The sequence below is a fragment of the Furipterus horrens genome, unplaced genomic scaffold (assembly GCF_987537825.1).
Source record: "Furipterus horrens unplaced genomic scaffold, mFurHor1.1.pri manual_scaffold_17, whole genome shotgun sequence".
Taxonomy (NCBI): domain Eukaryota; kingdom Metazoa; phylum Chordata; class Mammalia; order Chiroptera; family Furipteridae; genus Furipterus; species Furipterus horrens.
Genome location: NW_028327187.1, coordinates 9,539,713 through 9,610,166, shown reverse-complemented (window position 1 = coordinate 9,610,166; position 70,454 = coordinate 9,539,713). Strand labels below are relative to the sequence as shown.

Here is a 70,454-nt window from a genome sequence, read left to right as displayed (position 1 = left end):
TATTTATGAAGTGAAAGGGTTCTCACAGCCCAGATCACCCTTTGCCAGCCATCTGGATTGCAAACACCACAGTGCGCACAAGCTGTCCACCAGCCCCCAGAGTGTGGACTGGGCAGTGAGGTTACAGAGAACTGCCTGGTCCCTTAGAAGGGCTAAAGCTGGTGTCTTTCCTTCAGGTCCTCACGCCATGAGGTGCACCTCACCACACCAATGTGCCTACAGCATGGACAAGCTTCCCCCCATTTCTCAGCTCACTTGGTTCTTCCTAGCAGAGACCTCAGGTTCCAGCTGACACTCTGCTCCACTACCTCAAGCTCTTTCCAATCCTGCCCAGTTTCCTTGACATTCCCATCTCCTGCCTCTTTCCTGGATAGCAATTCAATCTGAGAAACATTGCCTTATCGTGCACAAGGTACCAGGCTGTTCATTCAACACATAATTTTTCAGCACCTACAAGATGCCAAACGAAGACCAAAAATTCCCTGTTCTCAAGGAGCTTCCACTGAGTGAAGGAGTCTGGAATGTAACTAGATAAATACAACTCAGCATGATCCATTCTGTGACAAAGAGAAGCCCGGGGACTGTGGGAGCCCATAAGAGGAACCCAAACCCAGACTGGCTTTCAGAAGGAGAGGCTGTGTAAGACGAGGCTCAAAGGATGAAAAGTTTTCCAAGTGATGAAGTAGAAAGAAGAAAGATGTTTCGGGCAGAGAAAGCAATGTGTGCCCAAGTCTGGAGATGAGCATGAGTCGTTTGTAAAATAGGACGGTTGCCATCTACACAGGGAGTGGAATAGGTGAGGCTGCGGAGGAACACAGGCACCAGAACACACAGGGCCTGTGACCCATGGCGAGGAATTTGAAATTTATCTGAAGAACAATGGGGAGCCACTTGAAGGGTATGTCAGGGTGTGGAGCATGCGCTGGAGGGCCAAGACTGAACTGAGGGAAATGGGGCACTCTGGTATTCCAGGTGGGACATGGTGATGGCCCGGGGGTGGCAGTGTGAATATGGAGGAGGGGACAAACTCAGACTCGAGAGGTAGGGAGGAGAGAGAGCAAAACCACTGGAATGGAGTTAGGGACTGGTTGGCTGAGGGACCTGGTTCAGGAAGGGAAAAACGCTGGCATGGGGTGGGGACGTGTCAGCTTTTAGGGGCCGGTCGGACATCCGAGGGGAGACTCGGCAGTGCCAACATTGCCTTCAAGTAGCTCAGTCCCGTCCACCTTTGGATTTGCCCTTTTTTCATCATTTTCACCCTCTTGCCCTGTCATTTCTACCAGATCTGTTTGTTCATACCTCTCTCCCCTCTTCTTTCTGAGGCCATCAGCTTGTCTGCCCACATCTTTCCCGCCTGCCTGCATCTTTCCTTCCCATTACGTTATTTTCTGTTCCATCCCAACTACCTGGCAGAGAGAGGGGCACTGGTTAACAGGGCACTGTGAAGAGGAAGGAGACGGGAATGGGGTGGTGTGCAAGCTAAAATGAGGTGCTCGTCCCGACAGCTCCTCAGGTCAGGCCTTCTAAACAGACCACCTCTACAGGGCACAGGACCGGGGGTTGCATTCTTGCCTCACTGGGGCCAAGCCTGGCAAGGTTGTGCAGGGAGAGGCCCTCTTCTTGCCAGAGCTCGAAAGTCTTCACATGAGACCATCCCACAGGCTCTCTCATGCTACCCGCAGGTCACATTGACTGTGCAACTGGATAGGCAAATGCATGAAGACAAGAACACTCCCAGGACTCTGCAAGGGACATGCAGAGCAGTACCCCACATACTCCCTGTCACCCCTGGTGCAGAGGTGGCCACGTGTGTGACTCAGCCTGGGAGACAGGGCTACAGAGGGTGGTCAGTGGCTGGGCCCAGGCCTGGGTCTTCAGCACTCCTGCTGCCAGACAAGCAGTTCATCCAGTGCGCACATTTTGAAGGGCTGTAAGTGCCCACGAGTCACTGCATTGCACCTGTGACTGGTGTGACCACCACACACCCTGGTGCCAGCAGAGGCTGGGTCACCTGGACACCCCACACCCCAGGGTCGCACAACAAGTAAGTGAAGAAGGAAAGGATGAGTGTTAGACTCCTGCGTGTTTGCGCGGGCATGTTCGAGTCTTTGTGCCCAGGCTTGTTTTCCTGTGTCACTGTGAGGACACTTGTCCTGCGTCTCCACGCATGACCATAACCAGCACATCTTAACTCAGAACACTTTGAGGACCCTTGTGCTGGAGCCATCGAACACACTATGCCCAGATGGCTGTGTTACCACAGAAAATCACATTTCTGTTATCAGACAATGGCCTCGTCTGACATCCCAGAGCCTCCCTCCCTCTCAAATTCCACCACCAGCCCCCATGAGAGCCGGAGCACCAAGAGAGCGAGGTGAAGTGGTGAGAGAAGGGTGTCCTTTTCCAACAGCACTCAATCATCTTTAAAAAATAAAACAAACTCAACGCTTAACAGTTTAATGTTAGGCCTTGTAAAAATATCTGTGTCTAATCCATCCCATTAAAGCAATCAGAACAAAATGTCCCTGGTGTCCAAATGGATGCATTATAGGAACCAAATCAAAATGTCACACAGCCGTGTGTGTATGTGCGCGTGCGCGCGCGAGTGTGTGCCTGTGAGCGAGTACATGAGGATTCACGAGCTCTGTGCTCCCTTTTAAGTACATCTGGGCCAGCCCAGGTACCTTGTTTGGTGTCAAACACAGTGTGTGTTCATGTGGGTAAGGTGCCCATCAGTATTGCCCACAGAAATAGCCTGTCAGGGTGTTTCCACCTGTGACCTTGACTCCACACTTGCCCAGGATGAGGAAATGAGGCTGGTTGGTCCATGGGGAGAACAGCTATTTGCACCTCCCTCCTCATTTCGTTTTATCGCTGCCGTCAGTCCAGCCCACCTAAGCTGCAAATCCCACCCAGGAGAAATGGAATTGAGGACTGTGGCCTTGTGGGACCCCAGCCTTTCAAGGTTTTAGGGTGGAGAGGGATCGGGAACCCAGCTTTATGGAGTGCCAGCACCCTGGCATCCTGGGTAGTCTGGAGGAGCTGCGCTGTGAGGGTGGAAAGGGCTGGGTGGAGAGTGTGGACAGACCTAGGGTTAGACTGGGCAGGCTTCAAGGTGCATGGACTGGGCCCAATTCACGGACGAGATGGCCTCCCACGCCACCCACCCTCCCAGCTGCACCCTTGCTGTGGGTGGGACTCAATTCTCTTGCCTGGACGATTGCAGCGGGCTCTTTCCTGCTCTCCCTGTGGCTCTTCTCTCCACTGCAGTCCACGACCTGCAGAGCATCAATAGTGAGCTTTCCAAAACACGGGCCCCGCCTCATCAGTCCCAGCCTAAAGCCCTCTGCTGGTTCCCTCGTGTCTACGGCAGCATTTCCCAAACTATGTGGCGGTGACAGAAGAGGTTGCAAGGAGGGCACATAAATGAGGCGACTGCTTCCTCACTCAACAAAGTAAACAAGTGTCCTTATTGCAGAACAAATTGGCATCTGCGCTATGCTGTTGTCTACCTCTCCACCCCATCCTTCTCATGGGACATAGAGTTCAGCAGAACCCAGTTTGAGAAACGCTGGCTCAACATGCCATATACAAGTCTGTGGGACCTGGTCCCTGCATGCAGCTCCAGCCCTCTTCTCTTTACTCATGCTGTTCCCTTAACTAGAATGCCTTTCTTGGTCCTCTCCATTGTCTGCCTAAATCCTACATACCTTTCAAGACGTTTAGATTGCACCTCCTCCAGGAAGCCTACCTTGGTTCTTCTACCCACTGCCCATCCCTCACACTCCAGGCTGTACCTGTCTCTGACTTATTAGTTATCGTGTATTGAAAGTACTTCCATATTTGCTACCTGCATGGGATTCTGAGCTCATTGTAGGCCAGTTCTCGGCCTTTCTTCAACTCTAGACCCGAACCACAGGATAGGACCTGCCAGTTCACGGTGAATGGTAGATGGACAGATGGGACAGAAAGAACAGCATGGAAAAAAAGAGAGACTTTAAGAAAGAGGGATAAATAGAGACAGACTCATAGACAGAGAGCAGGCTGACAGTTCTGGGGTGGGGAGTTAGTGAGGGTGGAGGGATCGAGCAAAAAAGGGAAAAGAAGCGAAAGAACTCATGGACACGGAAAACAGTGTGGTGATTATGGGGAGCAGGGTAAGGGTGGAGGTGGAAGAGGGTATAGGGAGAAAAATGATGATGGACAAAATAAGGAAAACAGGAACCAAGAGAGGGACAAAAAGAAAGAGGTAAAGAAAGAGCAAAAGCCAGTGTAAATATATGGAGGCTTTGGTCAAGAAATCCCCAGAATGCCCAGGTTCTGTTTGTCACACTAATGGGCTCCATTTTCAGGTCCCTTCACTTTGCCCACCACCCTGCTCAATGCCAGGCTTCTTTTGGTCTTTAGAGTCTGGCGGACCAAGCTCCCAATTCAGGCACCCTCGGGGAGGTCCCTTCACCTCCCTGGGTTTCAGTTGTTCTCATGCGTAAAACAAGGCCATTCGTCCTAGGATTATTGCGGAAAGTGACCACTCTAATGCCTATAAAGTACTTAACACAGTGCCTGGCATGATGGGTGCACACAGAGCGTTAGAGGAGGAAAGGCGTGTGAAGAGTGTCAAGCAGTGCTTGGCATATAGTCGGCACCAAATACGTGTGAGCTGCTATTATGCTGATACGCACCTCAGGGGCTTTGGAGCACAAACCAAGTGTATTTTATTGGAGATGGCCCAGAGACATGGAAAACCCGGAGAAACCCTCTCACTTCTCAGGCGCCGCCACACTGACTGATCTTCCATCCTCCCAACATGGAGCCACTCACACAGGTCTGACCGGTTCAAATCTAGCCCCACCACTATCCAGCTGAGTGGAGTGTTGGCCATGTACCACCCTCCACCTCTCTGAGCCTCAGTTTCTGCACCTCTGAAATGAGAATAAAAATTATATGTGCCTCTGGGGTTTTGTGAGTATCCAGGGAGAAAGCAGGGGGGCGAGCTGTGTCAGCCCCACCGGAGAGGGACTGGTTTTCATTGCTGTGGTTCCTCGTCCTTTCCCTGGGCCCTCCATCTCGCCCACCCCCCATCTCACTCTCCCCCGCGTCCTCTGCTTCCGCTCCACATGAAGCTGCCACAGGCCAGGACATGGCCATTTCCTCTGCCTACACAGGCAGTACTTGTTTATGCTGGCGCTTTTCTTTAACCTGGACACCATGTCCCACTCCATGGACAAACTGGGGTCATTAATTCAACTGCCCCTCCCGGTGGGGGGGGTGCTGGTTGGAAGTACACCAGCTTGGGCCCTGCTTTTTCTTCTACCCTCAGAAGAGCGGAGGCTGGGATCGTGGGCTCTCTACCTCCCAGTCAGGCGGCCTGGGTCGTATATTGCTCTCATTTGATATCAAAGAGCTTGTCCGAGGCCGTAGGAGCCAGTTAGAGGCCCTGCCGGGAACCTGCTGGCCTCTCTGGACTAAGAAGCATATCTGGGGTGGAGTTGGGAAATGAGGTGTGCCTACACTGCAACAAGGGAAGCAGGAAGCGCTGCTGTGGTCACATGGGCTAGATACGCCCAAAGTGTAGGGGCAGGTTTCCAGGCGCCACAGTCAGTACCTCCACCCCTCCCCAGCAGAGATGCTTCCACTTTCTTGTAGGCTCTGTGCTGCCCTCCGCCAGGCCAACTTCTTGTCACGCACAGTAGGCCCAGAACCTGGAGTTCATAGGATGTTTTAAATTATTTTAACATCAGAAGAAAATAATAAATATAATAACAATGAATATATAGTGATTAGTCCAGCCTGGATATTTTGTCTTCGTACCAAAACAGATACAACATGTGTATTTTAATATTGCTTATGAAGAAAGGGCCCACAAAGTCCAGATGTGGTCCTAGTCTCTGCTCAATCCCAGGCCCTTTCCATTGCCTTGAGACGTCACCTGCCTGTCTTGGAGGCCGTAGCAGCCCAGGGCCAACCTAAGGCCCTTGCTGACCATCACCAGCACCCTGGAGGGAGGGCAGGCTGACTCCCAGCAGGCCGCATCAGGGGGTGGCTGGAAGCAGAGGAGGGCAGCCTCTAGACCAGCGGTTCTCAACCTGTGGGTCATGACCCCTTTGGGGGTCAAATGACCCTTTCACAGGGGTCGCCTAAGACCATCAGAAAACACATATATAATTACATATTGTTTTTGTGATTCATCACTATGCTTTAATTACGTTCCATTTGTAACAATGAAAATACATCCTGCCTATCAGATATTTACATTACGATTCATAACAGGAGCAAAATGACAGTTATGAAGTAGCAACGAAAATAATTTTATGGTTGGCGGTCACCACAACATGAGGAGCTGTATTAAAGGGTCGTGGCATTAGGAAGGTTGGGAACCACCGCTCTAGACCATTGTGCACGCCTGCAGCACTGTCCCTCTCCCCTCCCTCCTGGTCTCACTTCCCTGCAGCTAGCTGTCCTCAAGCGCATTGTCTCTTTTGTTCAACACTTACACACCTACCACTTCCAGTTCCCTTCCCACTGTCCCCCACCACCACACACACATACGTTGAAGCCACCAGCCAGAGGTAGCAATATCCTCCTCCTTTGCACAGGAATAGAGTGGAAAGAAGATGGACTTGAGAGTCTGGTGGCAAGTCCCAGTTCAGCTGCTTACTCGCTGCATACCTCAGGGCAAGTCTCACTGCCTCTTGGACTCTGAGACCTCCCTCCAGACCAAGGGGAAGCTAGCACCTCACGGGCCACTGTGGAGGCTGAAATGATTGTCTGTGTGGGAAAATGCACGGCATGATGCCTGACATACAGTAGGCGCTCAGTATCCACGATCCCCTCCTAGGCAGCAGAAGAGTTTGCTGCTGGCCTCACCCATTTTTCCCAATGTCCTTTTGAACTTCAGTGTCCCCTCCCATCCCACAACCTGCACCTCACCTACCCTCCTGTCTCCCTGTCACACAAATACTTAAGCACACTCAGGACACATTCCCTGACCAGACCCCATGCTGGATATGGAGCCACAGAGGTGAGTCATCTGGTCCCTGTCCTTGAGGTCACAGCTTAAGCAAGGAAAAACTCGACTGTATATTTGAGGGTAGTCCTAGGTGACAAAAGTCCATGCAAAAAGTGCTTCAAGAGCTCAGGGCTCAGTGATTGAACGCTTCCTCTGTGCTATTACTGTATTGGGGACTGTGCTGGGCACATGGGCTCCTCTCAACACCTCAGCAAGGTAGACATTCCTGTACCCATTTTACAGATGAGAGAACTGAAGTTCAGAGACCAAATGGTTTGCTCAGGGTCCCACTGCCAAGAAGTGGCAAAGCAGAGACGTGAACACACCTCTGTGTGTCCCCAGATGCCTTTCCCTGGACCTCCCTACCTCCCTGAGCTGGACACTATGAAGGACTCAGAGACACTCCACTAGGTAACTGCGTCCAGGTGCTCCCAGGCTAATGAACAGACTGGTAATGTAACTGGTATCCAAGTAACTGCAAGAGGAGAAATACCAAGATGCAGACCAGGTGCAAATGGCAATGAGATCTCAGAGGAGGGAGAGAACAAACCTCCCTGGAAGCTTCAGGGATGCCTTCGTGGTGGACACTTATCGGAATTGAATGTGGCCGAACTGGTGAGGTTTGAGAGTGATAATATTTTGTGAGAATCAATCTGCATTGCTAAGCCATCCACATACCTCTCTGAGCCTCATTTTATGTACGGGGAATCTGGGATCCAAAAAGGTTAAATAGCTTGCCCACAGCTCAGAACTGGCAGAGCTGAGACTTGAACCTGGGTCCTCTGAGTCCAAGACAGCCCTACATCCACTTCTGGAAGAGGTAACTAAAGGAGCATGCCTGGGACATGGCTGGAGGAGAAAGTGGGCAGGACAAGGCTGCATTGTGGGGTCCTGAATGCCACAGTTTGGTAGTCAGCTTGGGGAGCGGTGAGGACGCATTGCAGTTTTTGAACCAGAAAGATATAGAATGACACTTGACTTTAGAAAAATTCACCTGGCCCCAGGTATGGGTGGAAATGGGCAGGAGGAGAGAAAAGAGGCGAGGGACTCTAATACCCAGGTAGAAGGGAATGCAATAATGAACGGGGGTGCTGGATCCAGCATGGGCTAGGTACAGGAGATGCTGTGGAGGGAGAGCAGACGGGACATGGCTAATTACCCTTTAGGTCCATGTGACCTGGCCCCTGGAGCCCCATCTCTTCCCATTACCCCCTTGCTCCCTGCACCCCAGCCACGCTGACCAGCTGCTCGTCCTGCAAAACACCAACTTTGTTCCTATGCTGGGGCCATGGTCCTTGCTCATTATTTCTTCTGCCTAGGGCTCGTCACCTGTGATCTTTGTATGGCTATTCTACTCCCTTAGGTCTTGGCTTAAATGGTCCCTCATTTTCCCAGGAAGGCCCTCTGTGACCACAGTATTGAAGTAACTGTCCAGTCACTACCATCTCACTCTGCTTTTTGCCTTCATCACCCTTGTCATAGGCGAAGTTAGCGTGTGTATTTGTCTCCCTTCTAGCACCCTCCACTCACCCATCGAGTAGAAGGTGTGCAAAGGCAGGCAACAACCTTGTCAGCCTCGTTCACTGGTGTATTCTGTGCACCTCGACAGAGTTCGGCATGTAGCAGATATTCCACAACTGCTTGTTGAATGGCAAAATGGATGAGTGTTTGGATGGATGGATGGATGGATGGACGGATGGACAGATGCATTGCTTGCAAAAGGAGGTGAGAAGGAGGGAGGGGTGATGCCTATTTAGGGATTTGAGCTGGGCATCCAGGAAGATAATAGTGCCACCAACAGAGCCAGAGCAGGCAGCAGCAACCAGACTGTGTGTGGGAAGGTGATGGGTTTGACCTGAGCCTCCAGGCGAAACAATGGATGTCAGCAAGGTCCCTAAAGAGCAAAGTGAGCTAAGAAGGAGAAGCAGAAGGAAAGAGCTGGAGGAATGCTTGAGGATGAGGTGGGGCAGAGAGAGAAGACAAGCAGGAGGCACAAGGAAGAAGGCCAGGAGTTATGGTCAAAGAAGAGGGAAAAGATATGCGTGCCTAGAGGAAGGAGGGCTCAAGGAAGATGTGGCCATGGGGGCCACGTTATCAAGGAGGAAGTGGAGTGACAGCCAATCAACAGTTAGGATGCCAAGAGGTCACTGGGATGTTTTGAGTCTGGTGCGTACGTAGGTGTGTCCAGAATGGTGGGAGCTGAAGCTGGGGGGGGGTCTGGGAACCAAGACATTAAGTGGGGCTTTGATGTCAACAGAAAATAAAATGCGTGCCCCCACCCACCCACCCAAGCCCAAGTCCTCCCCACTGAGCCTGACTGGCAGAGAGGAGGCTGGGCAGAGGAAACTAGCACTTATTTGTGGCCGCTATCTGCTAGGCACTGTGAAGCCACGTTCTCATTGGCTCATTTGACACGGGTGACAGTTTTGCAACATATGATTATTATCTTCTGTGGAGAAGCATGAATCAGAAAGGTTACATGTGTCACTAAAGGTCACACAGCCAGGCAGTGATATAGGCAACATCGGTGATGTAAACTTGGGTCTATCTACCATTGACCTGCAGCCACTCCAGCAACAGGGCACTGGAGACTAGAAAATAATAACCCAAAGCTTGATTGCCCAATTCCCATGTGGCCTTCACTCACACCCTGGAGTTCTGAGGTATTGGGTCAGTGGAAGCACAAAAAGAGAAAGTATAGGCAACAGGGTTAGGAATTTGAAGGTGAGCCTTCTCTGGCACCAAGGAAAGGAAAAGGACAACTCAGGGTGAATGGAGGTGCAAGAGCAAGGGCTAGAAATGATCATGGCTAGCGAGGGACTGTGTGTGGGAGTAAGGGACCTGGGCACCCTCATCATCATGACACCCATTCTCATATCTATTGGTCAGGGTAGCGCATTCATGGGCCGCTGGTGGTCTAGACAGAGCTAGGCATGCATGGGGACCTCTGTTTTATGTAGGGGCAATGACACTAAGGTCCAGAGAAGCTCCCCTGCTTGGTGCTACCTCTCCCAGAATGCCAGAAGTAAGGGAGCCCTATGGTCACCTGGTCCAGGGCAGCAGAGTACAGAGCTGAAATGTTGGGGGGAAGTATCCTTACAAAAGCCTCCTTCATAACTCTTTAACTGTCTCCTAGCAACCACCACATTGGTGGTCATTTTCATGGTGCCCATTAAGAGCATGCTCAACCCCATCTTCTGTACCATCAGCCAGCCTCTTCCATGCCCAAGTGGAGAAGCGCCCGTGCCAGGTCCCCTGGCTCCCTGCCTCGAAAACTGCTGGCCAGAGCTTCACACTGGCCCCCTAACATGAGTGCCGCTTGAGCCATGTCCCATCCCAAACGGACACGACAGGGCAAGGAGTTGTGAGGTGCTTCCACTGTTTTCCCAAAGGCAGGGGGCTGACAGGCCCTCCGCTCACCCTGCCGACTAGACCTAGAAGAGAATGGTAGGAGGGGATAGTGAAGTGGGACTGGGCGGTGACTCAAACAGAAGCAGGTCAACGTGAACATTTACTGAGGCCAACTTGTGACAAGGTGTCCCTGGCCTATTTGCCCCACAGAGAAGCACTTAGTTCCATGCTATCCGACGGCACTCAAAGGATGCAAACAGATTTGACTACAAAGTCTGTACTCTCTCTAGTTGTCCCTCGGAGGCTGGGAATTTTCTGGCTACAACAACAGGGAAGAGGCAAGTTCCTTCCTCCAGAGAAGTCAACAGAAGGGGGCCCCCCTAGTCCCCTGGGCTTTGCTGGCCACTAGAACCAGTCCAGGAGCTGCCACAAGACACTCTAGACTTCTCCTAACCTGGCTTATGAGTATAACAGCTTTCACAAGCCTCCCAGGGTTGGGTTTCCACTCTTCATCCTTGAGCTCGAGCTGTGTATAGCAGGGGAAGGACAGTAGAGCCAGACATCTCTCCCTACTGCTACTGTCAGGACTCCTGAGATTATACTCATGGGCGGCTCAGACGGGGGACCCTGGCCAAGACAGGGGATGGGGTCTGCAGCTTCTGCCCAAGCTGTGGCTTCTTGGAATCCTTCCTCCTCACCTTCAAATCTCCTCCCAAAGAGAAGAGTTGAAGCCTTGCCCCTATTTCTCCTGTGACTTCCCTGTGTCCTAGGCCAGTAATGTTCATGACCTGACCCTAACAATGACCTCAGTCCCTAGCCCAGCATCTCAGCAAAAGACAGTCACACAGCCAGAGTGCATCTCTAGTAATGTTTTATTGTTCTGCTGAGGAAGTCATGTGGCTTCTGTTCTCCACCTCCCCCATCTCATCTTAAGTGCCCTGCCCCCCACCCTGCTCCCACCCATAGATTATAGTACTCATGATAGAACATATGTGTGTATATAGATGTGTGTATGTATATATGTATCTATATGTACACAAATACATATATATCTTCTGACTGTACAATATTTATAGGTACAAGTAAAACAGAATTAATAAGTACAATGTTGGCTAGGAATGATCCCACTTCAGTTTATTCAGCCAAAAGAAAATCAATCATGAGTTGGTGCTTGAAGGGCACTTGAATTTCCACATGAACCAAGACAGCCAATAGGTGGGATAGATTGGGTTTGGATCGCTCCCTAATGGGCTGAGATGACACTAGCTGAGATGATATCTGGCTGGCTGGCCACCTGAAGCAGGGGCCAGGTCTCTGCTTGAAGAAGGGGTTGTTATAATAGCCTGGTACCACAGGCATAAAGAGCAGGAAAAGGGATGGGGACACAGATACGTGTCTCCTTGCCACCATCTGCTTTTGCTCAGCCTGTGTGGTGGGAGTGAGTTTGTCTACTCTCCAGATGTGGCAGTGCATGGCCAAAGGCTGCATGGGACCCCATGAAGTGGCAGATCAAATATGGGGCTCAAACCAGGGGAAGCTGGTTCATTGGTCTCTTGAGACCTGAGAAAAGAAGGTCCCTCCCTCACTCTCATGTCCCAAGCTATCCCAAATCGTCATGTCGCCTACTAGGGGCCCATCTGTGCCCACTGTTTAAATCAGCCTCATAAAAATCAGCATCGTATTTACACAGATATAATACTCTGTGGTGGTTGGGGCTGCCCTGCACTCTGCCCATGTGCCCATCCAGTCCCGTTCAATTTCTCTGGAAAAGCTAGTTTAGGGTCACTGTTGGGCACAAAGGCAGGGCCAGAACCTCCTGTCCAATCTCAAAGAGACCCTAGTACCAAACAGGATGGCTTGGCCTCTCAGAAGGGCAGAGAGCTGGGAGCACACAGTGCCCTCTCCCTCTGTTCCCCGCAGGCAGAGAGCCAGTAAGGTTTCAGGCTGACTGGTGGCTCTGTGGGCCTGGGGGCAATGGCAGTCTTCTTGCTCCTACAAATGGCTCTTGTCAGGAAGGCAGAACACAAGTTTGGGGGTGGGTGGGGGGAGTGGAGATGGGGCACTGAAATTCTTTTTCCCTTGTATGTGCAGAGGAACTTAAGGGGATGGGGCCAGGCTCTGCCCCTGGAAGCAGCATCTGGGGTCTGCTGTGCTCTGTACCAAGGGGGCTGAGCTGTGTCTCCCTGGAGCCAGGCCAAGGCTCACAGCTTTGTCTCCGGGCCAGCTCCCTGCAGGGTGGGGAAGGAGTCCCGGATCTTTGCCACTTCCATGGCACACAGGTGCCCAAAAACTTTGTTGTACCAGTCAGGAGAACGGCCCCTGGGGAGGAAGAAGCAGGCAGGCATGAGCCATGGGGTCTAACCAGGAGCCTTTTCCAGGGGCAAGGAAGAAGAGATTTGCCCCAGCCCCCAGGGATGAACGGCACGGGGCAGAGGCAGGGAGGGCACTGGGTGGGGGGGGGGGCTGGTACCTTAGGTCAGCGCGGCAGATGTGGGTGAGCCGGGAGCGGCCCAGGCCACAAGGCTCTATGAGGTACTGGGAAGTGAGCATCAGAGCCCGCACCCCAGATTCTGGGACAGGCTGCTCAGGATCCAGGGACTGGGAGACAAGCAGGCAACCCCCGCGAGGCAGGTCAGAACGCCACATCCTGTGGGGAAGGGACACACACACACATATTCAGGTTCCTGATGCCGGTCCCCACCCCACCTCCCCCTTGTCCCCCTAAGCACAGCAGAATGGCAGCTGGAGTCCCTCACCGAAGCACCACGAAGTCGCGGCATGGGTGGGGCGCCATGCTGTCGGTGACGTAGTGGTACAGCTCTACACCCGGCATCAGGGCCTCAAGCACCTGTGCCCGCAGCAGGTCCTCGTCCCAGAGGGCCCGCTCCCGCAGAACACGGTGCAGCACCACAGCTGGGGGCGCCGCCACCTCGGTCGATGCCTTCCACACACGCAGGGGGTGCCCGTCCGGCGCCTGCAGGCCGTGGGGGCGGACACAGGAGGCAGCTGTCAGGGCCGGAGGGCACCCCCTCCCCCACCTCCAGTCCTGGCCTGCCCACCCGCACGCCAGCCCCGACAAGGGAAGGCTGCAGGGCTCCTGTGCTAACCGGTGTCACCCCCCGGGCAGGCCATCCCTGTGTTCCCTGTCCTCTCGCTCCTTTCTGGATGTCTGCTTCTCTCTACCTGCTCAGGAGCACAGAGAGATGACAGACACATGCTCCCGGAGGCCTACCGGGCTCTACCATGAAATGTGCACAGTGCTGGGAATTTTTGGACGTGAACGGGAAGAGAAGATCGGGATGGTCCTTGAGGAACTCACCGCACGGCAGACGGAACAGAAAATGTGCAGGGCAACAAAAGCTGCCACTCACTGAGCCCTTTGTACGTACCAGGTGCCGGGCTGACTGTTCACCCCAACCCCCTAAGGGAGGCTTCCCTATGACCGCTCAGTCGTGGCAAACCTCAGGTGTGCAGTCTTACTCACAATCAGAATCCGAGAAAGAACGTAGCAGGTGCCAAGAGAGGGACAGAGAGAAGTCACCTCCAGCCTGGGGCGTGACAGGAGGAAGGGCATGTCAAGTTGGGGCTTCAGTAGCTTGGGAAAAGTAAGGCATGGGGCTGGCCCGTCCACGTAGCACGACATCAGGGACAGAAGCACAGTGTGACTGTGTTGCAGGAAGAGATGGGAGGTGAGGCTCTAACAGTAGTGACATGTCTGGAGTGGGGGACTCAGGGAGGTAGTTCTGGCAAATGATCCCTGAGAGAGATCCCTTGGTTTCATCTGCTTGTGGCTTTGCTGGCTGACAATGTCCAAGTATCAGGCAGAGGCACAGTGAGACTGGCAGGGAAGCTCCTTCCTTTGAGATCCCTGGCCCTTTGCCTGCCCAGAGTCCGCTCCCAGCCGCACAGCAACCACAGAAAGCACGGTACTCACCTTCCTGCAAGCCAGCTCTGTGTGCTGGGGCCCTGGCACGCTCATCCAGCCCTTGAAGCGATCGGCAGCATCGCGCAGCAGCTCCTGGACGCTCTCTTCCATGTAGAGGCTCAGGCTCACTCCAGCGGCCTGGGCCTGCCGCAGTTCAGCCAGGGCTGGCCCAGGGGCGCTGAGTTCAGCTGCGCTATAGGAGCCGCACAGTTGCAGCACCATGTCCTGGGGAACCTGGCAGGGCACACACACATGGGGCTGGGGCCGCAGCGAGCAAGCAGTGGAGAGGGTCAGGGACCCCCAATCCCAGAGCCCACAGAGTCTGTCAAGTTCATGTTCACGGGATGGGGAGGCCTAGCTACGGCAGTGAGGCAGGTGAGAAACCTTGCAGGGGAGAGCTGGAAGTAGGAGGTTGAGGGACATGTGTCAAGTTGGGCCCTATCCCTGACTTGGGGTGCAAAGGTCAGACCTGATGGTTCCTCCGAGTCTGGGAGGTAGGCATCATGGCCTGGAGTTACTCACCTGGAAAAGTTTCTTACAGTCACTGATCATATGTGACAGGCCCTGGGTGGCTGCCATGTTCTCACTCAAGTCCCTAGGGCCTGGCCGGCCAACACGGCTGCGTTTGCTCTTGATCCTGGAGGGAGGGGCCGAGAGGAGGTAATATGGCTGACAGGCTGGTTTCCGGTTCCCGGGAAGCCAGCTTGCCAGTCCTGAACACAAAACAACCTGCTTCACAGCATCCATCCAACCAGTCCCTGGTCCCTGAGGAGTGAGGCTGACCCCTTGTGGTCTTGCCTCAGAACTGCAGTGCCAGGCATCAGTGGCCTGAAGTCCAAGGCGGGCCAGAGTGGGCAAACCCTCCCTGCCTGGCCGGACCCCACATGCTACACTGTTTCACCTGGGTGAGGGGTTATCCTTCTTGGACACGTTGAGGTGGAAGATGGAGGGTGCCAGGCACACTGCCAGGTTGCCAGCTGTCATCTGGTTTTCCTCAGCAGAGGCAATGTCACTTAAGAAATAGAGCAGGGTCTGCAGCACCTCTCGGTTCTCATCAGGGAGCAGCAAAGTCGCAGCTTGCGCTGCTGCCAACCACTGATCCTTGGGGAGGACTGTGGGGAAGAAATGGCAGAAGGGCTTTCTTATTCCCTGAGAGCCTACTGCTTCTAGGAACACAGAAGAAACAGTGGTCCCAAGGGACTTCAGTGAGAGAGACCGGCAAAGGTGGGCTTTGGGACATCTCCGGGTACAAGATCAAGCTCTGCTCAAATGAACAGTGTAACCCTAGGTAAGTCCCTGCCTTTCCTCAGGGCCTTTCCTCTATCCTCCCATATACTGCGTTTGGGGAATAGAACATGGCTTCTCTCCAGGATGGTTTAAAGGGGGGCAGGTGGCCAGGGATGAGTACGGACGACTCACGCTGGTAGATCTGCAGGAAAGTGGTGGTGAGCTTGCTGGTGAAGATAGGCTCGGGCAGGTCTCGGAAATATTGCTTCAGCAGGTCCGCCACATCGTAGGCCGACTGGCCCTCGTAGCAGACGTTGTCAGGGGAGGACTCGTTCATTTGGCGCAGGTTCTGGATCCTAGACTTCACTCCAGACTTGCGGAAGATGCCCACCTGGCCCATGCAGGTCAGGGAGGGAGGGAAGAAGGGGGACATGGAAGGGAGATTGTGAGGCCAGGCATGGACTGGGAGTCACAAGTGCAGGCCACCCTAGAGACTGCCAAGCCCAGCAGGCCTCCTGCTGCACAGGGTTGCAGAAAAATGGCAAAACCAAAGAAAAGGGTTTTTATAGCAATGGGCCAGGCACAAACATGGCTTTACTGGAAATGAATAGGAAAAGGGGGACCTAGGCTAAGGGAGGCTCTTGGAAGTTGGGGAGTAGAGCACCTGGGCCAGAAAGAGGCTGGCACAGAGGGGCTGGGAAGAGGGGAGCTTTGGCTCTATCCTTGCTGGGCCTTCTGAGGCTAGGAAAGGTCTGTGCTGGGCCAAGCCAGGGGCAAGGAGCAGAGCAGAGTGGCTTCCCTCCCCAGTTCCTTAGCCTTAGACTTCCTTCCCAGCACCACCTCTCCACAGGCTCCCCCGTGGGTCTCACCTGGTCCAGGCACTGGCTGCGCAGGTAGCGCATGGCTTGCTGAATGCTCTGCGGCAGTGGCTGGCCTGTGCGCTGTACGTGGATGAGAGGTGGCACCCCAAACACGTGCTGGCCCCGGTAGTCTGGGGTTTTATTCCTTTTCATGAACTTGGGCACTGACCTGTTCGGAGGAGTGACGAGAGATCAGGAAGGGGCACGGGGTAGGCCTGGACACCGCTTGGGGACTGTCTGCAGTCTTGAGGGACTTAGGCAGGTGAGAGCGGGTTAAGAAACACACCATATGCCCAGAGTTGACATTTGCTAATAGCACCTGCTCCGGGGCCAGCTTTACGGAGTTGTAGAGGAATACAGGGAGCTCTCAGTCAGGCTAAGGAGATAACTGTGTTAACAAGCAATGACAATACATGCTGTCAGTAGTGGGCCGAGGGCTTAGCGGAAGACCCATGAGGAAGACCCATGAGGGAGGGGAGCTGTACCTAGTGGGTCAGGGAAGGCCTCAGATGTGGGTAGAAATTCAGCAGGTTCTTGAGAAATTAGTAGGCACTGTCCCAGAGGAGAAATGGGGAAAAGGCATCCTAGGCCAAGAGAACAGCATGGGCAAAGGCAAAGAGGCAGGAAAAAGAGTATGGCACATTTGGGAAAAGACAACTGGCCATACAGTGGCGTTGCTTAGAAGTGGCAGGCTGAAGAGCCCGGCAGACGGGGCAGGGCTGGAACATGAAAGGATTATGGTGTGAAGGAAGCTTGGGTAACGCAGAGCCACAGAAGGGTGCTTATCAGGAGAATGACCACCAAAGTTGCATTTCTGGACAATGTCGCTGGTGGTAGCATGGACGTAGGGGTAGAGGAAGGACAGCTCAAGGACCTCATGCTCCCCACTCCCATCCCTCCTCACACATGGCACTCATACTCCCATGCATCCTACGTGTACCCCTCACCCACACAAGCTACCCAAAGCCACGCTGACCTCTCAGGCCACTGCCCCTCCAGCCCTGTGACCATTCCCACCATTCCACTGGCCTGGGGGCTCTGCCTGTCTGCACCTGCCTTCTGAGGCTGACCTACCCGGGGCCTTGGAGTAGGGGCAGGAAGGGAGCCAGGGACGAGGTGAGCAGCGCCCCTATGCCCGCTGTGGCCCAGGAGCACTCACCAGCCCCAGCTCTGTTTGTGGGGCACAGTGTACTTCTCCATGAAGGCAGTGAGCCGCAGCAGGGAGCCCTTGTGCAACAGGTGGATCTGGCTGGCAAACTGCCGGTTGATCTCCAGCGATTCCGAGTTGAGGCTGGGCCGGTGGGAGTTCTGAAAGCTGTGCCAACGGAGTTTCCTGGTGAGGGATGAGGGGTGGACAAAGCCAGAGGAGCAGGGTTGGCCCAACCATAGAAAGGGCTGTGTTCTTCTGGCGCCTTTTCTCCCCACCCCACCCCCCACCAAAAAAGGCAGGGAGACGTGACCATTATCATCATTGCTGCTAGGCCCCAGGGTACAAAAACCTTACTCTTAAGCTTTTAGGGCTGCCCAGTGGCTCAGATGCTATCAGGGAGGTGGCACAGAGCTCAGGCCCATCTAGTGCCATCAAGTACTACCCAGCCCCTACCCTTCCAGGGCTGCAGTGGAGGGGCTGCTGTGACAAGTCCAGAGTGGCAAAGCTGGGGGTCAGAGATCAGCTTTTCGAATGCCATAGATTTACACATGGGAAAGCCGAGGCCCAAGAAGAAGCTAGGATTTGCTCGAGGCCACAGCAGAGGCATGTCCAGAACCAAACATTCTGGATTGCCAAGTCCTATCCTCTTGCTGTTTCCTTGCTGCACCTCGGTGCCTAAAGGCAATCAGCCAGCTCCCAAGAACCTGCCCCTGGGCCACATAACTAAGAAACTGGCTTGGGGAGGTGGTGAAGATGGAGGGAGAGGAGACAGGGGAAGGAGGGAATTGGGGAGGGAAGAGACAGAGACAACAGAGTCCCCTGCCCCTGTCCCTACCCAGAAGTCCCACCTGCAGGGTCTGGTAAGTGAGGCCCCAACGCCCGAATCTCGTCGTTCACGGGGTGCTGATGCCTGGAGTGCAGCTGGGCACCCGGCAGCCTCAGCCTCATGCATGGAGTTCCCACTACTGTCCAGTTCACTGGAGGAGGCCACAGTGTCAGAAATGGAGTGTACTTCTTCCACAGACAGACTGGAAGCCGAGGTGGGTTCCCCACCTGAATTCGCCTCCTGCTCCTTCTCCCGGTCTGGGCCTGGTGGCTTGGCCTCGGCCTGGGCCTGCAGCTCAGCCTGCGCCTGGAGCTCAGCTGAGGCATGAACCAGGACCACTGTCTGAACTTCATCCCGGCCTGAGGCTGAGGACTCTCTGTGGGCTGGAGCCTCTTCCTGGGCCAGAGCGTCAGGCTGATCTTCGCCATCAACTGTGACTATTTCCACTGATGAAGCGGCCTCTTCCTCTTCCTCATCGTCGTCTTCTTCCTTATCTCTGGGCTCCAGCTCTGGGTACATGGCCTGAGACCAAAGTTCTACCCGTTGCTGCAGCCCCCACACATGTTGGAGGATGTCATCTAGGTGGGCAGAGCTGCCCCGACCCCCCTCCTCGTCTTCAGCCTCAGCCCCAGCCAGTGTAGGCTCAGCTGCGTACAGCTCGGGCATGTTGTCGTAGGTGCTGGCATGGCTGCCTGTAGAGCCACAAGAGCCCCGGCGCCCTTCGCAGCCCCAGCGCCTGCCTGGCTGCCAATTGGCCAAACGGTGTCCATCCTCAGGACATAGGCTCTCGATGGACAGGGAGCGAGGGAATGTGCCTGGTTTGTGGTCCCCAGGCACATGCACCAGGTAATCACCCCTGTGTACCCGCTGAGGATGCCGGAGCGTGGCCACAGGCCAGACCTCCCAGGCCCTCTGGGTCTCAGTGCCACCGCCCCTGGCTGAGGTGTGTGCCCGGTTCTTGGCCCTGTAGAATCCAGTTGAGAGGAAGCCACGGTGGTTGCGGAAAGAGAAGGCTTTGGTGGCCTTCTCCAAGGTGGCCGGGCTACGCTCAGGCTCAGCTTGCCGGCTGGCACTCTTTTCCTTCCGCCTCAGGGAGTCAAGGTGCTTAAGGAAGCTACGGGGACGGCGATTCTTGGCTTTGTCCCGGGGACCTTCTGGGCCCTGGGTGGGGCTGAGGCGGGACTGGTCACTTGGGCTAGAGGCACGGCCCAGCAAGGGCAGGTCTGCCGGTTCGGGTGGCAGGCTCACGGTGATGGCCGGCAAGGAAGTGGCGCTAAGCTCCGTGAGGACACTCTCACAGCTGGATGTCACTGGTAGTCCAGGGCTCGGTGGGGCCAGCAGGTCAGAAGAGCCCACACGAGACCAGTGCTGCGTCTCTTGCTGTGAGACCGAGGGGTTGCTGATAGTACACTGCTCTTCCTCTTCTGAGTCTTCATTCTGCGAAGGGCACCACAGGGTCGGTCAGAGAAGTCCACCCACCAGCGCTTGCTTGTGCTCCACTATCCACCTCCAAATGCTTGGGGCGGGGGGTTGTGGAAGAGAGCCCTGCTTTCTGGTTGGGGATATGTACTACAGAGGGAGCTGGATCCGGGAATGCCAGAAGGAGGAGGCCAGGAGGCATAGACAGAGCCCAGGTGGATGATAAAGGTCATGGGATTGATCTAATCCCTCTCCATTTACAGAGAGTGAAACCCAGACCCCCAGCCTGAGAAGCCACTTGCCCAGGGTCATGCAATATCATGCAGGAAGTCGGTGACAGAGTCAGCCTAGAATCCAGGTGTCCTGACCTCCTGTCCTCAGCATCCTGTCAAGTCTGGGCTAGTGTCTTAGATCAGAATCACAGAATGCCAGAGCTGGGAGGAGATCTGATATTTTTTTCTTCTAATTTGCAAGGAGGGGAAACTAAGGCCCACAGTAAGGAAGAGGCTTGCCTAAGGTCACTGAGCGGTCAGTGGGGACCCGGTCCTGGGGGTTCCCTGCTTCTCAGGCCAGGGCTCTGGCAACTTGGCTAATGCATCTCGCTGCAGGCCTCTAGGAGAGAAAGCCTCAGAAGAAATCCACAAAGCCTGACCCTAGGGCAGGATGGGGTCATCAGGTCCACATTCCAGGGCTACGTACAGAATGACAGTCATCACGGTTTCAGCAATTCCAGATGGGCAGAGGCAGAAAATCCTTTGGAACCTATTCACGCTCCTCCCCACCACTCATTGCAGAGCTGGGGAAAATGAGGCTCAGAGAGAAAGGACTCAGGCTGGGTGGGATTATGGACCTTGACTTCTAAGACCATAGAGGCCATGATTTTTCCATCACATTATTCTGTCTCTACCTACTAGTCAAGGAATTTTTGCTATCACAGAGCAGGGAGCGGACGCAGATGGCTTTCCTTAAGGAAACACCATCTCTAGGTCAGGTTACGAGTAAACCCAGGAGGCAGAGGTGGGCTGAGGGGCGGTGGGTCAGGCCAAGGGCCAGGGTGCTTGTTCTCATACTCCAGCCTCTAGACCAGACTTGCCAAAACCCAAAGGCCTCCCAGAGGCCCCTACACCCTGCCCCCAGCCTGGAGCAAGGTACTGCTCTAAATATCCCAGACTGCTGGGACACTGGAACTAGTTTTGAAAGTGGTTTGTGTATGTTCCTGGGTTCCCCACGGTGTCGCAAGGTCACAGACCCCATTCTTGCCATGACTCACCTGCTTGCATTGAAAATGAACCTCCAGTTTCATCGAGGCACAATTGTTCAAGGTCATCAGCCTCCTGCAAGGAAACGAAGCAGTGCTCACCCAAGGGTCCCAACCCCCAAAGCCTGTACAACATAACCTACCGAGACATTCCCAAGATGCCATCCACTAATGCATGTGCCCAACCAACGAAACTCCTCCCAAGCCCAGTGTTCGTGAGGATTTTGGTGCCAGAAATGATGCTAGGGAGATTGTGGCCTCTGTCCTCTGAGAGCTAACAGATGTGTGGACAAACCACTACAGAGATGGGAAAGGTTCAAGAACAGAGTAGCCAGAAGGCACAGTAGGCACACAGAGGGTGGGACAAGAAAGTTCCATGAACAGATGAGTTGTAGTCAGATAAGGTTTCCTGGAAGACTGAAATGGGACTCAGAGGGACAGAGACAGAGGGACTCCTATCTCAGGCTTCAACAGGAGCCTGGGACAAGGTCAAGAGAAAAACAGTAAAAAGACCAGTGTAGTTATGAGAAGAGATTCAGACTGATAAGGTTGGTCAAAACCAGATTGCGAAGGACCTCAGGTGTCATGCTAAAAAGCTCTGTATTTTTCCCCTTCAGGCAGTGATACATTTTTAGCAGAGGAGCGCCCGTCTGGAAACGGACTCTAGTGGCTGGTGGGTGGCTAGACTGTGCTGAGGAGGGAAATGCAGAGATGGAAGGCAGGAAGGCCAGTGAGCAGGCTGTAATGGATCCAAGAAGTCGTGGTTTGACCTCAGACAGGGCTGAGCTGGTGTAAGTGGAGAGAGGACAAATGAGAGGACTGTCCGTGGGATCTAACTGAAGGGAGAAGAGAATCGAGGCCAGGCCTTGGTTTTCCAGCTAGAGCGCCTGTGTGGGTGAGGATGTCACAGACCCAGAAGACAGACCGAGCAGGGTAACTGCAGTACATGAGCTCTGTTAATACGTGGGGCTCCTCCTGTTAGGGGCACAGGGATTTTTTTTTTCCCACGAAGAAGTCCCAAGCTGGGCCCCAGCCTCCCAGGTCTGGCCCTCAGCCCCCCCTACCTGCACAGGGCCCCCAAAGAGTCCTCGTCCAGAAAACCGTGGTCCTTCTTCACAGAGCCAATATCCAGGGGAAATGAACCTTCTGCATGGCAGAGAGAAGCCGAGATGAGTTGAGGGCGGCTGCACAGAAACTCCACCAGCAGCGCTTAAGAGCTGGAAAGGGGAGGCTGGGGAGGCGGGGAGGCGACAAGAGCAGAGCAGGAGGAGGACGCCTGCGGGAAGGGAGGGGCCCAGGAAGGGAGGGTTGGCTGTCAGCAGAAAGGTTGAGGAGAGGCCAGGAGGGTAGAGCTAGACAAGAGGGACACATCATCAGTCAGTGAGGCAGGTCCACCAAGGACAGCACGCCTGAGGCCCTGGGTGGCTGCCAAAAGCCAACAGCACTCCCTCAGTCCCCTCTGAATCCTGGGCTGCTCAAACAGGGGGCCTCCTCCCTGGCCCCGTGGGGAGTGGAGGAGCAGGCAGAGAGCAAGGACAGAAGAAACGTTTCCTACTGCTATGCAGAGCAGGGGGCCCACTCCCTGGGGCTTAAAGAGGGGGGGGGAGAGAGGAAGGAGCAAGGGAGGAGGTGAGAGCAGCCTTATTGGTAAAACCAGCCCATTTACTCATTTCCTAATATTCACTGAGCATCTACTTTGTGCCTGACACTGGGGCTACAACAGCAAATGAGGCAGAAATGGTCCCTGCCTTCATGGGCTTTCCACTCTCCTGGGGGCAGAAGACAATAAACAATACATGAAACACACAAGAGAATGCAGTAATCAGTGCTGCAAAAGACATCGGCCAAAGTGATGGGGTAAGGAGAGGCCAGGTGGGGGTTCTTCCTAGAGAGGTGAGCTGGAGGTCATGCCAAGAGCCCTGCAAAGAGCCTGGGTAGACAGTTCCTGGCAGGACTAACATTAAGGCTCTGAAGAGGAAGAGGGCCCGGAGGGAGCAGGCGCTAAAAAGGAGCCTGAGTGTGGTGAGCGAAGCGGCGAGGAGTAAAGAAAGGGCAGTTGGCAGACACAGGATGGTCCATGCTCAAGAGGCCTCTAGGTGCTGTGCATTCACAGCAGAGCAGGGAGCACAGGAAGGAGGCCGCCACACTAGGCCAGGCGAGCGGTGACAGCCGGTCACACTGATGTGGCAGTGAAGGTGGTAGGAAGTGCATCGATTCAAGAAATATTCTGGAGGAAGAAGGGGCTTGCTGAAGAGTTAGTCATGGGGGATGAAGGAAAAGAGGGACTGAGGATGATTCCTGGCTACAGCGCTTGAGTGGGCAGTGATGCAGTGGGAGCTCAGAGTCAGACTTGTTAAATAGGAGGCACCTGGCAGATCTTTGAGTAGACAGTGATTGGCAGTATATTAGATAAACCTGGAGCTCGGGCATGAAGTCTGGACAGCAAGCGAGACATTTGGAAGTCACCAGAATATAGATGGTACTTGGGACAAGAATCTCCTGGGGAAGACACGTTGAGAGAACAGGGGCCAGGACTTAACCCTGAGACACTCCAACATTTAGCTGTCATCTAGAGGAAGCAGAGTCAGCTAAGGACACTGAGAGCAGCAGCCAGAGACACAGTCGGGAGAGGAGCGTTTCGAGAGGCTGAAGTGAGTGGCCAACCGCACTGAACGCTTTGGAGAGATTAAGTAAGGACTGGGAAGTGACCACTGAAGTTGACCGCACAGAGGAGCTTGACAAGGGCTGTTGCTGGCAAGAGTGGGGGGAAGTCAGGGTGTAGTGGGGATGCTGGAAGAAGAGGGGAAGTGGAAACAGCTACTATGAATGCTGAAGAAAAATGGAAAAGTGAAGGGAAACAGAGAGATGAGATAGTGGGGAAGACAAGGTGAGGGCCGGGCTGCCAGGGCGCATGCTCCACACTGCATCTATGCAGCTGGCATCCCCGGAATGGTACAGAGCAGCGGCCCTGGTCAAGACAAGGTACCTGTACTTTACACATGGCAACAGCGGAGCTTGAGAGCTGATGAGAGCCGCCTAGTAGAGATGATGATGTAGGACAGAGAGGCTGTCACTATGGGAGCAGGGCCAGGGTACACGACCTCTTGTGCAGTCAGAGAAAGGATCTGATTTGCCCAACTTTATGGATGAACAATGGAGGAATAGGAAAGTTCGGGGTCGGGGAGGGGACGCCTTACCTTCAAAGAGCTGAGCATACTGAGGGAATCCTGTTGCTCGGAGCCACTCGCATGCTTTCTTGGCCTCAGCTTCTGAAACAGAACAAGCAGAGAACAAGGCAGAGAAGTGGGGTTAGCGGGGTGATGGGCACCTGCTGCCTCACCTCTGGCAGGCAGGCACCTCGAGTTCTGGTGACCTGGAAAGGGCAAAACAAGTCTGGTTTGCTTCATGTCACAGCCAGCGAGGATTTACCCTCTACTCCCCAGGCCCCACTCCCTGTATGTCCTAGGACCTCTTTCTTGAGCCTCATTCCTTACTGGTCCTAATCCCCTCCCACTCTCCTGCCCGTTCCCAAGAACAGAACCTGCCAACCAGTAGCGCCTCCCAGGACCGTCAGGGGTCAAGGAGTACTGCTGGGACAGGGGGCACAGCTGTGTCTTCAACCGTCTTCCTCGGGGAGCCATCCCCTTCCATGGCCTGGTTAGGCCATCCTAGCCCAGCTAGAGAGATGAAATGCTCACCAATTATTATTCTCTTTCCCCTCGTCACACCTAACGCTCTCTAGCACTTTGAGAACCGTATCTCACTGAACACACACACAACAAGCTGTGAAGGTTTTACTCTCCCTGTTTCGTGGATCTCCACACCAGCTCAGAAAGGAAGGGCTCAGCCACAGTCTCCCAGTTGACAGGGTAGGAGTGCTAGGGCCAGAGTCCAAGTTCAGTCTGACTCCAGCTCACGGTTTCCTCTTCTAACATGGTGGCTGGCCCGGTGTTCTTCCTCCCCTACCACTCATCAAGTTCCAGCCCTCTCTCCCCTGGGAGCCTCCCAGGATGGCCCCAGCTCTCCCCTGAGGCTGGCCTATTTGCAGCATAACCCAGTGCTGACTGTCAGGCTGACACAGTCCTGGCCTGTGGGTGTCTCGTGGGGCAATGGCTGGGTCGGCCTCCCGCCTCTGCTCCGGGAACTCCGTGCCCTGAGCGGGACACCCCTGCCAGCCTCAGTGCAGACGTGCAGCTGGACTGAAGCCACAGAGGAGGCCCTCCTGGCCCAGTGTAGGCTGAGTACCAGCAGCGAAGTCCTAGGACTGCCCAGGCAGCTATTTGTTCCCTACCCAAGTGGTGCCAGGGAGAAGTAGGGCCGGGGCATGGAAAGCATTTGTCCCTCTGGGGCCCAGCTAACACTCCCTCAGCCCCTCTGGCAGGGGGCAATGCAGGCCTGGGAAAGGATCCAGGTCCCTAGGCAGGTGGTGGTCTGGGGGATGGGGGGGTTGGTGAGAGCAGCCTGAAGGAACTTCACATCCACCCGGGGAGCATTTGGGGAACACAGTTTTGCTGCTAGGACAGCTGAGCCAGCTGCTACAACCACTCCCTAGTCTCTTACTCCTGCCACATGCTCTGAAGAAGGGCCTTCCCTGTCCTCAGAGCCCCTCCCAGCAGCCAGTTCTGCTTTCCTGTCATTACGACAAAGAGGAGGGGGCCAAAGGAGAGACCACATTTTAGTTTCCAGAAAGGCCGGCATAGAAGGAAATGGTGACACCTAAAGGGCCATGAGTGTGGTTTGGCCACCCCAGTCAGGGGAACCCAAGGCCCAGGGATAGATAGGCCTGCATTTCAGGATCACACCCTTTAGGTGCACTACAGCCCCCTAGTCACTCATGGTTTGAGGCAGAAGAACGAAGAAGAGAAGGGAGGAGAGAGGCACCTGCCTGCCCATCACTCTTGAGCTCTCCACTAAGTGATGCCCTATACCATGCACCATGTGCCCAAGCCATGGGGCCCACAGAAGAGTGGCTGGGCTGCCTGCTCCCCTAATGCTAGGCAGTGGCCCTAGACAGGCTTGGCAGGAAGGAGACCAGCTCACGTGGGTGAGCGTCACGTTGTTTCATTTATACTGAAGGCCCTCTAGCCCCTCCTACTCAAAGTGTGATCCCTGGACCAGAAGCATGAGCATCAGCATCACCCGGGAGCAGGTTAGACACACAGAGTCCAGGACCAACTGAACTGAATCCCCACTGAACTAGATCCCCAGGTGATGTGCAGCCCATTCAAGTTTGAGAAGCAGTGACCTAAATCACTTAGCTCAGGGATGCTCATCTTTGGATGCATATTAGAATCAGCTAGGACATTTTTTAACTACCAAGTCCTCAAGGTCCCATCCCAAGAGGCAGATTTATTGGACTGTGGAGGAACTCTCCAAATCATTTTTTTTTAAAAAGCTACAGTATGGGGCATACTGAAGCCCAAGGGACTTCCCCAAGTCATACAGAGGTAAGTGTCATAACTGATACAACGACCCTGACCTTAAAATTCCACACCCAGCACTCCTTGCCCTGGCATTATGCACACTTGCCCTGAGATGCTAGGTAAACAAGGGTTTAGACTCAAAGGAACCAGCTCCAGGTCCTCACACTTGCGTTCTGCCCCTTCTGGTCTAGTGGAGTGAGTGACAAGCCCGACGTAAATCCTGGGGCTGTCAATCACTAGCCCTCTGACATTGGACACGTTGTTTAACCTCTCGAGGACTCAGTTTCCTCCTCTCTAAAATAAGAGCGTTCAATCAAATACTGGACTGTGGGTGGAGACCCTGACATATATATAGTACTAAGCATTCAACGGGTCAGTTCCCTCCCCACCATGACTGAAGCCACCCAGGGAAAAAAAACAAAAAACAAAATGAGAGAAAGAGGCCCAGCAAGCATTCCCTTCTGGGTCTGGAAAGTGGTGGCATCCATATCAGTGTCGGGATTGGGAGCCAAAGGGCTCAGGGAAGTGAGGTTACAAGGCAGACGTTTCAGAGGCCACAAGAGCTCAGAAAGACAAAGCAGCCAAGGAGTCCGAAGCAGGGCTCCAGACTGGCTCCCCAGCAGCCATCCCTGGCAGGAATCTGGAGAATGTAATAGGTTATTGCCCAACAGGATGTCAGGGACATTGGGTCCCAACACGCCACCCCAGAGAGAGCTGGGAAGCCCTGAGGCTCCCTCCCAGAGGAGCACTCAGGGACATATGTCTTGGTGATTAAGGGCTGAGCTAAGGTGTTTGGCCTTTGTCCCTCCCACCCGCCCCAGCCTGCCCAGGCTGGGGCCAGGAGTGACACCCCCCCACACGCCCAGAAGAGTTAATTCACCTGGAGCTGGGGCCTAGGCGGCCCAGACTGAAGATTGCCTTATGTGCCCGGCGGGGAGAGTGACACCGGGCAGGCTGAGGCGAGCGATGTAGGAATGTTTGTCTGTGGCCCCTGGTCCAGCCTGTGTCCAGATGTGCAGATTCCAGTAGTTTCAGCCTGTGTCTTATGCAAGCCATGCTCTGGCCAAGGCTAGGGTGATATGCCAGGACAGGTCAGGGACGGCGCTCAGCTGGCACAACCTGGATTCCACTGAGAGTGAAGGCCAGGCTCTGCCCCTGGGGAAGGCCCCACTGAATGGAGCCAGAAGACTAGGGGCAGAGGCACACTGCAGAGCTCTGAAGGCAAGTCAGAGCTCACAAATCTCCTGAAGGGAGCATCAAAGAAGGACCGGTTGGGCAAAAGTCGAGAGGTCAGCGATGGTATCTGCAGCGCCACTTAACAGAGGTCACGTACCAGGGATCCTCTCAGCACGGAGCATTTCTCTGTGCAGAGAAGGATGCAATGAGGAGAAAAGCAGGGCTTCTGTCCTCAGGCTGTGCTGCATGAGCAAGGGTAAAGTTTATGCACCCAGGAGAAAGGCAGCAACATTCCCCACAGAGGAAATGCAATAATGCCTAAATATGATAACTGAGTTGGAAAAAAAGCTTTTTCCGACTAAGCTGCTCCTGTATTTGTTGCCTAAGTCATCTTAAGACAACTCTCTTCATTCTCTAAGCTTTGGTTGTCAAATCTACGCTGTGAGGATGAGTAACTGTCCTGCCTTCCTTCCTGGCAAGTCTGGATGTGGTCAGGTTCTATCTCGTTTTGAAAGTACCTATAGGAAAACTGTCATTAGGGGGCTTTCTTTGTTAGGACTACTTGAACTTTGAGTTCACATAGTCTTTCAGGCTCAGTTCTGATTGGGTCCTAGCTGTAAAGAAGTGAGAGAGAAAGCAGTGGGCAACATAGCTTTGGGAAGCCGGGCCTCACCAAGTCAATGTCGCCAACTCCGCCTTCTTCATGCCACTGCTGGGAAACTTGAGCCCTTATGCAGGCTGTGAGAGAGCTGTGCATGCCCTGGTTCAGCCCTGCTCCCTCCCAACTGGAAGTCCAGCCCAGGCCTAGGGATCAGGCAAGACACAGGGTCCAGGACAAATAATGGGTGGATGCCACCGGGACCCAGATCAAAGAGTCTTTGTTACAGCTGGAGTAGTCACCTCTCGACTCAGGCTGAACACTATAATATGGGGAGCTTTTCAAAATGCCAGCGCCAGAACCCTAGTTATGATCAATTAAACTAGAATCTTTAGGGACAGGATTAGTTTTTTGTTTGTTTGTTTGTTTGTTTGTTTGTTTGTTTGTTTGTTTTTTTGAGAGCTCTCCAGGTGATTCTGAAGTGCAGCCAAGATAGAAAACCAGCCCTGGTGGGTATGGCTCAGTTGGTTGGAGCATCATCCCATAACCAAAAGGTCATAGGTTTGGTTCCCGGTCAGGGCACATGCTGAGGTTGTGAGTTCAGTCCCAGGTCTGGGTGCACACAATCCCCTGTTCAGATGTGTACGGAAGGCAACCAACCAATGCTTCCCTACCTCTCTCTCTAAAAGCAATGGAAAAAAGAATGTCCTCGGGTGAGGATTAAAAAAAAGATAGAGAACCACTGCCTAAACAGATGTGGCCAACTAAAATGTCATAGCATAGGTCTCTGGAAGGACTCTAGCCAGAGGCCGAGCTCAGGCTGTTCTAATCACTGGCCCACGTTCGCTCTAGAGCTGAGTACAGGAGTAGGAGAGAGCAATGAGCAATGAGGATGGGCAGGTCTGTGGGTGTTTGTGACCCGTTCCATGAGGCAGCCTGCTTCCAACCAATGTGTTGGCTTCCTTTACCGTACTTAGCTCCTTATCTGGAAAGGCATCTCCTCCATGGCCCTCACAGCAGGATGACTGTCTCCAAAACAAGATCTGTTATCAGCATGGCCTCTCCCACCTTCATCGAGCACAGGAGGAGAGCCAGCATTCTACCAGCATTCTACCGTGTTGGAGAAAAAGCCTGCACTGCCACCATCTATATGGAAACCTAAGTTCCCAAAGTGGGCTCTCTGAGGCCAAGCTGGTACCAAAATAGGCACAGGCGCTGCCTACCACTCCAGGCCCTGCTGTTGCACCTGGCAATCGCTAGATCCTGATAAGTAGCTTCTCAGATCGTTTCTCTTGGCTGATACAAGGCCTGTTTCCTTTGCCCACCCCAACTCCTTGAGAAGGACCTGCTTAAGGAGATGTTGGCTTTTTGCCAGAGGGCTTACATCTCACTGGGCCCCAAGTGCCTATGACTCACCCCTTTCACCGTCCCATAAGGATACACTAAAGGGCTTAGGCCACAGGAAGCACGCCCACCCATCCTTGAGCCTGGGATCCCTCAGAGGCAGTGCTTCATTTGAATTTGCACAGAGGGGCCCTTTAGGATGGCAGTGACAGTGGCAGAGAGTTTGCAACAGGTGACTGGCTGGGCCACCCCTCTCTCTCTCTCTCTCTCTCTCTCTCTCTCTCTCTCTCTCTCTCTCTCTCTCTCTGGGGAAGCAAGGGACAGGAGCCTTCACAAGGGACTGTACCAAAAGCTGCCATGGATTCCAAAACCACCAAGATTTCCCCTCTGGATCCTGGAGCAGACATTCAGGGGGGTCTGCAGTACCCTGTCCATAGGAGGTTGGGTACACTCTTGTCCCTGCTCCCGCTGCTCTTAGCTGGAATTACAACTCTAACTAGATTCTTACAGGGGAGAGAGGCGGAGGGAGGAAGGGGGACAAGACCAAAATAGCTCTCATCGCACATTCCAAACCTCACAGGAGGGGCACCACACCAAGGGCCGCTGGATTTGAAGCAGCCTGGCTTGGCAGTGGCAGACACTGGCTGGCCTCTGGCTCATTAGGTCGACGGGCAGAACTTGGGGCCCCACTACACCTGTTTGGATGCCAGCCTCAGTCCCAGCCAGAGCTACAGCCAGATGCCAGCTCCCGGGCCCATGCAAGCAACACTTAGGAGCCTCCCTGACACAACTGAGGCACTAACAAAGCAAAAGGTCCAGGAGGGTACAGTAATGTAGGACTGGGTGGCAAAAGAATGAAGCCACTGAATTTTCTTGCCGGCAAGTGGCAGGTCCACATGTGTGGCTCTTTACTCTTAACATCCCTCCCTCTACCCTCAATTCTCCATGTCCAAGGCCGCAGGGCCACAGGGATTCTTCAACCAGGGATAATTACTTCCAGGGGACCTTTGGCACTATCTGGAGACATTTTTGATTGTCACCACTCTGAAGTGATGCAATCTACTGAGTAGAGGCCAGGGATGCTGGAGGCCAGGGATGCTGCTAAAGACTCCACAATGCGCAGGGCAGCCCCTGCAAACAAAAAACAGTCTGAGTCCAGACCTGAAGTGTGACCTCAGGCACCTCCAGGCAGCCCATCCCACCTTGGGTATGTCCTGAGGGGTGAGACAAAGAACGGACACAATATTCAATAGAGGTTCCTTGTCTTTGGAACACTGTGGACACCTTGCAGGGTCAGCCAGGAAGAGGTGGCAGTTCTAGTTTGGAGTTGTTACAAAGGTGGAATTTATACAAGGAACTACCAACTGTGCCCCTCCCCCCATGACGATGTGGGCTGAGCGCCAGCATGCAGCTGTAAATGAGGGTCATAAGGGAGGGTCACAAGGGCCTGTGGCTAAGCAGACCTCTGGCCTGCTGGGGCTGCTTGAAAATGTGGATCCAGAGTCAGCCAAGCCTGCGGTCACCTAGACTAGCACCACATACAGTAGGGCCAAAGCAGGCAGCTGACATTCCTGCCCGGCCCAGGGCTTCCCTGTGACAGCTAAGGTCAAAGCTGCCACCTGTTCTGCAGCAGTTTCTCCATTAGCTTTTTTGCCCCCAGGGGATCCTGCCCCCAATACAGTCCCAGGTGCTCTCACAAGGTCATGGTGACAAGGAGATACAGAGTTTTTTGGTTTCCTTTAAGATTTTCTTTATTTATTTTTAGAGAGGGAAAGGGACTTGGCCCACAACCTGGGCATGTGCCCTGACCGGGAATCGAACCGGCAACCTTTGGGTTCTCAGGCTGGTGATCAATCCACTGAACCACACCAGCCAGGGAGAAACACAGGTCTTTTAATAAGCTCCAACCTGGAGGCAAGAGATGCCAGCCTAACCAGCCTGGGGCAGATATTAGACCAGTGTTAACTCTTCTCAACTGTGGTATGGAAGACTATTGGACTGAAGGTTAGGAGAACTACATTCTGGCTTTAGTTCCACTGAGAACTCTTGGGTAACCTTGAGCAAGCTACTACCTCTGTCTGAGCTTCAGTTTTCCCACCTAACAATTTCCATTCACCAAAATCTAGACCTGGAGCAGAGGCAGGTGTGATTGGCAATGAATGGGTGGTTGAGTAGAGGGCGCTATCCTCCCCCTGCACATTCTCATCTGGGAGACTGAAGGGAGAGTCCTCGGCCTAGGGGGTGACCAAGACCAAACCTATCCTCGCCCCACCCCCCCATCCAGCTCTTCTGATTTCCTGCCTCCAAAGGCACCAAACATCTAGGCATAAATCTCCAGTCATCCTGGTCTGTTTTCTCTCTCTATTCGTGTATTTAGTCACCAAGTTCTATCAGCTTTTCCATCAAATGGTCACGGTTTCCCACACCCCACCGTGCTCTAGGTTCTCGTGCCTGGATTATTTCAGTCCTCCAAGTTCCCAGCCTCCAGCTTCTCCTTTCAACAGGTCATCCTGCCAGCTTCTGCTTCCAAGGGAGCCCAGCTCTGACCTGGCCACGCTCCTACTTTGCAGCCTAACAGGCTCCCCATGGCCCACAGCCCAGGGCAGATACATCAGACTGCGTTCTACCTGGCACTTGAGGTTGTCCACATTCTAGATCCAGCCTGACTTGAATCTGCAAACTCTTATTATTCATCAAGATGGAGGCCAAACATGCCCTCCCATGAAGCCTTCCTTCCATTTCCTCTCACCGTCCTACCACCCAACGGCTCAGTTAGATTAAGTGGCCCCTACATATTTCCATTACTTTCTCAAAAGCACAAGAGTCTGCCTCCCCAACTCAACTAAAGCTCGACTCCATTGGGTCCTACTGGTCTACAAATCCTCCCTGCAGTGCGGTAATGGCTACTGAATGTTCTGGCAACACCCAGATAGGAAGTCCTGCTTCCCAACTAAACAGTGTGTGTGGGCCTCTGGCTCCACCCCTTCTCTGGTTAGCCCAGCAGCAAGGACACAGAACTGAGCACACACCTGCAGCTCAGAACCCTGCCCCAGGGCGGAACCTGCAGGGCCAGGAACCCAGGCCCAGGGGTATGAGAAGGGCAAACAAACCATCCCTGGGGGCGGAGGCATTCTGGCTTCAAGGAGCCCTTAGCTCTGCCATTCCAAACTCGTGCAAGGACATCCAAGCGCACTTGAGAGAAGGCACATGCGCCATCTCCTGCTTCCCTGTCTTGGCCCGCTAAGTCTTGGCGCTCACCCGTTTTGACCCTGTGCCACCACTTCTACATCCCACCCCCTTGCCTACTTCCCTTTCCTTTTTCTGAGGCCAAATATAAACTCCCGGCCAGGAAATGCCTTGAAGGAGCTTGTCCCCACCCTGAGATCCAGAGAAAACTGTCTCTGACACAAAGGAAATGGGCTTGAGAGAGGTAGCCTCCTCGGCCCAGGCCTGTTCTCCCTCTGGAGCACCATGGTCAGCCAGCCAAATGGAGGGCTATGACACTGAGCGCAAAGAGAGAAGTGCTGAGGGCCTTAGAGGCAGGGGGCCACAACATTCAAGCTCAGACCACAGCAGAGCTAAAGGACACACAGCTCAAATTAGTGGCCAAACGGCTGTGTAAGACCTAAGAGCAGAGAGCTTGCAGGGTACAGTGGGAAGAATAACAGGCTAACAATCTGAAGACACAGCTTTTAGTCCTGGCTGTGCTCATTATTGATAACAATATTTATAATACTGAACATAATTATGCATCACTAATAATAGCCCTGGCTGGTGTGGCTCAGTGGATTGAGCTCCGGCCTGCGAACCAAAGGGTCACCGGTTCAATTCCCAGTCAGGGCACATGCCTGGGTTGTGGGCCAGGTCCGCAGCTGGGTGCATGCAAGAAGCAACTGATGGATATTTCTCTCCCTCTCTTTCTCTATCCCTTCCCCTCTCTCTAAAGATAAATAAATAAAATCTTTTTAAAAGCTCTAAAAAAGAGACACTAATATTTACTGAGCACTTATTATTAGCCAAATAGTATGGGGCAAGGCTTAACTTCTCATGCCTTAGTGTCCTCATATGTAAAATTGTGATATGATCATAGCACCAACAACATGAGGTTTCTGCAAGGATAAAATGAGATCATAGTAACAGCCAAAAAGCCATTGTTATGTTCCAGGCACTTCTTTAGCTACTTTTTATACCGTTTAAATCACTGGGTCTTCACGACCACCCTGTGAGATAAGTGCTCTGATAATCTAGTTGACAGATGAGAAAACTGAGGCCCAGAGATTGCAAGTAACTTGCCCAAGGTCAGCAGCTAAGAAGTCGTGAACCAATAAGCAAATCCAGGCAGTCTGGCTCCAGAGTCAGAGTCACCATGTTAGAAGCGTCCTCATTGAAAAGGAGAGATCGCCTAAGCCATAGACACAAAAACCGCATACCAGGGTGTTTACAGTAACGACGTCTTAGCCTGAAGTAAATTCCCATTAGTGGAGAAAGCACTTAATCATCCCACGTCTCATTTGGTCCCCACATTAGCCCTGTCCAAAGCAGGCCTACTGCCCAAGTGGGGAAGCTGAGGCTATGAAAGGTCAAGTGACTTTTATTGGGCTACAGAAGGGGCCAGGAGCCCACCGAAATGCTCACAGCCCTCCTGTTACTCTCTTACCGTGTCAGCCTCCCTAGGCTCTCCCGTCAAATCTACTCCCCCTTGGCTGGGCACTTATTCAACTAATTTTACCTGAGCACCTACTTGGTGCCAGGCCCGATGTTGGCACCAAGGTCTGAAAACTGTAAAAATCACGAACTCTCCTGGAGTACTTGGCCAGAGATGCTACCAGGCCCACCCATCCCAGGGAGGGAGGCAGAGGCTAAGACGGACTGTCCTTTGTAGCGGCCCCTGGACCTGGTTTGGATGCAAGGTAATAGAGAATAAGCTCGAAAGCAGTGGAGCTGGCAGGTGGGACGGCCTGAGGAAAGGAAGCTTGCAGCACCTAAGGACCCTGAAGTGGGAACACTGTGGGGAGGGCTACAGCTTCCGGACAAAAGCCAACTCCCCTCCCACATACCCAGTTCTGGCATGGGGCACACGAGCCAGAGGGGTGTCACAAAGTTAACCCGGCTAGCCCCTTGCCTATTGCTGACCACCCATACCTCCTCAGTAATGCAACCTGGTCGTCAAGATAGCTCATTAAAATGTCTCTCTTCCCTGAGGCCACCCAGCACTGTGGTCTCCAACCCCAGGTGCTGGAAGGTGCCAATCAAGTGAACCTGCTGCTGCTGTCAGAATTACCCTTGACCTCTGATATCCCTCCTGTACAGACCCCCCACCTCAATGCAGCTCTGCTTTTAGAGCATCAATACCTAGCCCTTGGAATTTTCTTTCCTGTCCATCTGTCCACCTGGGGAGGGGGACAGGCACTGGATCTGGGGACTGTCTGCCCAGGAGAGACTGATGGCTGGTGGGTGTGATGAGCAGTCAAGGGCAGAAGGGAGACCCAAGCCTCAGCTCTTGCCTCCTGGGCAGGCATCTGGGGAGGGGCGAGGAGAGGCATGGCACAGTGGCTGAGGGTGTGGGTGGTGGGATCAGTCTGCCTGGGTGCTGATCCCATCCCCAACACTCCCCACCTGCGTGCCTTTGGGTATGTTCCTCATTGGACTTCTCCTTGCCTCAGTTTCCCCATGTGTAAAATGGAGATAATGAGAGCCTACTTACTTCACAGTACTGTCATGGGACCCGAGTAACTTCTACTGCATCAAGAACCTAGACGCGTTCACTATTGTTATTGGTGCTCTCATTGGTACTGCAGCCTGTCGCAGTGTCACAAACACCAGAGAAAGGAGGCCAGAGGGAGGCCCTGTGGGTGAGCAGAGCCGGGGACAGCTTTTCTACATGGAAGAGATGGACTCTGAAGTGACAGAAGAGTCCATCCCTCAGGCCAAGGAGGTGGCAAGTTGGAGTACGGCACACCCCAGTTCAGTGAAAAAAGTAATACTAAACAATGCCAAGGAGAAGAATTCTGTTCATACTGTTGGTTCTAATACTGAACAACCCCAGGAGGCAGGTACATACCTCCATGTTATAGCTCACCAAACAGAGGCTCACGGGCATGGTCATTTGCCCAATGTCACACAGTGTTGCATATACCAGAGGACCTGCTCTTCATGACGCTCTCCTGCCCCAATGGACCACGCGTACAACTCAGGTCCACATGTCCCTCTTTGTTTTTCCCATTTAGAAAGCCCTACGCAGGTGGGAGCCACTGAGGCCACATGTCTGGGGCAAGGGCTTCGCAAGCTCCCTGCCCCTTCCCCAGCCACCCTGACCTCAGTCTGGAGCAGAAATGCTGGCTACGAGCGCCTATCTCACACCTCAGACAGCCCAGCCTTCGGCCAGCCCAGATAAAGAACAGGAAATCCTCGGCCACCTCCCCGGGAGGCTGCTCCCTCAACCATGGGAACAGAGTGGCAGCCTGGACTCAGGTCCCTGTGCTGCCTTGGCTGGAGGGTGTGGTTTGAGGAAAAGAGAGAGAACTGAGTGTCAGGAGACCTCAGTTACAACTGCTCCCTCCCTCTCCTTCCCCCTTCCTGGGCCTCAGGTGGACGCCATGAGGATCACACTGTCTGTCTCACCAGGCAACTCTAAGAACAGAACGGCATCACGGAAGTGAAAGTGCCTTGGAAACTTGAAAGACATGGGAGGATTCATCGTTGTCACCGTCACTGACTGCTACAAGAGGAATGACTGGCTTGGTGTTTCTCCCTGTCTGATTCACCCTTCTAGGCTCCACTGTGGGCATGGCTCATACTCATTTCCGGCTTCAAAGCTCCTTAAAATATCCCCTTCCCCCAACCCCCACCAGCTTAAGACAAGAAAGCAAGTGGCAGGAAGGCAGTATACACTGGCAGCCCCCATACAGTACACTGCAATCAACTCATCAAGCTGAGTGCCTCCTCTCACCAGGACTGCCCTCTGCTATGGGGGTGCAGGAAGGGGGCCCTCCCCTCCAAGGGCTCCCCAGTCATGGGAGCTGGCTGAACCTGAATGATGAACAAATCAGGGAGAGCTGTAGGAGGTGCTTGGACCTAGGATTCTGCAGTTCATATAAGGATCATGGAGAACTCTCCTGGAAAAATTCAGGCCAGAAATAAACAGAGGAGAGTGAGGAGCTTCTAGAGCCTCATTTCCCACCCCAAGGGCCACAAATAGTGGGGCGGTAATGAGGCAGGAAAGAGGACAGGTCCCAGGTCCCTGAAGGAGCACCTGGAAGTGCTGAGGCTGTTTGGCCTGGAGAAGACGCTGGGGGACTTGGGTTCTGTCCTCAGAACTCTAAAGGTCAGAGAGAGCAGACAATGTCTAGGTGGTCACAGGGAGCAGAGCCAGGACCCAGGGGTAGAAGTCACAGGGAGACAGACTTCAGCTCAACATAAAATAAAACTTTTGGACATTCTATGGATGAAAGCAACCGCCTTGAAACATTGCACTCCTAGGTATTGAAGATGGGTGAATAGGAATCGTACAAGTACTTGGCGGGAAGATGCCAGCTGCAGGAGAGTTGGACGAATGCCCTCTAAAGGCCCTTCTTCGCTGAGCTCTGTCTGCTTCCTACCTCTGGGGCATCACGGGAGAAAGCGTAAAGGTGACTGGAGCTGACTAGGCCCTCGGCTGGTTCCCACAGAGACGTGGGACCCAGCAGTACCTTGGGCCAGTGCTACCCAGGGCAAGCAGGTCACTCATTAACTTGAGGCTAAATGGGTCAGAGGGTGGCCAGCTGGGACAGACACCAATATGGGGAGGGGCTAGAAATCAAACTGCATGAAAGTCCATGCTCAAGGAAAACCCAAGCTGCAGCAGCGCAAGACCTGGCAAGCCCCAACTCATCAGCCAGCTGAGGATATTTAGTGACTGAGCCTGGCAGAATTTGAAGCCAGCTCACCTTTGTCTTGTGGGCAGGAAAAGGGTCTTGACTGGGAACACATACCTTCACAGCTGGAAGGGAGCCTGGGAGACCCCTGAGTCTATGCCAGCTGCCCTTCTCATTTTAAAGATGTGGGAACTGAGGCCTGGAGAAAGCAAAAGTCTTCTCTAACATCACTCATGCAGAAGTAGCTACAGCGAGGCAACCTAGAAGCCAGGTTACCTGACTCTGTAGTACGGCCCATAGGGTGCAGGAAATGTTGATTCCTTCTCTTTTTGCTGACACTGCGGAAAATGGCTTGTGGTCTAGAGCTTTCTAAATTGGACTGGGTCCTAGCCTGACCCTTCCCAACTCCCACTGCCTGTCTGTCAACAGGAGGAAGGGCTCCTCCTACAGCCTGGAAGCAGTAGTGTGGCTGGCAGCTCACATCCCAACCTGGTGTGGAAGGACCCACAGCTGTGCTGACACAGAACGTGGCCCCAGCCCACCCCAAGTAATGGCAGATCCTTTGCATGAGTGTTTCTCGCTCTTTTAGACTTTTAAATTGACATCAGCGGGGGTCCTGGCTGGTGTGGCCCAGTGCATTGAGCGCCAGCCTGTGAACCAAAGGGTCGCAGGTTCAATTCCCAGTCAGGGCACAGGCCTGGGTTGCAGGCCAGGTCCCCGGTTGGGCGAGTGTGAGAGGCAACTACACATTGATGTTTCTCTCCCTCTCTTTCTCCCTCCCTTCCCTTCTCTCAAATAAATAAGTAAATAAATAAGTTGACATCAGGGGGTCAGCTGCTCCTCGGAACACCCTTAGCCACCCTGCCTCTGACTCTGATGCCTAAAAAACCCGTTAAGCTGGGGTCCATTGGAATCCCGGTCAGCTCCATTCCCTCACTACCTAAGCTGAGTATGTGTCCTTGAAGCAATGTGAATAACTACTTCTGTTTGCCCAAGCGAAGACAGAGGGGCAGAGGTTTAATTGGCCCCAGAAGTTCCCGTGACTGAATGTTTGTTAATGTCCCCTTGGGGGAAGGTGACGGTTCAGGATGGGGTTCCTTTAAGGCCTGGGGTGGACAAGTAATTGGTTAATGGCCATCCCCAAGAGGTGACTTTCCAAGGTGGTTATTATGTAGCTCAATCATTAACCAAGCAGTGGCAGGACCCCAAGGCTTGTTGGAAAAAAGCCACTCCTTTCCCAAGGACAGCCCAAGAGCAGGAGGCTGCAGCCAGGGAGAGCTCTTGTAGGGTCTTTCTGTCCCTCTCCCAGTCTGCTCTGGGGCAGTGGGAAGAGAAGCCCCGTGGAGGGAAGTTCTCCCTCAGCCCCACACGAGGGTGGAGGAGGGCTGGCCCGGATACAGAGGAAGTCAGCACACCCTGACTGGGGTGGGAGGGAAAAGCGAGACAGTGAGGTTTTTTATCATGAATGAGAGAGGAAGCTCCAAGCTGGGCCATGGCGATTAGATGACAAGTTGGGAAAGACGCTCATCCTGAATGCATCCTGTTTTGCTCCAAAACTGGCCTCAGGGGCCAGGAACAGGGGAGGGGCTGGGAGCAGAGTAGCCTCCCAGGAATTCTCCCTGGGCGGCCGACCTCAAGCTCCTGGATGGCCCTGGATCTGGGGAGACAAGTGGGAGAGTTAGAACTGCCATTTACCAAGGAGAGAACCAGGGCACAGGGTTTGCACAAGAAGCATCCACGACGGAGCCTCAGAGCTGGAGCCCCAGACACAGGACAGCCATGCTGTAAAATGAGGGCTAGAGCTCCATAATCCCTCCAGCTCGAACCTTTCCTGAGCCTCTCTTCCAAGGTTCAGCTCAAATGTCACTGCCTCTGTCAGTTACCTTCCCTTAATCAAAAGCACTCGTTCCCTGGGCAGGCCTCCCAGGGCAGAACGCCCCCCTAAACAACTGGAAACGTGGTGATATTAAGGGACTTTCAGTTGCAATAGCGGTACCATGGCTGTATTTTTTTTTTTTTTTTTTTTTTTAGTTCCTATCTTTTAGAGCTACATATTGAACTATTTATGGATAAATTGATAATGTGTCTGGGATCCGTTTCAAAATAACTAGAAAGATAAGTATAATTAAGGCAGGATGGGCCATGGACTAATGGCTGTTGAAGGTGAGAGTGATGAGGATATGGGGCTTTATTAACTAACAACACCTCTGGTGTTATATATGTTTAAAAGTATTTTTTTTTACTTTAAAACTTTTTTTTAGAGAGGGGGAAGGGAAGGAGAAAGAGAGGGAGAGACACATTGATATGTGAGAGATACATGGATCAGTTACCTCTCACACGCACCCCGACCAGAGACCAGTCCCACAACCCAGGCATTTGCCCTGAGCAGGAATAGAACTAGTGACCCTTTGCTTTGTGGAACGATGCTCAACCAATTGAGCCACACTGGCCAGGGCTGAAATTCTTCATAATATTTTTTTAAGCCCTCACCGAGGTAAGGACTTGGCGTGTCATGTATTATCTATGCCACTAACTTCCAAACTAGACGGTAGAGTACCCAAAGGTGGCATTACAATCTGTGTCCTTCACAAGACGGACTGCCAAGCCTGGTTTAAATCACTTGTACAGAACCTGGTAGTTTACAAAGCACTTGGCGATGGATCACCTAATTTAATCCACTGAAGTTCAAAAAGGGAAAAAATTTAACAATCTGAGAAGTCAAGTACAGTGGTGGAGCCTGGATCCCCTGTTCTCTGCCACATACTGCCCTGGACCCTCAAGGAACTTAACATCCAGTTCTACAGTCCCTGCCAGATGAAGTGACAGGTAGAGGAATGGTCAGCGTGCAAGTTCCCAAGGTGGAAGACTGGGCAAGAAGAGACTCAGCATACAAACACAGCACTTCAGGCTGTGACAATAATCCATACTGTGCCTTCCAACCCACTGATTCAGGTTTACCAGGACCAACCCCCCTCCTACACACACACACACACACACACTCCAAGACCCTAAGTCACAGATGAATAGATCCTTAATAAACACTTGACCCAACTGTATGCAGATATTCAACTACTTTGTTTATGGCTGCAGGGTGAAGTTCACACTGCCCTGCTAAAACCTTTCATCTTTGAGATCCCCAATCTTTATTTTAGCTGATAACAGTCTCCCAAAAGACCCAGGGCTATGATACCGGATCCCACCACAACAGCCCAAGGAAAAACTTCTCCCCATTCTATTCAAGCCAGAGGCAACTCCTTCTTTCAGCCAGACCTCTCATCTCGCCTTCCCCAAGAAAATGGGGGCACAGCCTGCCTTTGTTGCATCTGAACTTTCAATGGCTGCAGCAGGGAGCTCCAGGAGTCCTCCAGCAGAAAAGCAGAAAAGCGCCCACAGCTGCAACAGCATCCTGACCAGAGAGACTATCGTCTCTTCTCTTGGGACCTTCTGACTTTCCTGTCACTGCTGCTATCCTTATACCTGGGACAAGGGGTCCTCTGCTCCTTCTCTAATTAGTAGCCCTGAGAATGAACTTGTAAAACTTCAAGAAGGGGGAGGGGGTCAAAGTCTGGGCTTCTGTGTGCCACTTTCTTTGCTCCTCTGTTCCAACTGAGAAGGTGTTGTGATCTAATACAGAAGCCATGCCCCCAACACGCACAGAGGGTACACGGTCCCTTTGCACAACTTCAGCCCCTCTTCTTGCTCTAAACGCCTCCAGATGTCACCTCCCAGCAGCCTTTTCTCTCCATATCAGGGAGGGGAGCTGCAGACACACAGATAGGGTTAGCGTAATTCTCCAAGAGTCACTTAATGGGTGGAGAGAAAGCAAGCAAATAGGGGAGACCAAATGAACTCTGTCCATGTAGTGTTTTCGAGGCCTAACTACGGAGGCCCAAGGAGCAGGAAATCCAAATCCCAAATCCAGAACAGAGTTGGACAAAGGCCAAATCCCCAAAACAAGGAGCAGCCCACAATGCCCAGTGATATGGTAACTGTAGCTTTAGGGTGAAACTATCCCCTGCCCCCAGCATCATCATCCCCATCGCGCTCTTCCCACTTCTTCCATCAACCACCCAGCAACCACCTGCAACTCCCACCTTCTCTGGACGCTTGGGCTGCCTGCCTTCTTGTCCCCAGACAAAAATCGTCTTCCTCCATTCCAGGAAGATGAAAGTGAAGGGAAAATTCAGAAAGCAGTAAGACAGATGGTGGGTGGGAACAGCAACCACTAGAGTGGGGACGGGAACAGGTCCCACAGTAGGAGTCAGGGTTTGAAAATAGCCTTGGGTGTGATTCATCATCCTCTTCTCTGGTCAGTAGGCCTCAGTGCTCCAAGTGGGAACGAGACAAGCCAGAGCTCTCCAGCCCAACCTCTGGGGCATGGGGTTCTGTCTTGGCCCCACCCTTCCCCACCTTCAGCCTGGCAGTTCACCCAACCCCCACCACCACCATTAGTTTTCTAGCTGGCTTAGCTGCATAATCACCACAAAGCTCTCTATTTGCATAACTCCTCTCACCCCCAAGCATCTGAGAGACAACCTTTCTTTCACCTGCCAGTTAGGAGCTCCCCGGCGCCATACACCAAGTCACCAAATATCAGGGCAGAAGAGACAGGCCTGTTAGACACCGAAATCTAGCTAGCCCACCACCGAATTGCAGTTGAAAACCCTGTGGCACACAGAAGTTGCATGACTCTCCTAAGGTCACATGAACTAGTGGTTGAACCCAGGTTTCCTGAGTCATGGATTCAGTGCTCAACTTTAAAGAGTCTTGGGAGAAAAATGGAGAGAATCCCAGACGATCTAATTTGGAAATTCCAAAGAACTTCTACTGAAGGGGTCAGGGGCTCTCTAATTCAAAACCATTTTGGACTTAATGAGGAAACTGAGCCCTGAAAGATGCGTTTTCACTTGACCCCCGCAGCTACCCTAATACCGGGAAAGTCCAGGCATTTCTCAGAAGGGAAGGCACTGGCGGAGGGAAAGCACATACCGCTCGACCAGGGGCTTCCTCGAAATGCCCTCAAACAGAGGAAAGAAAAGAAGGTAAGAGAAGCGGCGTGGCCTGGGCGCAGAGCCAGGGGCCCCACTGCCCGCGCCTAGCTGCAGTCCCCCTCTGAAACCCCAGAGACGGCTCGGATGCCAGCCAGGCCCAGGATAACGGGCAGGCAGCCGCCTTCCACCACCCAACTCGTGGGGCTTCCCTGGGAGAAACGCGGCCGGCAGGCTCGGGGGGGGGTCCCCTAACTTCGGCGACTCCGACCCCAAATTCCTGGACAAAGGTGGTTTGGTTCGCTTCCCCTGCGTAGGTGCCAATGTCCCCATGCTGTTGCCCCAACTCCTACCTGGAGGCCGCGTCCGCTGCCTCGGGTCAGAGATCCAGACACAGCTGCCAGCAGGCAGGCGGCGAGGGCAGACGGGACTACCCAGTCCTGGGAACACGCGGAGCCTGGGGTCGGGCGGGGGTAACGGTGCCAGCCAGAGAAGCAGCTGCCGCAGCTCCTTAGCTGTTGTCAGCCCGAGGCCACTCTCAGCGCAGGTGGGGAGGGAACAGCGGCGTGTAGGGCAGTCCGGACGCCCCGCCCACCTATAGGGCCCTCGACCAATGAGGGTGCAGTCCGGCCCACCAGCCTTCTCAGAAAGTCGTCCTAATTGTGGTGGGCAGGGCTCTGCCTTCTAGCTCCTCCAATCCCCTCGCCGCTGCCTCTTCCTCAGGTCACACCGCTGGGGGGCGAGGGGGGTTAAGGTAAAGGCCAGCGACGGGTGAAGAAGCGAGTGGGCCAAGGGACACATATTACTTATTGAGGTCTGTATGTGTCTGGCACCGTGTGGTGGATTTAAGCACACATGCCATGTGCACGGGAGGATCCAGTGGCTTGTTGAAGATAATTTACCGGGAGTTCAGAAGGCACAACTTTCTTGTGAGAACTCATTAGTAGAAGCAACCAAGAGAGAACAGGGGCATTAGATGTTCGAGCAGGAACCTCTTGGCAGGCTCCAGCGTTCTGCAACTTCCGCACCATCCCCAGCTCTCTATCTCAAGTCCAAACTCTACCGCCACAGAGAAATGCATAAAAAACCTGGGGACATCTGCATTGATCACGGTAGGAGAGAGCTCCGAGGAGTTGTGACAGCAAGTCCCACAAGAAAGCCCCTTTAAATTCATTAAGAAGCAGTGTTGAGATTTGATTTCTCTCTTGCTTTTCCTCACAAGGGTCCAACACAAGTTCACAGCCTTGATTTTACTGTTGAATTGCAGACTCCTATTAGCCAGCGATGGGAGTACCCAAGAGTCCATGCACGCAACCACGATCCTCCACACTTACAAGTACAGAAACTACAGAAACTGAGAAGAGATGACCCACTCAAGTTTACCCAGCAAATCCATGGCAGGAGACAATACCTGTGCACTGGTTATTTTCTCCACACCTAACAGATGGGAGATATGAAGCTGAGGTCCCTAGAAAGCAGGGAATGCATTCATCTAATTTGTTTGCTTGAGTACCCAACACAGATGAGAGCAAAACGTAGTGTTTCTTAGCACAGCAGCTTTCTTAAGCTCACCAGAGGCAGTGGCAGAGTCAGACCTAGTGCCAGGTGCCCCTTCCTGCCTGTCCTTCAGTCCACAAGGCCAAACTAGAATTCTACCTTCCTTCCCTGCTAGCCCGGAAGAGAATCAGAGGAGAAATGATGAAGCCAGGCCAACTCCAGTGTGTACACCTCCTCTACTCTCAATGGCAAAACTGCAGGCGGCACTTTGTTCAAGAGCCTTTGGGTCTTGGATGTGGATGATGCCCATACACCAAAACTCACTCCAGGATACAAAATCCTACCCAGAGTCAGGTACACTGATGTACACTTATGATGGGTGGGAAGAAAGATGACCCCTTTTCTGAGGCTGTTATACCTCTACACATCACTAAGGCTCTGAATTAGAGCCAAACTTCTCTTGCTTCGAGAAAATGCTAAAAGGATATAAAAGTGGGTTCTGCAATGATCCTACTGCTTCCCTAAGGGCAGGAAACCAAGCACAGTGCCTACACTAGTTTCTCAGTAATGTTTACTAATGGGTGAATGAGTGTTGAAAGATATGCAAGGGACAACCATGGAGAAATTACAATGATGTGAATAATAAACAAGCCCAATTTATCTTTTAGTAGATACATTCAACTAAATCAGATATGATGGGCTCTGAGACACCCAGTTCTTCTTCTTCTTCTTTTTTTTTTTTAAGGCAATCAAGCCAGAAAACTATAGAGAGTACAAAAAATAGAAAAGGTACAAAATGAATGATTGCTATAAATAACTAGAACGAGAGCTTCCCAGTGTCTGCCATAGAGTAGGCATTCAATAAAAATACCTGTCGTATGAGTTGAGTGAACACAGCAGTCAGGAAAAGTTACAATCTTAATATCTGCCATTCACCTTGTATCGTTTTGAAATGGCCCAGGTGATGTCTAGGCTATTTCTTTGGGTCTTATTTGATCTCCTTCCCTTATCTCATGAACTTCAGAAAGGCAAGAAGAGCTCAACCTCTAGAAAGACAAAGACAACTCATCTCTTTCAATCCCACCACCATCTCTTGCTCCCCAAGCGACCTAAGCCACAGTCTTGCATATGGTGCCTGGAACAGATGAGGAAATGGTACCTTTTCACAAGCTCCTTTCTGCATCTTGAGTGACCCTGGAGATAACTGAAGCCTTTAGATCCTTGGCGTCACTTTTTCCACAAGTCCCCACTCTTGCCTGTGTGTCCTGTAGTACTGCTGCTATTGTCCTGGATGCCTCCTCAGCCGCCAGGCAGGAAAATGTAGACTGCATGAGGGCTGGCTGAGGGCAGGTGAAAAAGCTCTGGGGTGCATGCATGTGTTTCTATGGTTAAGGCATGGGGCTTCCCTCATTCTACCATGACTGCATCAGGCAAAACCCAGGACAACGGATTCTGGAGCCAGACAGCCTGGGTACAAAGCCCAGCACTGCTAGTAACTAGCTGTGTGATCTTGGGCAAGTTACTTTCCCAAGTTCTGTGATTTGGTTTCCTCATCTGTCAAGTGTGGATAATAATCACAGCCATGACCTTATACAGCTCTTGAGCAGACCCGCTGGGCTAAACCACACTCAGAATGTTGGCTGGCATATAGAGAGAGCACTTCTAGGTGTTAGGCACGGTAGCAGCCCTGGGCCAGGAAGTGGGAGAGCTGAGGCCAAGACCCAGCTCTCCCACTTCCTGGCTGTGTCACCCAAGGCAAGTCTTTGTGTGTTCCAACCATCAGACCCTTCACCTGTCAAATGAAGGCAGAGCAAAAGCCCTAGCACGGAGCGCTGATGCAGTGAATGTGAGAGTATACTGTAAAGGGTGGCGACAAGTGGCAGGGTGGCAGTGACTGTGTTGCAGAGCTAAGCTTCTCCCCCGGGGCTAATCAGCCCTTTTTTTTTCTAGGCGGTGGTGGGGAGGAACTCCATACTCTATTACCCCGAGCCTCACTCCAAGATACCTCGGTCCCACTAAGTGCCTCTCTGAAGGCTTGTGGTGGTCCCTACACCCCTCCCTGCCTAGGAACGGGGGTTCCTGAGGCTGTTGCAGGCAGACCCATGGCCCTACTCTGGAATGGCTGAGAGTAACATCAGGAAGGAACTAAACAGACCCTTCCACTACTCTTTTCCATGGAGCTCAAGGAGCAGCAGCAAGTAATTCCAGGAAACTCAGCTGGGAAGAAAAAAAAAAAAAAAGGCGAGAAGAAGCCTGAGGGGAAAATGAATTACGCTCGGACAGGCTCGTCCAGCACATGACCACGTGTGCCCTCACAGTTGCACACACATTCCTGCATGCCTCATCGAAAGCCCACCCATCGGGCCTGGGAGGGTCAAGGCCTGCTCCCTCGTGCTTCAGGGCCCCCCACCTAGCCTCATGAAAGGGGGCTATTGATCAGGATCCCACTATGTGGGATAGTTATAGCTCATCCAAAAAAAAAAAAAAATCCTGAGAAGCCAGAGCCATGGCAGGGGGGTGTGAAGAGGGGAAGCCAGAGTAGGGCCAGACATGGGGAGGCAGAGGGGTGGTAGTGGGAGGGGTTCGCAAAGGTGAGGGGCACACAAGCACCTCACTGAGTGAGCATTGCTAAGTGAGGGTTGGAGAAGGAGAACTAGGTCCTGAGAGGAATACAAAGACCCCTTCTCAGCCCATGGCCCAGGGACCACTGTGGGGGCGCTCACTCCATACACCAGAGACCCTGGAAAGGGGAGCTTTGTGGTGGGCTGGAAGCCCTGGGCTGGCTGTGAGGGAAGCTCGAGCCCTGGCCAGGCCGGGGAGTTTCAAACATCACTCACTCTCTCTGGGCTCCCCCTCCGTAAGTGAGGGCACAAAGGCACTCATTTCCTCCCACCTGCCTCCTAGAGCCATTGAGAGAAAAGTGTCGGGGCGGCTCAAGGAGCTTCCACTCTGCTACTGCCTCCAGGCACCTGGGCCCAGGCCCACTCAGTCCCTGTCCTCAGCTCTTCCCCAGACCCCCCCCCCCAAATCCTGTCCCCTTTCCCTCCAACAAACACCAAAGTGTCAGCTTGATGAAGGGCTGGCCCCCAGTCTCCATGTAACAAGCCATGACAGTGTGAGGCGCCCCATTTCACACCCAGAATGGGTCCCTGGCCTGGCTTCACTGGCCCGTCTCAAAGGGGCAAAAGGTTCTCTCCTGCAGGCAGATAGAGCATCCCCCTTGCCCAGTTCCCTCAGGGAGGCCTGCCTTCCTTGGCCCAAATAAACGGGTGAGATCACCCCGGGAAGAGCACTTGGGGACTGCGACACTGACACCCAGATCAGCATGTCCACCCACTCCACACCCCACCCCATTCTTGTCCTTCAGAGGAAGGTCACAGGGTGGTGAGGGAAGATGAGTAAAGGCAAACCCACTTCTAACACAAATGTCCTCGTCCTCTCCCCGCGCACACATACAAGGAGCGGAGGTTAGGGTAACCCTCCTTCAACCCTGCCTCCCAACAATCCTCTCTCCCTGATTTAGTTTCAACCTTCAGGCTTGCTCCTTCCTGACTAGGCTCAGTTTCCTCATCTGAAAAAAAAAAAAACAGGGTTGGGCCATGGGTTCCAGGGTCCCTTCTTTCCAGAACACTCTTTGCTTCTGTGAGCTTCTCTGTGTGTTCCTGTGGGAGTGGGGTTCCCAGAAAGGCAATATTCATGGAGCTTCTGCAGAGGAGAGGAGGGGTGGGGGCATGAGTATCCTTTGAGGATGGGGAGTAGCAGGGGAACAGGCCAGAAAGAGCAGAGGACAGTGAGAAAAAAGGAAGGGGAAGGCTCAGGGAAAAAGGCAGGGGACTGGAAGCCAACAAAGCCTAGAAGGCTGGAGACCTGGCCTTTGCCTCCAGCACTGTCCCCAGCTCATCCTTTGGCAGTGGACACCGGCAGCCCTTAAACAGAGTTCAGGATCCTGCCCCTTTGCCTGGGGCCCTTCTACATGTCCCTCTAGGGTAAGAGTTCCCAGGACAAAACCCGGGGGGGGGGGTGAGGAGGAGCTGGAAGAGGAGGAAAGATGGGGCTCTTCCTTCCCACTCAAGGCTCTACCATCGATCAGCCTGACCTCCTGTGCAACCAAATCCGGTGCCCATGAAGTTGGAGGGCTGCTGTGGGCAGGGGCTCAGGGAGGGCAGTTTTACAGGGTATGCCCAGAGCCTGGCCCAGTCTGACCCTGTGATTTTGGGTCTCAAGGGCTTGGCAGTCTCAATTCAAGCAGACACAGCCTCTGTCCTTTCCCTAAAGACAACCTCAGATGCCCCAGGATGACACCAGGGAGATCCTGGGGTGTGTGGTGAGGCTTGAGGGCCACTCAACAAAGGATCTGGGCTCTTTTTGGTCTTGGAGTCCCTGTCCCCTCTCAGCGGACCTTTCCCTAAGTACACCCCCACTCCCCCAATACCCTTTCTGTCCCCCCCCCCCCCACTAAATAAGTTCTGATCTATCATCCAGGACCAGGGCTTCGCTATGCATATGAATCAATGTGTTAGTCAACTTGGGCACGCAGCTGCTGACATGGGGCTGGGGCACAGAACAGGGCAGAGAGGCCCAACAGCTGGGGTGTTCCTGTCTTCCCAGAACTGCTATGCCAGGGAGGGAGGCAACAACAGCCCCAGATGGAGAATGGCCAAGCCAGGCAGGTGGGCAGCCAGGCTAGGTCCCCCAGGACAAGGTGAGAGGTAGGGCAGCAATGCTCCCAAGTTGGACACCATATGTCTCTAGGTCAATGAGACGCCCCCCACCCACTCCACAGGAAACAGCAAGAAAGTGGCTCCTGGGTCGGGGGCAGGACACTGCAACTCTGGCTTCTACTTTGCTTCTGCCACAGACGTGCTGTGTGACCTTGCTGAGACTCGCCCTCTCTGAGCCTCCATGTCCACATATGTGCAATCGGAGGGTCTCATCTCAGCACCTCTGCGGGCCCTGTCCTTCAGTGTGTTCATGTTCCATGACAAATTTATGTCGAGAAACCCAACCCAATTTGCTATTTCCTCCCTGCCATTTTGGCAGGAGCAGGGACAATTTACTGGAGAAAAGGAACAGGCAGAGCCTGGAAATTTTTTTAAGTGCCCCAAAAGACAGAATTTGTCAAAAGACAAAGAGTGCCAGGCACTCTGGGAAACCTGTTGCGTGAAAACAGGCCTTGGAATGGAGCTTTTAGTCAATTCGAGCTGACCAAAAACGTGCTGCCAGCGCGGCTCGGCTGTGTCGTGCAACTAGGGGATAGAGTTAGGCAGTAAGGGACCCTAGGAGGGATGGGAGGTGTAGGGAGCTACTGAATAGGTAGTGAGAGCCAAGTATATGAAGATAAAAAGAGACATAGAAGGACAGACAGACAATGGAATGAAGAGGTGAAAATACTCACTGAGGGTCAGACATATAGAGGGACAGGAAGACACACAGGAGGTTGGAAGTGCGACAACAGAGGAAGAGACAAAGAAAGTTCTGTAGCAATAAGAGGTTCGGGACATACGTTTATTAAACACCTACTGTGTGTTAATAACTAAAATAAGGTTTTTTTTGTTTTTTTTTTTTTCTTGAGTGGAGGATGAAGGCAGAGGGAGAGAGGTGGGTAGGAACGAAGCCAGACAGTCGGGATGAAAGGACGGGACACCTTGGGACAGAGCAAGAACTAGCTAAGAATTAGAAGCAAGCAGGCATGCTGAGGTGGAAGGTCTGAAAAAGGGGGACTGCCAGCCAGGGGTGGGGTTTCGACAAACGGACGCAGGACTAACAGATGAAAATGAGACTGGAACCAAAGACGAAAGGGGCTGGGAGCTTAGCAGAGTCGCGGCGACAGCAGCGCCAAAACTCTCCGCCGAATGCAGCCGAGCCCTGACCTCCCGCCAGGGTCCGCCCCGATCTGTTCACCTGGTTTCCAGCGCGGCGGGGCGCCCCGGGTGCCCTTCACACCCCACAGCGTCCTTGGCGTCCACGTCCGTGGCTTAGGAAGCCGCGCGGCCGGCCCCCAGCCCCGCGCCTCGGCCATGCGTCGGCGGCGGCTTCCAAGCCTGCAGACAGCGAGCCGGATCGCTGGCGCCTCGGGTGGTTGCACCCAGACTGAGCCCACAGCCGGAGAGGGACCGAGGGAGGGCGGGGCCGAGGGAGCCAAGGCCTGGTTGCCCCGCCCCTCATAGCAACTAGAAAGTTCCACGCCCCCACCTTGAGCAGGAACCCACCCCCCCTTCCTTTATCCCACACTGGCCTCGAGTCATTTAGCTCCTATACTCTGTCTCCCTACTGCCATAGGACCTCGTGTCTGACCCTTTCCACCCTGGTCCCATATTTGGGAGATGTCTCTCCAGCAATCCCACTGCTCTCTACTCTCCAACCTCAGTGTGACAGAGTGAGGGTCTTCTTAGTCCCCAGGTCAGCCCGTCTGCCACCTGTTTACCCCAAATCTCATCAAACATGTGACCTGGTGGAAGACCTTGTGCAACAGATGGCTCGCACCATCTAGACTCTCCGTCGCTTCTCACGCTCACCCCGGCTCTCTGCCTGACAGAGCAAAGGGACTCTGGATTCCAACACCGACAGCTAGAAACCCTTCTGGTACCAAGACTAACCTGGACTTTAGGAGCTGAAGTATGGCCTATAGCCTCACTTATGTTACAGATGCAAAACTGAGGCCCAAGAATGCAAATGACTTGGCAATTATCTAAGGGAGACAATTATCTCTGCCTTGCAGGACTGTTGTGAGAATACAGAGGGGCTGAGCATGGTGCCTGAGTACCGTCACTGCAAAGAAAGATTCCTTTTTACTCTCAAAGAGATCCACACTGGATACCTACCATGAAAAAAGCCTGGATCCAGGACCCTAAGTTGCATAACTTAAGTTCCTTACCCCTGACCTCCACCTGCAGCAAGAAAACTTGCATTACCTGATCTGCCTTTGTTTACAATGGAGGGAAGGCAGAAAGTTGCCAGGTCTCAGAGCCGGTCATTTCCACTCCACATCTGGTGGTGGCCAGTAAGCGGGGCAAGATTCTAATAGTGGTTCTGCACTGACTGTGGGATAACTGGGGTCATTTTTCCTCTCGCAGCCTCAGTTTCCTCATCTGTAACAAGATAATAATCCTATGACACAATGAGAATAATGAAGGTCATAGCCCATCCCTCTATCGTCTCCACAACTTGTGCCGTGAGACTAGAGGTAAGCAGCCCCAAGTGGGAGGGAGAGGCTAGGAAAGGAAGAGGAGTTTGTGAATTGAGGTGTGCTTATTTGCAACAGATTTGCACTCACTTTTTCTAGACTCGGTGTCAGAGCGGGAAGAGAATAAGAGATTAACATCTCAATCTCCATGCCAGTCATCCTTTTGTCCAAGGCAGTGCTGGCCCACACTAGGTGTTCACAAAACATTTATTGAATGAACACATTCTTCCTGTGTGGCAGAGGACTTGCCCAAGGTCACATAGTGAGTCTATTTCAGAATCAAGGCAGACTTCCCGACTACTAGGTCACACTGCTTCATGGAATTCTTTCTGGCTTGCCTTCATATGATCATAAACCAGGGGAAGCCCATTCCTCTCTCCCAGCACTCTTGCCTATCAGCGGCCCACATTCTAGACCAGCTCAGCCAGGATGAACAGCTCTCGGCCTGCTCCTCTCTGTGCCCAGCTTGGTGTTGCCGACCCTTTGACTTCTGAGTTTCCAGCAGACCTTGCACTACACCTCCCACAGGGGCAAGTTCCCCTCTGGGGAAAAGAGGCTTCAGTCAGCTTCCTCCGAGCACAGGAGTTTCCCTTTTGCTCACTGGTGGGGCGGGAATACGGGACGCGGGGACACAGCCCCTCCGCCCGCCGCAGCCTAGAAGGAAGGGCGGCAGCAGCCATTTCCGACCCTGCTAAGGCATCTCCCTCCCTGGCCGGTCCCTCCCCTATTTCCTGAGTTCTGCTGCTTCAGCCTTAGCCAGAATGGTGATGTGAAAGAGCTCCAAAGTTTAACTGGAATCACAGAACAGGGGAACTGGAAAGGACTCTAAAGATCATTTATTCACACCCCCTCCTGACTGCAGGAATGCCCTCCTTCTATTAGCAAATCTGACCTAACCTCTTACAGCTTCAATTTCCTTTTTAATAAAATGACAGGATGACATGCACCTGACAATGTTGTTGTGGGAGGAAATGTGAGAAAGGATTCAATAGAAGCTAATGTGTGCTGCGTGCTGACTCTATGCCCGGCAACACTCATATCACAACTCTCACCCTGTTATATAGGTGGCAAAACTGAGGGATGGGAAGCATAATGGAACTTGCTAACTTCACACAGCTAAGAGGGGTGATGGCAGAATTGGAGCCCTGAAGCTCATTTTTCACCTTTCTGATGGTGGTCATCATCCTTGTCCCAGAGAATGGTCCATCGTAAAAGTTTCATGAGTTCGCATGTGTCTGTGTGCCTGGAACTTTTGTGCTCGAGCAGCCCTAAGGGCCAAAGGGAAGTAATGTGAAGAACCCCTGGAGGGGTGCTGAAAATGGACTCTGAAACTTTGGCTCCAAGCAGGGAATGTCTTTGAAGTCCCTGCTTTTATCTTAAACACCTATTTGAATGTTCCAGTGTCCTAGAGGAAAGCTGGCACTCCAGGCAGTCAGGCCAGGTTAGTCCCCTGCATTCCTATGCTCCAGGCCACAGCCTTTTACCACAGGGGTACCAGACACCTGGCCCATGTTAGGCCCTTAGTCACTGAGAAGAGCAAATGTTTCGGAAGAACTTTTTTTTTTTTTTAATTTTTAAAAATTAGTTATTTGTTTGTTTAGCTATTTATTTATTTTTAGAGAGAGGGGAAAGGAGAAAGAGAGGGAGAGAAATATCACTGTGTGGTTGCCTCTCACTCGCGCCCCCCCAACGGGGGACCTGACGTGCAACCTAGCCATGTGCCCTGAATGGGAATCGAACCAGCGACACTTGGTTCGCAGGCCGACACTCAATCCACTGAGCCACAGCAGCTAGGGCTGTTTCTGAAGCACTTTTGATGTGAGCCAGCACTCTAAGCACTTTTCACATATGATTTAATCATTGTGACAACTCCACGAGGAGGTCATGTTATTATCATCGCTCTCATTCTTAGTGGGAAAAGTACAGCACAGAGAAGTTAAGTGATTTGCCCGTGGTGACACAGTTTGGAAGTGATCACTGGGCTTTAGGCCCAGACAGCCTGTCAGCCTTGGGTAGTGACCACTGCACATACCACCTCTCAGGTCACAACAGAGCCTCTCTTACCCACCCATCTCCACCACTTTCCACCAGGAAGATCAGGTTGATTCTTGGCAGACACAGGCCTTATACCAATTAGATCAGCAGCTCCTTGGGGGCAGAGATGTGATGCTTCTCCCCTCAACTCACCCTTCCCCACATTAATGTTACGACAGGGGCTGGGCCATGCACAGGGCTGGTCATTCATATGTGGCAAGTGACTGCTTCCTGGCTCATGGCAGTCTCTTGAACCTAGCATCTATAGGGTTGGTGGATAAAGCACCAGAATTTCAGGCAGGAATCCTCTGCCGTCCTTCATGGCAAAGGCCCAGCTTCAGAAATGGCTGCCCATCCATCTACAAGGAGAAGTCCACACTTCCAAGATTGACATTCAGAGTACTGCCCAAGGTCACCCAGCCAAATCAGCTGGCATTCCTAGAACTTGATTAACTTAATTTCATTACCCTCCAAATGTGTTATCTATGATCTTCCCTTTCACGAAAATGCTCACCCTTATTTCCTTGCACTTATTTCACAAAGTTTATTTGGTGCTTTCAATGCGTCTGATACTGTTCTAAGTTCTTTGCACATTTTAACGTATAGACTCCTTACGGAACCCCTCTAAGTACTATTATCCAATTTTACAGCTGAGGCAGCTGAGGCAAAAAGAGGTTAAGTTATTTGCTCTATCTCCTGCACTTCGCAAAGTCCTACATAGCCTTTCAGGCCCTCCTATGAATAGCATAAGCCATTCCCTTTCTGGGGGCTACCATAGCTCAGTTACACCAGCAATCATTCTACATTGAGTTTAGTTATCTATATGTCTTCCTGCCCAATAGGAGTTTGAAATCTCTGAGGGAAGGGACTGTGTTTTATTATTCATGGCATATCCATTGTTCAGGAAGGAGTTTGGCACAGAGTTGGCACGTAGGGAATATTTCTCTTTTTTTTTTTAAAGATTTTATTTATTTATTTTTAGAAAGAGGGGAAAGGAGAGAGAAAGAGAGGGAGAGAAACATCTCTGTGTGGTTGCCTCTCACGTGACCCAACTAGGGACCTGGCCTGCAACCCAGGCATGTGCCCTGACTGGGAATCAAACCGGCGACCCTTTGGTTTGCACACCAGCGCTCAATCCACTGAGCCACAGCAATGAGGCCTAGGGAATATTTCTTAAAGGACCGAATGCAGAGTGAGTGTGTGAGTGAGGGAGTGGCCCAGAGGCAGCCCTGACCAAACCAAATGGTGGCTGAGAGAGTTGGGGTTTTCTTTCCCCAATGTCATTGGGGTAGACAAATATAAATATGGTTCAACAGCTGAGCATGAAATGCAACCACAGCTGGTAAGGGGAAGAGAGAGAAGGTCTCCCAGCCCAGCCTGCCCTTAGAGTGGCTAGACCAAACTTGGCACTCTGACCACAAAACCATTTGGGCTGATGGGATATCTAGTAAGCCACGAAACCCAGTGGCTGTGGGGTCCACTCTGGAGAACTGAGCTCACTGGCTTCTCTGTGACCCCATCAAAGGTCCCGTGACTCCCTCTGACGGTTATATGGAGAAGAGAGAAGGGCTTAAATGTCACCCTGGGAGTTGGGGTTTGCTTCTTTTGGCTTCAAACATTATGCTGGCCAAGTACATTTTGTGAAAAAGTAGAGGAGACAACTCTGAACCATTCAGTAAAAAAAAAAAAAAAAAATAAGGCTGTGTAACCTTTGGCAAATTACTGACCCCCTCAGTTTCTCCATGTAGAAAACAGAAAGAATTTTTTTCCTCCCTGCAGACCTCGAGATAATGGATCTGAGAGCACTTTGTAAATGGAAATGACAAGCCACAGAGAGGAAAGCAGGGGGAGTGGTACTTCTAGCAGTGTTTTGCAGCTTTCCAATTGAAGGCAGAAAAGGTCAAGGGCCTGGGCCTCAGCCTTTCCCCATCTCCGCCTGGCTGTCTATGCCTTTGGCCCAGTCATCAACCTCTTCTTGGCCTTAGTAAAATGGGCTCTTGCAGCCAAATCCACAGTAACACGGATGGATTTCATCAGCTCTAGAGAAAGGGCCCCTAAGAACTGCAACTCTCAAAGAAACCCTGGCTTTGAACAGCAGCTTCAACACTTACTAGATGATATATAGCACTTCTCTGGCCTTCAGTTCGCTCACTTGTTAAATGGAGACAATAACCCCTCCTTCCCTAAACCGTTCCGTAGATCGAATACAAATGCTCTGATAAGATGCGCTTGTCAGTGGTCAGTGGCCAACTCGCTCTACTTAGTCCTTCCCCCTGCCTCATTGCTTTCTTCCTGTCCTGTATCATGCAGGCTGCTCAGTTCTCGTGCCCACTGATTCTGCCTTTACCTGGGAAGTAGCTACAGCACCTACCCACAGTTGCTCCTTACTCAACTCGCCGGCCTCAGTACACACTCCTTCACCCCGGTCAGAACTGGCAGGAGCCCCTCCTCCTCAGCCCATCGCCTGGCAGAGTGTAACACTGACCCACGTAAGGAAACACATACCTGCAGTCCGGCTCAGGAGTCCATGGCTCTGTTCTTTTGAGCAGCTGGCCTGGCCATGAAAAAAGCTGCGTTTGTGTCAGAGAAGCAGTTTGCCACTTGTGGGATCAGTAATCGGCCTGCTGTATCCCCACCCCCTTGTGACTAGCCAGGAGGGCTGGCCAGCTGTGGCGGTGGGCAGGTTTTGTTTGCATCCATCACTTAGTATGTTCCCCCCGGGTTCCATACTAGTCATGAGAGAGCCCCTGAGTGGCCCAAACCCCCGTAGCTGGTTGGTTCTCAGGGAGCATTGGCTCCAGCCCCTCATGGTACAGTTGGAGATCCTGAGAGGGGTAAGCAACTCAGGGCCCTGCACCTGGGCTCTGTCCCCCAGTATTTGTGCCTACCTTGTCATACCCTGGAGACTCAGTCTCCTAGAGCTCTTTCTCTCATGGGCCCTGAGCAGTTCAAGCAATCAGGTTAGAAGAAAGCATTCCAGAGAAGTCCCAAAGCTCTTTGGGAAAAACTTCTCCTATAATTTCTCCTCCCTGGGGTGTCCTCAGGTAACCCATGCTGAAGTCTGGAAACAGAAGTTGGCAATGCACAGTTTCTTAAATAAACAGCGGCATGCCTTGAACAGATAGGAGCACCCACACATAGCTGTGGAAGGAGTGCAGCACCCACCAGGCCAGCCCCCCGTCCTTCCCCCACAGCAATGGATTGGAAGCCAGGCTGCTGTCCAGGAACCCCGGAGAAGAAAGAGCCCTGTGAAAATGCTCACTTGGGTCAATCAGAAAGCAGCATTTAGCTCCAGGTGAGCTACATCCTCCAGACTGGAGACCTCAGGGACAGGGGCCTACATTCCTTGTCATAATAGAACCCCAAACAGTGAGAGGCCCCACGAGGACAGGCCTTGTATTGTTGTCTTGAAGTCTGGGGCAGTTCCTGCCGGATAGGAAGGTCCAAAGTGGCTACTCGAACTCACGGCCCATGAACAGGACCTCCAGGTGAGCGTCCCCCTCCCTTCTGCTCACCCTCCTTCCCTAGGTCTTCCCTTCCTAAGCCTGAATGTTCTGTTTAACAAAAGAGGCTGTTCTCTTTGAACAGTTATTGTCCTCCATGCCTGGTGGAGCCATCATACCCCTCTCTGCCTTTGACTTGCTGTGTGCCCTCGGGCATGTCACTTACCCATTGAGGGTCAATGATATCTTCACTTGAGCATAATGAGCGTAGATGCCTAAGATCAGGGCTTGTGAACTGTGCGGCACAGAGGCAGAGAGCAGCCTCAAGGCCTACCTACCTCGGGGATGTTGGGGAAGCAGAAAACAAGGGAAGGCTGAGCCTGGGAGCTCTAGGCTCGCACCCCTCCCCCATCCTGCTAAAATCCAAACCATGACGCTTTGTATCTGTTTTATATATTGGGGTTCCACATCAGATTCAGTTTGGGGAGGGGGGGAGAAAAACATTGAAAACCAATGGACTAGATATATGTTCCTCTTGTACCTGGACCTCAGTTACCTTCTGGGTGATCATAACATGCCCTAATATAAGTAAAATGTTTAGGACGGTGCCCAGCACATAATGATGATGACAATAATAGCCACCATGTGTTGAGCACTAACTATATGCCAAGCATTGTTCAAAGGATGTACCTAGGTGAACTCATTGGATCCTTTCAAAACCTTCTCAAGAAGACACCGTTATTATCCTGATTTTATAGATAGCACAGAGAAGTTAAGCAACTGCTCCAAGATCACAGAGCTACTGAAAGGCACAGCTAGGATTTGAGTACACGCGGTTTGGCTCTAGGACTCCCACTCTCAATCAGTACAATGATTGGTTTTCCATACACATTTAGTTATTTTTATTACTCCTGCTGTAATTTTTATTTGCACTGGCAAATTATTGTTACCCTCATGTGTAAAATGGGCTGAGTTCACCTTGCATTGTGGCTGTGTATCTAAAAATCAGATCATGGCGGGAGAGTGGGCATGTTCCTGTTTTGGCAGCCAGGCCCGGCTGTATGATGCCCTCATGTGCCAAATCTGCTGAGGTAAAGCCTACATTCTGGGGCCACTTCTCCAAACAGTGGGCAGGGGGAAGAAAAGTGCTGAATATGCTAAGAAAAGAAAGATTGGCTCATAAGCTCAAAGCCTTGAAGAAACCAAGCACGGGGCCACTGGGAACTTAGAAAGTGGCTAGTTGTCCCGCATGAGGCAAGACTACTGATGTGCCACACTCAGCCTTTACTGACCCCACCACCGTAAATTTCTTCCGTTCACCTGGCTCAGCCTGCCTTCCTCCCTTTTTCCTCCTCTTCTGGCCTCCGCTATTTTTTCCTTTTCCTCTCTCCTTGCTCAGCAAGACCCATAATAGCTTGCTAAACCACAACCCTCACATTTCTTATATTTCCACTTTCCAGGAGAGTTTTGCAGTTGGTCCCGACTGCTTCACTGCATTGAGCCTCCCTTTCTGGCCGTGTTCATCTCTTCTTGGGTCCCACCCAGTTTCCCAGGCTATTTCCCTCAGCGTCAGCCCCTCGGACCAGAGGTTTGCCCCTTCCTGCCTTTACTTGGCCATCAGGGCCGCTAGCTCCCTGGGCAGGGTCCTTCACTTTTCTGGGTCTCAGTTTCGCTATCTATTAAAGGTGGAAGGGGAGTGATTGGACTAAATGATACGTGAGGAGCTTTCCAGCTCTAATTTCCCCCTGTTTTACATCTGGTCCATTGAGAAAATGGAATCTTCCTGTTCTCTCTCTCTCTCTCTCTCTCTCTCTCTCTCTCTCTCTCTCTCTCTCCATACACACATTTATGTGCGCACCTGTGTGTGCAGGGAAACCCTGAAAGTATTAATTGGGGCTAGAATCTGAGGAAATGGAAGCTGAGGGAGGTAGAGGATGGCAACAGTAATTGTCGAATTTTCCAAGTGGAACAGTATTTTGAAAGCCAAGAAACTTCAGGAATGTGGCCCTCTCAGCTGGGTTTGGCTCCAAATGAAGGTCAAGGAACGGTGTGCCCAGAACCAGGGCAGGAGCAAAGCGCTGACCCCTCTAGGCATGGGCACACTGCCTGGGATTCAGCTCATGTCCCCAGTATTCACCGCACCTGCCTGTTCCGGACAGATCATCCATACTCGGGACAGCGGGGACCTGGCTCCAGATGGGTCAGGTTTCTGTTCTCAAGGTGCTTACAGTGAAGTCACAGAGACCAGCACAGAGATAAACAGAGCACCTCTTACAGTTTCAAAGAACTTTCTTTCTTTCTTTTTTGTCTTCTTTGGTCCTCACAACAACCCTGTGAGATATGAGAAGGAACTGTTACCCATTTTAAAAAAAAATAATTTACTTATTTATTTATTTTTAGAGAGAGAGGAAAGGAGAAAGAGAGGGAGAGAAACATCACTGTGTGGTTGCATCTCACTCACGACCCCAACTGGGGACCTGACGTGCAACCTAGTCATGTGTCCTGACTGGGAATTGAACCAGTGACACTTGGCTCGCAGGACGACGCTCAATCCACTGAGCCACAGCAGCCAGGGCTCTGTTATCCATTTTACAGAGCAGTAGCCTGAGAGTCAAAGTGGAGCCAGAATCCACCCAAGCTGATCTGGGCCACAAGTGGAGCGCTGAGACACAAACCCAAGGGTTCACTCTCCAGAGCCTGCTCTCTGTCCAAAGTATCACTCTCTTGCATTTTCAAGAGCTTGGACGATAGAGGTTTTCTGGGACACTACTGGAAAAAAACAAAAACAAAAACAAAAACCTCCTAACAGTGGCTAATTCTGGAAAGTGGGAGTGAGGGGTTATGGAACTTCGGTTCTTCATTTTACACCAAGCTACACAGGTAGACATTTTTCTCCAGAGGATGTATTTTATTTCTAGTGTCTATTTGAAAGGGAATATCTGCAACACAAGGCACAGCATGATCCATGCTGTAAGATAGAAACTCGGTATTCTGGGGACTTGAGGGGGGAGGGGACAGTATTTGAATTGAGCTTCACAGAATGGGTAAGATCTAAACAGACTGAGATGGCAACAGGGGAGGCACAGAATCCCAGTGACTGCGGCCATCTGCTTCCCAACTCAGCAGCTGTTGCTGGCTCCTGAGGCCACAGACCTGCCTAAAAGGCATTCTTCCTGAACAATTAGGTGCATATAGTGGGCAGGATTTCCTGTTTTCTTTCCTTTCCTCCTTTTATATTGTGAGCTACCTGGGCCAGAACCCCGGGGCTTGGGAAACACCTGCGTCATCCACCCGCCCCTCACCTGGACTGTGATCGTGGATTGCTCTGGAGATGCCCAGCTTGGGGCAGCCCAGCCAGACATGGGCAGAAGGAGCCATAGGAGCCAGCACACTTCCAAACAGAAAGGGGCCCCAGCCACGCCTCTCCACACTGCTTTTCACTGTTTTTCACTAGGGTTCAGGATTAAATATCAAACAGTAAGATGACCAGACTGATCACATTTTTGAAAAATTACACTTTTGGAAAATCAAGGTCAAACCCTTTTCCAGTTAAGGGTCACATAACCATCGTGTGCTGTACCTTGAAGAACCTTAAGGACTACCCTACCCAATCCCCTCATTTTAATGATGGGGAAGTTGGGGCCCAGAAGGAGAAGGCACTTGCCCAAGGTCACAGAGTTTGTTAGCAGCCAAGTCATTATGTCTGGTTATACTTTAGCCCTCAGTGACAAATGACCTTTTCTGTGAGTTGCGCTTCCAAGGGGCTCCTTGGCAGACAAGAGAAGGCAGGCACATCTGGTCTTTGGAGACCTCAGGTGTTTGAAATACATCTGACCCTTCCATCACTCCACCCGAAGTTGCCCTCTGGCCTGCACTCTGACTCCCTGCTGTGGGGGTGGGGTTTCAGAGTCATGATTCACCACGGGCCCTTCCCCTGCCAGAGGCCCCCAGGGCTCATTCCTGAGGCCTCAGCTCCTCCTGCCTTCTTAATCTCCGATCAGACTTCTGAACTGGAGAAAACATCTCCCTCTTCCCTCACCTTACTACCCGAGCTAGTCATGGTGGCCATTTTACAATCAGTTAATAACTATAATTTGTGTATTACCTGGGAGCTTATACAGCACTCTCCCTCCCATTTTCACAGTTAGTTCACACAACCTGAGAGTTGGATATCTGGAGACTCATTTTAAAATTGAGAAACCTGAGGCCCAGAGAGGTGATCACATTCAGACCGAGAGCTGTCTGAATTCTCCAGAAACTGAGCTCTTTCCAACAGTTTAAGGCTACCTTTTTGTGCTTGTTTCTTAGCAAGGACGGACGGGCAGATGGTTGAGTGAAGGGATGGGCTAAAGAGTTCCTGAGCACTGTCTCTGTGGCTGGCCCCGTATTAGGCATGAGGACGCAGAGAGATATGAGGCATACTTTGTCCCTCCGGGAGCCCGATGTGTCAGTGAGTGCCTTTCAAACTATTGCACCAAAGTACCCCAAATGGGTGAACATCCTCACACAGCCCGAAGGAGCTAGGAAGCCGTGCAGCCAGCCACAGGAGAGCGCTTCCTTTGAAGTCTCTGCTTTTAGCTTACAATTAATTCATGTCAATTTAGCATGCTATTTCATACCATAGATCTGCTTCTTTTAGTATACAAAGGATATTTTGCCCCCAGATCTTTTAGGGAAAATGGACCATTCCTAGCAGATGTTTTTTGAAAACATCTTCCGGGATCCTTACGTCTGGCCCAGGCGGAGGACAAATAGCCCACTTTAAGAAGCAACAATGGTAAGATTTTGTGTGGTGAAGGTGTTGTTTCTCTGCAAAGCCAAGAGTTTGGTAAAGAGGCTCTGTGCATATGTGACACATGTATACATGTGCCTGTACAAGCTCCACAGGTGGCCAGAGCTGTTTCCTTCAGGACCATGCTGCTTTGGCACCCGGATGATCCACACTTCTACTCTGCCAACTAGTTGTGAACCAGCTATGCACTGCAGTTCAGAAACCAGAACTGAAGAGGACCAATGGGGTTCTGGAGGGTTTTTTTTTTTTTTTTCTTTTTCTTCTAAAATTCCTTTTGCATTGGCCCTTTTAGTAACTGTGGATGTTAAACAAGATGACATCCACTGAGCAGTGACAGAGACCTGAGAGGAGAGAAAGCCACGCAAACTTACAGCAGGTCCTGTAGAGGTGTTGAAGTACTTGTCCTGAGAGATATTTAGGGACAGGCAAAGTACTTCCCTGATTTTGCTGGCTTTCTTAAAGACAAAAGCACATGGTTTTGAAAGCCCGAATGTTGTTCTGCCATTTGCTTGTTCTGTACTTAATTTATGTCTGTTTTCTTCCTGATTTGAAAGGCAGGTTCTGAGTCCCAGCCTACTTTGATGATCGTAGAGGAAACAAGCAAAGGGGTTTGGCCCTCCTCTGGGGCCATAGGTTAAAGGGAGTAGGGCATCTCTGGGGACCAGATGCAGTGATAACAGCAGCCAGATCAAAAGATGACAGGCACAAGTGGCACAAGGTGGGGGAGATTCTGAACCTCCTTGAGAATCTCCTTTTGGCCTTTTCCGCTTTCTAAACCTTGGAGGGCTTTGTGTTTTGCTTTTAGTAACAAGGCTGCTCCCTTCCCCTGTGGAATGTACTCCCTGAAATATCATGCTCCAGGGGCACGTGGACACAGAGTTGGAAGCTTCTGTTCTCAGGAGCTCAACTTCCTATGTTTTCATTTTTCTTCTCAAAAAACGCAAACCAAACCAGCTCTTCCTGTTTCTGGGTTTGGGATATGGAAGATCACACAGCAGGGACTCTCCAGCAAAACAGGTCAGAAGGGGCCTTTGAAAGCTGCCCCTTGGCTGTCCTGCATGGGGGGAGGGCTGTTGGAATGGAATTCAGTCCTATGGAAAGAGGAGGACAACAAGGAGAAAGGCTGTGGGGAGGGAGCAGCTCTGCTTCTGATACCAGTTTGCTCTCCTTTGCCTTTGCCCTTCCCCCTGCCCCCTTCCACCCCTGCCAAAGCCTGGGTACCAGACAGCTTCCAGCAGCTGAAATGCTGATCTTCAATCATTGGTGACTGCCGTTTGGGAGTAAGTTTAGGGAAAAGTCATCAGGACTGTGAGAAATCATTTGAGGAGCTGGAGCTGTCCACTCTAGGGAAGGAAAATTCTGGGGAGGACATTATAGATGAGTGGGGACCTGGGTTTTAGTCTCAGTTTCGCCACCAACAAGCTGTCTGCTGTTGTGCAAGTAGATCACCTACTTTTTCTGGGCTTCAGGTTCCCCGGTTGCAATGACAGCATCGGACTGTGTGAGCCACCAGGTCCCTTCCATCTCAGACTTTGGAAAATTCTAAATGCCAGTGGTTTAGTCATAGGGAAGAGGGAACATATGACTTTCATGAGACACTAAGGAGTGAAAATAAGACTGTTAAGTGGAGGCTGTGAAGCAGATTTTGGGTCAATATAAAGAAGAACTTCCATTGACCATACCTGGAAAGTTTGGTGCAAGCCCCAGTGGGCACATAGTAGGGATGGTATAAAAAGGAACCTGTTAGCCATTTGAGCACTGGACTAGAGCAGTGGTCTCCAACATCTACTTTTATATGGCCAACTACAGTCTCCAAATGAAAACTTCGTGGAATCTCAAAGATAAAATAGAATAAAGCACCCCTCAACTCTGTTCTGCCCTCACTTCCCGCCAAGAATCTCTAGGCCCTCTAGAGTTCCTCAGTACCAGGTTTGAAAACCACTGGTTCATATCACCCTTAAATGTCCCCCTTCCTGTCTGGAGATGTAGGGCAACCTCCAACTTTCAAAGATTTGGTGGAAATGTGTTTTGCATGGATCTGCACCATTGGCTGAAACTACTGGACCCTCAAGGCTCTGCCTCAACACAATTCATCATTTGGAACAAGTGGGGGCTCTGTGTCAATTTGTAATAGCTAGTTCAGAGCTTGAAATGATAGGGAAGAAAGACTTCTAAGAGGAAGAAGATGGTAATCTCATAACCAGAAGCTCTTTTGCTATGCCATCAAAAATAAAAGACAATTCCTGGCACATTCATTGTTTCTTTGAGGCCCTATGTTGAGTTCTGGGAATATGGAGGCCAGTCAGATGTAGTCTTTGTACACCAAGAGCTCATGTTCTGTGGAGATACAGAAAAGAGGAAAATTCGAAGAGTGTGAGGTTTCAGAATAGACATACGGACAAGATGGGAAGGGAGGCCAGAGGACAGCTTGACAGGCCGAGAAGAGGAGCTGGCAAAGATACACCCAGTAGAGAGTGCAGTAGGAGAATCCATGATACTTATAGAAAATAGTGAGTCATCTCATGCGACTCTGAAATGTAGGAATGTGGTGGGAGATGAAGCAATAAAGATAAGTTGTTTCAGTTGTGAAGGATCTTGAAGGTCAACGCAAAGAAGCTGGACTTTGACCAAAGGTAGGGAGCAATCAAAGGTTTTTGAGCAAGGTTAAATTTTTCTTTCAAAGAGAGAACTCCAGCGACAGTATGTGAGGTGGACTGGAAGGGAAGGCATGGTGGCAGTTTGGAAGCCGTAGCAAACATCCATCCACGCCAGAGCTGCTGAGGGCCAAGATGGAGCGCTATGGTAGTGTTGGTGGAAAAGGACAGGTTTAGGAAACATTACAGAGAAGTTTTATGGGAATGATTTGGTGATTGGATGGCAGCAAATGAAAGACATGGAAGACTCCAGGTGATTCCCATGATTCTTGCTTGGGTGACTGGCTGCATGATGGTACCTTAACCAGGAAAGAGAGTCCTGGAGAAGGAGAAGGTTTGCAGAAGAATGATGAAGAATTACAATCTTTAGGACCTGCTGGAAGTGTCTAATAGCACTCACTTCCCATGTCCTTTCCAGAGCCCTCATTCCACCTGCAATTCCCATTCCTTCCCGAGCCCCTCTGTAACTACCTAATGCCAGCCATCACTTGCTCTGAACTTCTGCATTGGCCCAGGCTGTGAAAGGGCTGATGAGGTTGTATCTCAGAACATTTTCCTGATCTCCGTCTATAAGCCTGGGCCTGACTTTCTGTTTTGCATTCCTGCATCAGGAACCTGGGCTTCCCAGCTCCTTTTGACCACAAAGAAAACTGTTACACTTCTCCACGGGTCTGGAAATCTTTCCCCATCACAAAGAACATCTTGAAAGTGCCCTTTGCACTGACCTTATCCCCGCCTCTCCCTCCTTTCTGTCTGACTCCGGCACAGGCAGCGGTGGTGTGTGTGGGGGGGGGGGATGACACAGAGCCAGAGTGCGGAACACCTTGGGACCTTCTAGTTCACCTTTCTCATTTTTCAGGCAAGGAAACTGAGGCCCAGGGAGGGGAGACAACTAACTCAAGGTCACAGAAGAAGTTAATGTCAGATATGGGACTAGATCTTAAAATTCTCAACTCACAGTCCACTGGTTTTGCCTGGGAGGAATTCACTGTAGACCACGGTTGAAAGATTTCCTGTCTCAAATGATAATCAATTCCAGATACCCCCTAACCAAGTAATTCTTTCTACTATTTGACTTGCTAGGTAAAGTATCTGTCAAATGATAGATAAGCTATGCCCTGCAAATGTTCTTCATACAACAGCAAATGCTAATTGACCAGATCTGTCAAGAATTAGTTACAAGAATTATTTAATCATTTCCCAAAGAAAAGAAATTAACTGAATTATTATTCTGATGCTTTTCATAGGCTCAGAATTTCAATCTACTACTGCTCTGTGAACCTTAGAAGTGATGCCTAATTGCAACTCAAATAAATGTATTTGTTTCTGGGTTTGTTTTTCTTTTTTTTTTTCCTTTTTAAACTTGTCTCCCAGTCTCCTCAGAGCTGGAGGGGAAAGTCTGGGGTAGCTGATGGATGGAATCTGGTGCTGAGGCTAAGCCTGCAGCCAGGCTGGAGCCACTTGGGTTGGGGAGCCAGGGTCTTGTTACAGGCCAACTATTACCCCCCCCCCCAGGTTGCCTCAGCCACTTCAGCAGGAGCCCAGAGAGAAGCCCTGAATGTCTTGGAGCAACAAAAGGACCTTTGTGCACTGAGAGCAATGGGCTTCAGGGAAGATTTGATGCAAGGGAATGTCAGCAGCCTCCTCACCTCTGCTCTCTGCTGAGAAGGAGAGCTAATGGGGTTAAGCAGAAGTGTGAGGCTTGGAAGTCAAGAAGTCATTGATTTAAAGAGCATCAGAATACCTTACAGGTCATTTAGACCAAGCGTTCATATTATAGTTGGGGACACTAAGGCCCGAGAGAGGAAGGGACAGGCCCAAGGTCATACAGCTGGCAGAAGCCAGAGCCAAAACTGAAACCTAGAGCGTCTGATTCCCCAATAAAGTGTTCCCACTTCAGTACCTATGAGGAGTTCAGAATTTTGTATTTCATTTAGAGGGAAAAGGCTCCAGAACCTACCCCCAACCCAGGAGTAATTCATGCTTAACAATACAATTTTTCCAAATTATGAAGTGATACGGGGAGCCCAAGAGCACCTAGCAAGTATTGTAATGAGCACTGAATGCCTGCACTGCCTCCTGACCCCATGGTTTGTGTTACCATAGATAGCTCTGTGTTTTCCAATGCTTGCTATTATTATATTTATGGGATGATTTGGCATGAGATGGTGACATTTTGAATTGTGACAGATATATATCGAACTCAGTATGTATTTGGAAAGATATAACTAGTTCCTCAAATCCTACTTTTATGGATATTATAGTTTAGAGTAAGGTTCTGTTTAAAATTGGATTGATTTTAAGGAAAACAATATGCATATAATGGCATGCATAGAATAAAGTAAGGGCAAATATTGTGAAGTTGGTTCACATATAAGTGAATGTTGGAAAACATTGTGCTAGTGGATCCTTGGATCATAATAGCAGGGCCATCAAAGATCATTCAAGTCATACTCCTGGGCCTGGTTAGCCCTACGTATGTTGAAGTTGTTTAGACATTCTTTTTTTTTTTTTTAAGATTTTATTTATTTATTTTTAGAGAAGGGAAGGGAGTGAGAAAAACATCAATGTGCGAGAGAAACAGTGAGCGCCCCCTACTGGGGACCTGGCCCACAACCCAGGCATGTGCCCCGACCAGGGATTGAATTGATGGCCTTTGGGTTTGCAGGCCAGCGCTCAATCCACTGAGCCACACCAGCCAGGGCAAGATTAATTTTACTTATTTGTTTGTTTATTTATTTATTTATTTTAGAGAGAAGGGAAGGGAGGGAGCAAGAGAGGGAGAGAAACATCGATGTGAGAAAAGAAAACATCGATCAGTCGCTTTTCATTCTTGCCCCTAAGAACCCGCAACCCAGGCATGTGCCCTGTCCGGGAATGGAACCAGTGACCTTTTGCTTTACTGAATGATGCCCAACCCACTGAGCCACATGGGTAAGGGCTGATTGGACATTCTTAATGTTTTGTGTGTGTGTGTGTGTGTGTGTGTGTGTAAGATGGTGCCAAAGGTTTGCTATGTCAATGGACCCATGTAGGACAAAAGCAGTAGCATGTCAGAGAAACCTCTGATTGACTGATCTTAATAGGAAGAAGGTCAGATATGCAAATCACACTCAATTGTCACCTGTGAGGCAGCCTCTCCGCTTTTTGTTCTCTAACAAATCCCTGGCTGGTCGTCTCTTCTACTATGTACTTCTGTCCTGCAGTGGTGGAACTTATAAGAACAACATATAAGAATACAGCAGGCTCAAGATGCAAACAGAACATTGAGAGTCAGTGAGAGGAATGTTCTTCAGATCATTCAACCATGAGAGGCACAGTCAAGACTGGACCCTAAGTCGCTTGATTCCCAAACTAATGCTTATTCCAGCACTGCCCCACATTTCCTTCTCCATTGCCCTTTCCTCACACTCTCCTCAATATCCCCACCCCAACTCAGGCAGCTACAGCCTCCACTGAAGTCTTGCCTAGCACAGCTCACTCTCCTTAGACCTTTAGAACTCATCGAAGATACAAAAACCTGGGACCATGGGTCACCTCCCAGAGGATTCTGGGTGGTTCAGGGACAGAAATGAAAAGACTTTATTTTGAACCTTTTGAACTTAGAAACACATAAAGGTATTACCTAGTCCAAAAATAAATAGCGAAACAAATCAAGAGTTCTGTTCCCTGCCCGAGCTAAATCTCAAAACCAATCACATTTATTTAGCACTTTGAGGGTTTTCATGTACTCTCTGCTATGATCTGTAGAAGAGCCCCGTGCAATCAATTGTTCCATGTTATAGATGTGGACAGTGATGCAGAGTCAGGAAGTTCCTTGCCTGGGCTCACACAGTGCCTCAGTAATGAAATTTGGGCTCAAATCTAGGCCTCCGATTCCCAGTGCCTTGATGCTTCCATAGCCACTTCTAGCTAGCTCATAATTTGTGCCAGATTGCCCTCGGATTGGCCTGAACCAATGGGCTCACATGTGCCCTTAAATAGACATTTTCAAAAGTTTAACCTAAAGAATTAGCACAACCAGTTCCAGCTCAGCTCTGTAGGTGGCGACCTCTTCTGCCTGGCCCCACCCCCTAAAACACATGCGTCTGTCCCCTGGAAGCCACAGACTACTCAGCCACCTGGTGCCCACCCTCCCAGGATTCAGCACTGGCGACTTAGCCTGGCACGAACGTTCTAATGAGGCAACTTGGCAGCTGCAAAGGCATTCGTCTGGGGAGAGGGTCACTATTTCAGGGCCTGAGGGGTTTCTTTTTAGCCTTTGCAGCTGGTGTCTCTGAAATGGAGAAGTTCGTCCTTCCCCAAGTATTGGCAGCCCGCAGATCTTGTGCCCCCAGAAGTCTCTGTTGCAAAGCAGGAACTGTACTCAGCAAGAAGCCCTGAAATGGTGATGGGGGGAGGTGGCAGAGCGGGGTGGGGGTGTTGTAGAGAAGCAGATGTATGTTGTGTGCTGATCAAAGCAGTGTTCCTGCTTCAAAATAGGTCCCCTCTCATCTGCTGTCATAGCAATGCAAATAAACACCCCATCCTGTTGGCTCTTCTTCCTTTTCAGTGGCCACAACCCAGGAACTCGGAGTCTTAAGGTAGAAAAATCCTCGGGAGTTCATCAGATCCCCTGTCTGCCTCCTGGTAACATTGTGTCCAACTCAGCTCCGAGTACTTGGGGAGGCCCTCAGGAACTCACACAGATCCTTGGCATGTCACTTATTAATTGGTGTCTTTCTGTTCCACGCTACTCAACCCTTCTACCACCTAGGAGCTATACTCACTCAAGTCAAGAGCTCATCATGATGAAAAACTGGAGCCAGTAGACATGGCTGAGATGGGGCTTGAGCCAGGAGGATGACCTAGATGACCGCAGCAAAGCCTGGACCATGGCAGAAGTTCAGATGCTGGCAGTCAATTAATTCCTGGCCAGTACACACCTTTCTCTTCCTCCCCAAAGCAGCCATCATTCCCTGGATGACTGTGTCCTCCTCAACAAAAGGGAGTTGCTCCCAGAATGACACCCACTTGTCCACACTCAAGTAGGACACCAGAGGGAGAAGGCAGATAGGCAGTCAGGCAGTCGGGTTCAAAGAAACTTGTTAGAGAGGAAAAGGAGGAAATTGTTTTTTCCTCTCATCTACGTATATCGCCCAAGTCCTAACTACACCTCTGGTAGCCTTCCAGATAAAGCAAATGGTGGAAATACCCAAAGCACTCACTTTCAAATGTCAAGTCTCTGTCCTTCACCCTCCACTTACCTGTTCCATTTCTGAGCACACCTCCCAAACCTAATATCCTTCCTCTCCGGGAGACAAAAGGCCTCTGAGAACAAGGGAAGCATATGGGTGGCTGCCACTTGCTGATAGCTCTTCAAGGAAATCCTCCCCTGGCACCCTAACCAGACAAAATCCTCCATCTGAGAAAATGAAGAAGCTCTGCATGCTCACTCACTTCCAAAAGGCCAGGCCTCAGTAACCCAGGAAATGCCCACTGGAGGGAGACAGATCCTCTCCAGATTCTGTACCTAGGCCATTGGCTGTACGTCCCAGAAACCTAATCAGTCAGCCCAATAGAAGCCCCGAGAATCTCAGACCCATTGCATGCCACTTGTGAGCCCCACCTCATGCACTTACCGGCATTCTTCCTCCCCTGTCGTATCGGGAAGCACTGCAAAGGAAACAGAGGAGAAATCAGAACATTGCAGACACCCATGCACCGTCAGAACAGGAAGAGATCTTTGCAGTTGGCAAGTTCAAGCTGCCCATTTTACGGAAAGGCACACGGAGGGCCACAGAAAAGGAAAATGAAGTACAAGTGGAGCGAAGCAGAACCTAGAAGCCCAGACTCCTGACTGCCCACACTATAATACTCTCTCCCACTCCACTGGCTGACTCCTCTGGTTCCCTTCACCCTCTCCACATAGGGAGCAGCCCCAGGTTAGAGGACCGGAGACAATCTATACAGTTCACGGTACTGTTCCAAAGTCTGACAAGGATAACGAAAGAATCGGTCAGCATTGGCTTGGCACATACCCTCCTTGGTATAGCATCAACCAGGGTAGAAGCAAGGTGTGTTGGCCGAAAGAGCAGTATTTAGAATTGGCAAGCTGAAGCTCAGGGCCACCTCCTTCTACTTACTGATTATGTGTCATTGGACATAACCTGTTGAGCGGCAATTTCTGCAGCCACAATACTAGGAGAGCAATAACCCCAACCTCACAGACTTTGTGAAAAATTAATGTACCTGCAAGCACTTTTTAAAATGATAAAGTACATTATAAATTCATTCATTCAGGAAATATTTATAGAGCACCGATGGCCTTCAAAGCCCTATGCTAGATGCTAAGGATATAGCAGTGATCTAGACAGGTAAGGTCCCTGTCCTCATGGAGTAGGGTCAAGCAATAAACAGGTAAACCAATAAATAAATAAGGAGCCCTGGCTGGTGTGGCTCAGT

The 70,454-nt window shown here is 51.6% G+C and overlaps 1 protein-coding gene across 4 annotated transcripts; it reads right to left on the bottom strand.

Annotated features, from left to right (window-relative positions):
* Positions 1 to 11,473: 11,473 nt before the first annotated feature.
* STARD8 (StAR related lipid transfer domain containing 8) lies at positions 11,474 to 49,979 on the bottom strand. 4 transcript variants are annotated; one of them, XM_090264061.1, is made up of 14 exons: positions 49,806 to 49,979; positions 24,223 to 24,294; positions 22,090 to 22,171; positions 21,038 to 21,101; positions 18,371 to 19,785; positions 17,532 to 17,705; positions 16,382 to 16,541; positions 15,705 to 15,903; positions 15,187 to 15,397; positions 14,808 to 14,922; positions 14,295 to 14,519; positions 13,117 to 13,334; positions 12,831 to 13,007; positions 11,474 to 12,679 (listed from the first exon to the last, which is right to left on the bottom strand). In XM_090264061.1, exons 1-14 carry the CDS (start codon positions 49,921 to 49,923, stop codon positions 12,562 to 12,564), a joined length of 3,348 nt encoding a protein of 1,115 aa, XP_090120187.1. In that variant the 5' UTR covers positions 49,924 to 49,979; the 3' UTR covers positions 11,474 to 12,561. The 4 variants fall into 4 exon arrangements, with proteins under 4 accessions (XP_090120187.1, XP_090120188.1, XP_090120190.1 ...); XM_090264062.1 differs by having other exon boundaries at positions 17,532 to 17,687; XM_090264064.1 differs by lacking the exon at positions 49,806 to 49,979 and adding an exon at positions 42,761 to 42,937.
* Positions 49,980 to 70,454: the final 20,475 nt, after the last annotated feature.

What these genes read in the sequence shown, in the direction of transcription:
- STARD8 (XM_090264061.1), bottom strand. Translation starts at nt 49,923, where the DNA reads ATGGCCGAGGCGCGGGGCTGGGGGCCGGCCGCGCGGCTTCCTAAGCCA. An exon ending in TCACTTACCAGACCCTGCAG is followed by an intron (nt 17,706 to 18,370) that starts GTGGGACTTCTG and finishes ATCCCTCACCAG; the next exon opens with GAAACTCCGTTGGCACAGCT. An exon ending in CACAAACAGAGCTGGGGCTG is followed by an intron (nt 16,542 to 17,531) that starts GTGAGTGCTCCT and finishes TCCTCCGAACAG; the next exon opens with GTCAGTGCCCAAGTTCATGA.